Source organism: Neolamprologus brichardi, chromosome 8 (assembly GCF_056152115.1).
Source record: "Neolamprologus brichardi isolate AB-2024 chromosome 8, ASM5615211v1, whole genome shotgun sequence".
Lineage (NCBI taxonomy): Eukaryota > Metazoa > Chordata > Actinopteri > Cichliformes > Cichlidae > Neolamprologus > Neolamprologus brichardi.
The window spans coordinates 24,897,638-24,968,591 of NC_142111.1; the positions used below are offsets into that span (position 1 = coordinate 24,897,638).

At 39.8% G+C, this 70,954-nt stretch overlaps 5 protein-coding genes across 12 annotated transcripts; 3 read left to right on the forward strand and 2 right to left on the reverse strand.

Moving 5' to 3' along the window:
• The first annotated feature begins 8,240 nt into the window (after nt 1-8,240).
• gprc5c (G protein-coupled receptor, class C, group 5, member C) lies at nt 8,241-20,342 on the forward strand. Of its 5 annotated transcripts, none has more exons than XM_035908863.2 (5): nt 8,241-8,412; nt 11,126-12,133; nt 14,748-14,848; nt 16,865-16,986; nt 19,174-20,342. In XM_035908863.2, exons 2-4 carry the CDS (start codon nt 11,161-11,163, stop codon nt 16,955-16,957), a joined length of 1,167 nt encoding a protein of 388 aa, XP_035764756.1. In that variant the 5' UTR covers nt 8,241-8,412; nt 11,126-11,160; the 3' UTR covers nt 16,958-16,986; nt 19,174-20,342. The 5 variants fall into 5 exon arrangements, with proteins under 5 accessions (XP_035764756.1, XP_035764757.1, XP_035764754.1 ...); XM_035908864.2 differs by having other exon boundaries at nt 16,868-16,986; XM_035908861.2 differs by having other exon boundaries at nt 8,284-8,412; nt 11,099-12,133.
• Nucleotides 20,343-40,299: 19,957 nt separating this feature from the next.
• Nucleotides 40,300-43,231, forward strand: oxld1 (oxidoreductase-like domain containing 1). Of its 4 annotated transcripts, none has more exons than XM_006793245.3 (2): nt 40,300-40,508; nt 41,280-43,231. In XM_006793245.3, exons 1-2 carry the CDS (start codon nt 40,458-40,460, stop codon nt 41,625-41,627), a joined length of 399 nt encoding a protein of 132 aa, XP_006793308.1. In that variant the 5' UTR covers nt 40,300-40,457; the 3' UTR covers nt 41,628-43,231. The 4 variants fall into 4 exon arrangements, 2 of the variants coding, with proteins under 2 accessions (XP_006793308.1, XP_006793309.1); XM_006793246.3 differs by having other exon boundaries at nt 41,283-43,231; XR_004843696.2 differs by lacking the exon at nt 40,300-40,508 and adding an exon at nt 40,520-40,790 and having other exon boundaries at nt 41,283-41,387.
• A 6,057-nt stretch (nt 43,232-49,288) lies between these two features.
• pde6gb (phosphodiesterase 6G, cGMP-specific, rod, gamma, paralog b) lies at nt 49,289-53,051 on the forward strand. Its single transcript, XM_006793247.2, has 4 exons — nt 49,289-49,378; nt 51,180-51,401; nt 51,497-51,537; nt 51,623-53,051. Exons 2-4 carry the CDS (start codon nt 51,256-51,258, stop codon nt 51,697-51,699), a joined length of 264 nt encoding a protein of 87 aa, XP_006793310.1. The 5' UTR covers nt 49,289-49,378; nt 51,180-51,255; the 3' UTR covers nt 51,700-53,051.
• Nucleotides 53,052-55,619: 2,568 nt separating this feature from the next.
• Nucleotides 55,620-61,188, reverse strand: LOC102781755 (uncharacterized). The gene is made up of 2 exons (XM_006793248.3): nt 60,824-61,188; nt 55,620-58,676 (listed from the first exon to the last, which is right to left on the reverse strand). Exons 1-2 carry the CDS (start codon nt 60,981-60,983, stop codon nt 57,214-57,216), a joined length of 1,623 nt encoding a protein of 540 aa, XP_006793311.2. The 5' UTR covers nt 60,984-61,188; the 3' UTR covers nt 55,620-57,213.
• Nucleotides 61,189-63,333: 2,145 nt separating this feature from the next.
• LOC102786064 (uncharacterized) lies at nt 63,334-67,072 on the reverse strand. The gene is made up of 2 exons (XM_087844968.1): nt 66,916-67,072; nt 63,334-65,181 (listed from the first exon to the last, which is right to left on the reverse strand). The coding sequence occupies exons 1-2, from the start codon at nt 67,034-67,036 to the stop codon at nt 64,031-64,033; spliced, it is 1,272 nt and encodes a 423-aa protein (XP_087701094.1). The 5' UTR covers nt 67,037-67,072; the 3' UTR covers nt 63,334-64,030.
• Nucleotides 67,073-70,954: the final 3,882 nt, after the last annotated feature.

Sequence of the window (70,954 nt, forward strand, 5' to 3'; positions counted from 1 at the left end):
AAAGTAGACGTGACTGCACGCCGCTGTTTGTAATTTACCATAATTTACAAATGAGCTTAATGTTGTCTTCATTAAGACTTCAAATACGTGATTGAGTCAGTGCACTCATCACAAAACTATTTACTGAAGTCCTATCACGAGGGAGCCGAGGGAGGTTTTCCCCTGGACATTTATATAAACAGATGTCTTTTTTTAACCAGAGGCCTCATTTTCAGTCAGATGTTCCTGGAAAATAATTTATTAGTCATTTAAATGGTAGAAAAAAGAAATAAATCAGAGTAGTTACTGTTCTGAAATAATCAGCAAATGGTTTAAATTGTGTATAAAATTTTATGGACATGGTTAAATATTTTATGTACCAATATTTCAAGTGTATTTAGGACGTATTTGAATCTCGTCCCTCGATGGTGAGATTCTGTGGACTGCACACACACAACTCCAGTCATACCAGTTCACTCTGACACAGCTGTCGTATAACCGGTTAAAGTAAACCTACTGCAGGACGGCACTGATTAGAAACAGCTAACTTGGTACTGAATAATAATTGAATATGATTAATTAGCTTAACGGGCTCGTATTTCTCTTGCAGAATAGTGAAGGCAGCAACATTTTAGCATGTAAGTTGCAAAAAGGGCACATTTCTACTTGCAGTCTTAGAAGTTCCAACATTTATATACAAACTATGATATAAAAGAACAAATTATTTTCTTCCTCACTGCTTTCAACATCAAACAACACTGGAGCATCATTTCATCCTAGTGTCCAAGAATCGCACGTAAATGATCGGTTTCCATGGACGAGCTCAGAGATGAGAACAACTAGTGTAACTTAATGCATTTGTCAGGTTTTTGATTTGTATCGGTGAATTGTTTTTTCTTGTGGTTGGATTTTCTTTGATGGTCAAAAACTGTTTGCATTCAATAAAAATCGAAAATGTATTTAAACTGTTAAGAAGTCTTGACTCGTGTGACTTTTGAAAATGAGTGACAGAGGGGAACCCGGTCAGGGGGGAGGGGTCTGTGGGAAACCAGAATACTCTAATTGAAAATTCAAATAACTGTAATTGTGGGAACACTTCCCACGTCTATCAGGGAAACTTGGCATCATATTTGGTGTATGAGATTCAGCTGTGAGGTGACGGAGCGGTCTGCTTCTGTCTTATTCTACTGAGCAGTGGAGCAAAGAACAATGTCCCACACGTTCTTTATTTTTACCTCTTCAGTTGCATTTTAGCCACGTGATAAACAAACAGTTTCAAGAACTAGAAGACTTAACTTTTCAAATTCCTTACATTAACCTTAACCTCAGACTTCTTTTATAAATCCTCATTTGGGGATTCAGACGAGCTGAAAGCTCCATAAACAGGTCACTGGTGACCATGTGGATGTTAAGAGTTTTTGGGTTCCACGTGGTTGCTTGTACTTTGCCGGAGACACCTGAGTGCTTCACATCTGTCTCAGGATCAGGCAGAACACAAGGTTGGTGATTTTATGCATTTTGTGTCCGCTCACATATTTGTCAATTCATTTTTGTTTATTTAGACTGAGAGCTTTTTATTGTCATTGTGCAGTTTCTTGCACAGCGAAATTGGGTAGCTGAACCATAAAGATGCTAAAGTAAGAAGAAGAGAAACCAATATACAACGAAGGCGGAAAATAAATAAATAATTAAATAAATAGAATAAAATAAAAAACAGTGTATATGTATACATATGTGAGTGGAACTATATACATGGTGTGTGTGTAGGAAACATTGAATCAGACTGGAACCAAAATAATTGCACATGAGCCAAAAATATTGCACAGAACATGGAAAGACTGAGATATTGCAGAGGTAGCTGTCATGGATGAGCCTATAGATATAATAATAATAATATAATAATACATTTTATTTGAGGGTGCCTTTCTAAAACCTAAAAGATATCACTACAACAGTAGATTAAAATAAATTTAAATGCAAAAAACAACAAATAAAAATGAGGAAAACACAAAAAAACCAAAAAAACAAGTTTCGAAAAGTAAGTAGGATCTGTATTAAAGCCAGTGAGCCGGTTTAAACAGGTAGGTTTTGAGCTGTGACTTAAATAAGAGAAGAGAATCTATATTTCTTAAGACTGAAGGAAGTGAGCTCCAGAGCCCACTGAAAGCTTTGTGCCCCACAGTGATGAGACGAGCAGAGGGAACAACAAGCTGAGTGGCAGATCTGAGAGAGTCAAAGACACACTGACATCAGTATCTGCAGTAGTGACTGTGACAACGTTAGTAGTGAACGTGTGTAACCTAGTGTAACCTCTCTAAATATCAATAGCTATCAAATCATACCAACATATAGATGACAATTTATTCATTCGTTACATTCTTCTTCTTCATGGTTCAGTGTTTTTCTATAAAGAAAAGCACTGAAGTAACAGCCAAGTTTACACTGACCATAAGGAAAACAGAAACATCAAATGTTTTTCCTAAAAAAGTTCATTTTTTAGGAAAAATATTCCTAAATATTTTGAATTGATGGCAGTGACACAACCTGTATATACACTTCAGCCACGATGGTGCCTTTCCAGATGTGCGTAGGAATTAACGCACCCCTGAACCTTTGAACCGAGTGCTGAAAACAAGCTGGATGGTCACCCCGTTCTTCAGGCTGGACAGCATGGATCATGTTGCCTCAGTTCGTTTTAAATTAGCTCTGGTCCCGAGAAGATGACGGTGTTTCTGGAACGTTCATGTTCACTTATTAGTGGCATGATGGAGCTTTAACCTGCATTTGTGGACGACACGGTCAGCTGTGTTTCTGAGCCCGTGTGTGTCTGTTTTTGATGCAGTGCTGCTCGAGGATGAAGATCACGGACATCTACGGTTTATTGTTCACAGACAGATGAATTTTTTGAAATTATGTACTGTGGCTGATACTGTCTGCCACAGACATTTAAAGTCTTTGCAATTTTACATCAAAAAACATTATTTCTTAAATTGTTCTACAAGTCGTAGATGCAGTTTTCCTCTCTAACACGTTCCCAGTCATGCTAATGACCTGCTGCTAATTAACACCATTGGCTGCAAAATGTTCCTCCAGCTCTTTCTTTTAGTATCACTGACTTTTCCAGCTTTTTATTTCCCCATCCCACCTTTTTTGAAACATCCAGCTGCCATCCAATTAAAAATAAGTAAATACTTTTCTGGGAATGGAACATTTTCTTCTCTCAAACATTTGATGTGTGTTCTTTGCTCTATTGGGAATAAAAGATGGGTTTACGAGATTTGTGACTCACAGTATTCTGTTTTTATTTACACTTAATACAAAATCCCAGATGTGCATACTGGGTTTGTACATCTGGCCATCCTTTAAAGGTTAAAAGTTTCTAATCCAAGCCCCCTGCTGACCCTCGTCCATCCTGAGTCTTCGCCGTGTTTACTGTAACAGTACATGACGCAGCGTTAGAGCCCCACCAGCAGGCTCATGCGGCCCCGCTGTCGGCTCACGCTGAGTTCTGAGAGTTCGTACGGAGATGCGGATACAAACGGTTTCTTTGAAGATGACTCCTGCTGCCTCGCAACAACAGAGGCGGGGTGAGAGAGAGCGTGTGGTGGCAGCAACCTTACGGTGGTGATGAGAGTGGGAGTCAGAGATGAATGATCAAACATAACACAGCGCAGAGATGTCCAAGCAGGCTTTGATTTACTCGAACAGAGCTGCTGCTGATCGTGTTAGGCAGCAGAGCGGTGACGCTGGGGGAAGGGCATTGTAGAGGAGGTAAACCCCAGCAGCCACACGTCCCCCGTCTGCCTGACACCTGTCCTTTGTGCCTGTTCAAACACCTGCTGATGGCCCCCCACTCTGCTCCTATTGAGCCCTTCCTGTTGCTTAGCAGGTGTCACAAGGAATCAAATGAAAGGACAGAGCGCAGCAGAGAGTGATGGCGTCCTATCAGATGCACTTGTGCAATAAACACAGGAAGTTTACACTACACAACAAAGGGAGGAAGTTTGCCCAATTTACTTACTTAAAGAAAAGTTCAGATTTTATGTCGTTTCAGTAGCAATGCAGGAAGTAACACTGGCCAGAAGACATTTCCTTCACTTTTCCCCGAGGATGCTGGTGCTAACAAATGCTAAGCTGTTGCAAAGACTTGCATTCAGCTTGATTTCAGCCTTTCATCATTAATAATTTTATGCTTTGATGATAGAAGTTTCTGCCACACACGATCCACTCGAGAAAAAAAATGACTTTTTAAATGTCCGTGACTTTGAATCTAAAGACAATGAGTGCATGTTGGTTTGAAATGTGACCCTGCATGTAAACACTGGCGTAGTTTCATATGGAGGGAATAAAGGTTTAACAAAGGATCAGTGCAGTTTAATTTCCATTGTGTAATTTCAGGTGAGGACGTTGTGTTCATTTCAATCTGGACATTCAGACGAAAAGAACTTGTTTGAAATCTGGCCTTGTCATAATAATAACAACAATAACAACAACAACAATAATAACAATAATAATAATAATAATAACAATAATAACAACAACAACAATAATAATAATAATAATAATAATAATAATAATAGCTTTTGATCATATTAGTAATAAAGGAAGATGCCAGGTGATAAAATAGGTTTTATGGGCACTTTTTAGTCCAGCACAGTGAATCCGAATAATTATTTGAATCTGTCTTTACTTTATCTGTCTGCACTCTGACTTTTTCTTCAGTTTCAGATTTCATATCCTGTTGAAATAAGAGAAAAAATCAGAGTGATGAACTGGGGCTTGCCAGAACAAAGAATAATGCATCACTACCTCTGCAGGAATTCGCTTTAACAAAATATTTCTGATCTTTATCTGGAAACAGACAACTGATGGACACCAGGGCTCTGCTGGAAGGAAGCAAAGAGATGTTTAGTTCTCAAAGTAAAACTGTTTGGCTCCAAGGCCAGGTAACGGACCTAATTTTAGAGAATGGAAAACTGAAAGCAGAATTCCTATCAGTGATAGCCAGATGGAGGAGCTGAAAAGTGAGAATGAGAATCGTGAATAAAGAAGCCAGCAGCCTCACTAAGGGTAAATGAGGCAGGAAGCATCAGAAGTTGATTTACAAGCATGAGGGTCTGTGTGGACTATTCTTTTAATCATTCCCCCAAAACCTCACATGCACCTATTCTTCACCTGTCAGCGCTTACACATCGATTTCAAAAGAGGTTGTTTTTTGTTTTACTCCATGAGAGTCACAGAGGGTTGATTATAGCACATATATGCACATTTTTCACCTGCAGCGAGCATCAAAACATTCTGTCACCGGTGAAGAGCTTTTAAGAATTTCTAGCTTCTGTCTTTAAATGTTGAGGCTTTAAATAATAAAAGTGTTGACATTTTGGCTGCAGTTGCAACAATGTAACAGTCAGAGTGTATTATATTATCAGAGTCCATCCTTTTTCTGAACTATAGAGCGAGCTCGTTGCTCCAGGTGGGCTGTAGCCTGACCCAGGACAGGTCACCGGCTCCACTGGTCACAGGGCATCGATTTAGAACCGGTAATGGACCTAATATACATGTCTTTGGACTGCATGAGGAAGCTGGAGCTTCTTACTGTGAGGCCGCAGTGCTAACCACAGCAGCTCTTTTTATCCGTGAAGCTGCATTAAAATGATTGAGAATGAGCAGAAAAGGAGCTTGCTGCCCTCTCTGGGCTAACAGAGGTATTGCCAGACAGCAAAATAAAAGAAAAGCTTTTCTTGAATTGTCAAAATTTGGGCAAACTGGCAGCTTATCACATCCACCATTTAATATGAAATCGTGCTTCGTCTTTATTGAATTCTGATTTACTTTTATTTATTAACTTTACCTGGATTTACTGTTTTTTATTTTCATTTGATGGTCAAGAAACTAAAAGTGAAATGACGAATGAATAATGAAGAAAAGAAATAAATGTGCTGTCGTGAACTTTATAGCCTGCAGAGATGGAGCTCCTGGGGTTTTAACACCATTCTTCCCACAGTCCTGAAGGACAAGCTGGAGAACTCTGGAGTGGACCATCACCTCACTACATGGATTCTGGACTACCTCACTGACCAACCACAGTATGTGAGAACTCAGGGCTGCGTGTCGGACAGGGTCGCCCCACAGGGAACGGTTCTGGCTCCGTTCCTCTTCACCATCTACACTGCAGACTTCTCCCACAACTACCCAGTGCTTCCAGCAGAAGCTCTCTGACGACTCTGCAATAGTCGGCCTCATCACTGATGGGGATGACAAGGAGTACAGAGAACTGACACAAGGCTTTGTGGACTGGTGCTAGCAGAACTACCTCCAGATCAACACTAATAAAATCAAGGAGCTGGAGATGCACAAACATCCTCCTCTGCAACCACTGAACATCCAAGGTATGGACGTCGAGGCTGTGGACAGCTACAGGTACCTTGGTGTTCATCTGAACAATAAACTGGACTGGATTCATAATTCAGACGCCCTCTACAGGAAAGGGCAGAGCAGGCTGTACCTGCTGCGGAGACTCAGGTCTTTTGGAGTAAAGGGCCCACTCCTGAAGACCTTCTATGACTCTGAGGTGGCCTCAGCCATCTTTTATGGTGTGGTCTGCTGGGACGGCAACCACTCTGCTGGGGACAGGAAGAGACTGAACAGGCTGATCCGCAGGGCCAGCTCTGTTCTAGGATGCCCTCTGGCCCCAGTGGAGGTGGTGAGTGACAGGAGAATGGCGGCTAAGCTGTCATCCCTGTTGGACAACATCTCCCACCCCGTGCAGGAGACTCTGACAGCACTGAGCAGCTCCTTCAGTGGCTGCGGCACCCACGGTGTGGGACGGAGAGATTTCGCAGGTCTTTCCTCCCCACTGCTGTCAGACTCCACAACAAAGACTTTTGCAGCTGATCAAACACAAACATCCACACATGTGCAATAGCAATAACACTAAGTGCAATACTCTTTCTGGCATCATTGTATTATACTCATATTGTATACAGCATCGTATCTTTTTGAAGCATTGCAGAGTATAACCTTCGGGTGAATTTGCTGGGATGTCCACTCCAGGGAAGATTGTGCTTGTTAACACACACCTGAATGCTTCAGACCAACAAACTGCCAAAACCTCTACAGAGGTGCTAACATTTGATAATGAACTGTTAATCAATTGATTAGAAGTAAATTTTTCCCATGAATAAACGCAAAAAACTTATTTTGTTCCCAGGACTGCTTTCAGATTTTCTGCACTTGCAGGTGTTGGCGTCCTTCACCTGCTGCTGAATTCTTCGAATCCTCCACTAGATGTCTCTACACACACGTTCAGGTAGCCCAGCTGTTCACTCAAAATGTCTGTTTATCATTATCAGTGGAAGAGTGACTTAAGTGCTGGTTGTGAGCAGAGCCACATAAAATGGCCAATACTGAGCCTCTGTGTGACCCTTACAGGGACGCTTTCAGTGGGGAAAGTGTGGCAGTGTCCCGGAAGCTACCACCATAAAGCAATAAAACAGAAACTGTTCCCATGAGTGAAGGCTGACGCTGAAATTGGCTGAGCTCACAGCTTCTGTGTGGAAGCCTTTCAGAGGAAACAAATAGAAACGGTGTCATTTAAGGTGTGAGGTACTCATACAGAACTGAGTGGCCTTTCACTGGAGAAAAACATCATTACTGTGAAGGGGCCACAAGTGAGAAAATACTTTTATTTTAGGTGAATTTTGTTGTTAAAAACTTGTTAAATGACTTCTATCAAAAGTCTAGATTTCTTTTCATATGAGTTATTTATACAAAACTGTATTTACTCTCTGCTGCTGCACATGCGCAGTGTGCCCTGCACTAATCTGCACGCATTTCTATCACCGAGGCCCAACTTCTGCCGTTTTTTAAAGTTTTTAAAATGTTTATTTTATTTTATTTACAGCGCAGCTGCAGCCTTGACGCTACAACAGATATGAGTTAATAACATTCAGTGTGTTAGGATGTGATTCATTAATATTAAACAATATTTTAAAGACTGTTTGTGACCTGGTTTTACGGATATTTGTGCTCCGGGCTGTGTAACATGATAATATCCTAGAAGATTTGATACAGATCAGATACTGCCGGGCCATAAAAGCTTTAAGAAAATCATCTGTGGGTTATAAGTCTCCCGGAAGTGAGGGTAGGTCGCTGTGGTGTCCTTTGAAGTGATGAACAGCAGTGCGCGCGTGTGCGTCTCCGTGCGCGCTCGGAGAGACGAAGAGGGGAGAGGTGGGGAGGTGGAGAGGGGATGACTGTAGTCACACCGAGAGGAAAAGCTCGTGAAAGGATTCCTAAACTTGGGAGCGGTCGGATCAGCTGTGCCGCAGTTTGCTTCTTCTCCGAGTAATTTGTGCCGAACTACAGCGGCGCGTTCGCAGCAGGTGAAAACCGACGAGCCGCGCCCAGCAGAAATCTGCCGAGAACAGCCAGGTAGTGAAACTCCTCACAGCCATCACAGCCTTTATTCACGCTCACTGAAGCTTTACTGCCTGTTTCTGAGCTTTGCTTCAGATTGATTTCTATATTTTCTGTGTATTTAGACAGAGAGAGCAGGGGATCATTTATGGAAGATCGTTTGTGCCACTAAATTAACAACTAAAGAAAAGTTATTCACTGAAAACAATTCTATTAAAATAGAGTTTAAATAGCTGTGTTTCAACAGTTAGACACGTTAGCTCGTGCTTTCAAATACTTAAGTTATACATTGTTGTGTTTGATTATTGTACAGCTGAAAGGAGGGTAGAGAATATAAGAAAGATTCAGTTGCATAATGTAGAAAATCAGATTTAAGTAAAGTTCATCCCGAATTGCAGCATACTCTTCAGTTCATTTTCCTGATGGAAAACCCACTCCTGTGATCCCATGTTCTCACAATAAGATTAGATATCAGTGCGAGAAATACACGACAGAGTTACACCTAGACCTGAGGACAGGACCACAGCAAATAGATTAAACTGTACTATACCTGTGCAGGATGCAATATGTATTACCTTCAGTCGCAGTATTGTGTGTCTGCCACTTGGCTTGTAGTCACAGTAATGCTAAACTTGTCGTCCCATTTTAGTGTCACCTCTTAATTTTGACTCACTGAGTTATTCTTACTGTTATAAGTGGCTTCTTTCTTCATATACACGTTTTTTAAAGCTGAGTGAACAGGATTAGTAGACTTCATTAAAAAGGCCATATAAGAGTTTAAAGGAGTAGAGGAGGATGAGTTTGGATGCTAGATTTTGTACCTGGAGTGTATGTTTTGTCTGTGCTGGTCAAAGTGTAGAAGCCTGATTGAGTCTTGGCTGGCAAAAAAAAAAAAAAAAAAAAAAAAAAACATCTGGCGGGGCACAAAGTAGGTTTTACCTGTGCGAGTTTGTGGTAAAGTAGCTAAACATATCATAAATTAGAGAAAACTGAAGAACCTTTTGACTACTGAAAATCCACCTTACAGGTTACATTTCTGTGGTTACATTTCCAGTTATTGCAATAATCAGATTCAATGTCTTGTATTAATTCAGGGATGTAGGCCGCTTACACCCCACTTTGATCCTAAGTGGTTCGAACGGGTAAAAATCCCCTTTCTGTGAGTGTGAAGGAACTTAACTTCACATTTAAACCCCGGGATATCTCACATATGTATACATATACACTGTTTTTTATTTTATTCTATTTGTTTAATTATTTATTTATTTTCCGCCTTCGTTGTATATTGGTTTCTCTTCTTCTTACTTTAGCACCTTTGTGGTTCAGCTACCCAATTTCGCTGTGCAAGAAACTGCACAATGACAATAAAAAGCTCTCAGTCTCTCTAAGTCTCTATAAGAAAAATAATGTCAACAGTACGTCTCAGTTTGTCCACATGATGAAGAAATGCTGCTGAAAGAAATGAAAGAAACCTGTCAGCATGACTTAAATTCTTAAAATTAAAGCAGTTAATGTCCAGAATTACAAAAAGTCTGGTAGCTCATTGTCCAGAATGGCCTGTTAGTATAAAGTTGGACGATTTTTCTAATTCACAGAAAAATAGAAAAAAATAGATATTTCTTTAGTATATAGTCAAAAAACAGGAACTTCTTTGTTATTTGATTGTTTTTACTTTATTGCTGTAGTATAAAAAAGATGTCACATTTATGAAATGTATGCCCTTCTTCACATTTTCCAAAAATAGCCATCAGACTGTGTTGGAGTCTTTGCCAGGCCGACTCTGGCAAGACATCATTTGACATTCTCTAAAGTCTAAAGTTCGGCACAAAAATCCTCAAAAAAGGCCTAAAAAGTTTAGAAAACCAAAGTATTGAAATTGCAGATGTGCCTTAAATATGCTTATAATATTTCCCCCTGGCAACAATTACAAAAAACAACTCAACAAATATTAAAATGAACGGTCTAAGAACTTTGTTTGATCAGTGGTCACACCCTGAAACTGGGAGTAAATGTATAGTTAATTCTGTCTGTTTGAGGAGTGACAGAGTGGAGGACATGTAGAAAAAGAATATATTGGCCTATTTGTTCCAGAAAGATCCGTCTTCCTGACTGAGTAACAGAAGGTCAGAAAGACTGAATGTCTGCACGCCGCGTCTATCGATTTGACTCCGAGACCGTCCTCAGTTTGGTGTAATTGGATCTGATAGGGACAAAAAGAAACAGCCGGACGAGGCAGAAAGACAAAACCAGGATTGCAGAGATGTTTATTCACAAAACAGATGCTCAGATTTTATGTAATTCAGCAGAAAACACTAAAAAGCAAAACCTTTGGATTTGATTTGACCAAAGTTTTAGCAGGTGAGCCTCAGGTTCAACGCACTTTTTCCTCACTGTTGTGTAAATGTGCAAAAACAATGTCTGTTGACAGATGTGTTAATCATCAACTTTAGAGTTGGGAAAAAGCCCAGCAGTGACATTCCTCCCACATTTTTGGAGTGTGACTGCAGATCCCTGAAGCTCTAAATAAAAGCAAAGCGCCTTTTTATAGAACGTTTTCCAGGATAACATGACGACGTTCTGTCTGTTGACTCATGCAAGTGTGATATTTGCTCAGCTGGGTGTAGTCAACTGTATCTTAATGTAGCTTTGGTGACGTGGTTTAGCTCTTTGTTCAAATCTGTCCCTATCGTGTCTCTCCCAGACATTCCCTGTTTGTCCATCTGAACAGGTGCTGCTAGAGTCCCAGAGCAACTCCCAGGCTCCATGGCCAGCAACATGACTCCTCGGGGCTGCGGCCCAAACGTGGAATCCATTTATTACAATCTGTGTAGCACTGAAGCTGTGTGGGGCATCGTGCTGGAGGCCTTAGCGGCAGCTGGCATCGTCTTCTCCTTCGTGCTCTTCATCTCGCTGCTGGCCAGCCTGCCCTTCCATAAAGACTACAACCGCAAGAGCTCGGTGGCTCTTCACGCCTTCTTCCTGATCAGCACTGCTGGTCTCTTCTGCCTAACCTTTGCCTTCATCGTGGGAAAGAACTTCTCCACATGTGCTTCACGGAGGTTCCTCTTTGGGGTGCTGTTCAGCGGCTGCTTCGCCTCCCAGCTGATGCAGTGTGTGAGGCTGAACATCCTGGCCAGACGAAACAGCGGGCCTCGAGTTTGGGTCTTGTGTCTCGGGGCGTTGGGGCTGTGGCTGGTGGAGGTGATCATCAACACAGAATGGCTGATAATTACAATTGTGCCTTCCAACACCACAGCTCAAACTAGCAAAGATATAGCCGTGCCGTGTGACATTGCTAACGAGGACTTTGTCATGGCGCTCATCTACGTGATGGTGCTGATCCTGGCTGTGGTGGTGGCGAGTCTGACCATCATGATGGGCAAACACGCACAGTGGAAGAAGGAAGGCGCTTGCATCTTTGTGACAAGCCTCTTTTCAGTGGGTATTTGGGTGGTGTGGATCGTCATGTACGTGTATGGGAATGGGAAAACCGGGGGTCCAACGTGGGATGACCCAACCTTAGCCATCGCTTTGGTAGCAAACGCCTGGGTCTTCATTATCATGTACACCATTCCTGACGTCTGCTGTCTGAACAGTGACGATGAGAGTCAACAAGACTTCACAGACAATCTTTACCAAAACCAAGGAGTCGGATACGAGACGATCCTGAAGGGACAATCCCCCCAGAATGTGTACGTGGAAAATAAGGCTTTCTCCATGGACGAGTCCAACCAAGGTATGTAGCTTAGCCTTGGAGTTGCTGTAGAAAACCTTCAAACAAGCAACTTCACAAGTACGCTTAACTTTGAAGGGTTTTTTCTAGGGATGCAACGATACCAGTTTTTTCAAACCAATACGATACCGATACTTGGATCTGAGTACTTGCCGATACAGAGTACAAAAACCGATACTTCTACCACACACACACACACACACACACACACACACACAAATGCAATGAATTGGAAGACAGGTTTTATTTTATTCTCTGCCGATAAAAAATAATATCTTAATAAAAATGACCACAAAAAAATTTCAAGTGAAAAATAAGCACTTCTGTTAAATTATTGCAGAGTCTCCACATTGTAATTTTACAAAATATCACTGAACTATTGGCACTGTCTCGAGCTTTCAGAATAATAAATAAACACTTCTGTTTATTTATTATATTTCATATCACAGCTCGAGTATGCTGAGAAGACTGTGCAATCCTATGTTTTCCACAGCCGGCATTGGCTGGTCATCCAGAGCGATAAAATGAGTCAGAGCCTCTGTTATTTTAACTGCCCGTGGATTTTCTCTTGACATTTTTCATCGCTTTTCCAAAACCTGAGTTAAAGTTGGCTGGTCCACACTGCTGACATTTTGTTTAGCCTAGCTACAGCAGCCTCCAGTTTCTCTTTTTTATCTGGAGCCGCCAGTCTCACTCGTCTAACCCTGTGCCTGTTTAGCGCGGGATGTCCCCCTAGTGGCCAATCTAAAAACTACAACAGAAATGACAAGTATCGGTTCATGGTATCGGTTAACTTTTACGAGTATGAGTACACACACATTTTACAGTATCGGGCCCGATACCCGATACCAGTATCGGTATCGGTGCATCCCTAGTTTTTTCAACTGTTATAAAGGGATTGTAACATCATCATGAGTCTTTATGGCTTCAAAATAGACCTTCAGATAGGACGCCTGAATCCGCAAAGGCATCATTTAAAAGGGTCCCAGGACAAATAGACCCAAAGCTGGTTACAGTGGTCAAAATGACAACCAGTCAAAAGACCTAAAATTAGATGAGGAACACAAGACTGAGCATAATTTTGACAAGGGGGATTATAAGAGTATAAAAAATGAGTACATAAATGTCAAAACCAACACGTGAGATCAGTTCTCCAAGTGCTTAAGACTGTTTAAAATACAGTTTACAGATTTGTTTATGGATGTTTTGGTGATTTTTTTACTGAATAGATGAATTCATGAATGACTCAATGTCAAATTTTTACAAACTTACAATTCTGAAACTTATAGTCTAAAGTTTAAAAGTGATGTTTGGAATTTATAAGCTACGATTGGGTAAACCTGTGGATCTGACATCAAGGCCAGTTTAAGGCAAACCAGAAAAACTCATTCATGAATTCATCGATTCATCTTCTCTCCTTTGTGAAAGAGATAAAACTACAAGCTGGGTGATTTTGTCCTTGTAATTTCCAAGAAGAAATGTTGTGTTGCCTCGAGGTATTCGGTGTTATTTGTTTCATCAAAGCAAAGTGGAGCTGATGTTTCTGGTGGTAGTTCAGCTCCGTCTTTTATTTCCTTGAATATGATGCAATAACATTTACATAGCAGCAATAAAACCAAATCAAATATTCCTGATTTTCCTGCAGCAGCCATATACAATATGACCGTGAAATAAAAGTTCTTCAGAGCAGCTACGCTCGGTTTGTTTCCTAAAGGCAAACATTTCCCCGGTCAGCTATTTGTCTGCAAACCGAACGGTGTCTGAGCTCTTCGGTGCATTCACCCTGACACATTTTCAGACAATAGCCATCCTTATGAGGTTCGCTTTAGTGTTATTACAAACTCTGCCTCTCACGATGACCTTGCGCTGATGAATGAATGTTTTCTAGCCATCGAAAACACGAGAACAAACAAAATATGCAGCAAAATGTCCTGAGAAGGTTGTTTTCTGTCCACATGATGACACCACAGAATCTGATCTGCTGATCTGAGCTCAGTCCGAAGGATCAGAGCAGGAAGTCTGATAGTTATCACAGATGGAAGATGGTTCTTTGTAGCAAGGAAGGTGATGTGATTTTTTGTATTATTAGGTAGCTGTGATGTAGAAAGAGTAGCTTTGGCTTTGTGCCATTCTATTGTAAGGAAAATATGTGTAAGAATGCAGAGGAGGTTCTGCCTCTTACGTTTTTCCTGATTAGCACAGTGTGTCATAAAAAGTCTCAGAATTTGCTTTAAGCACATTTGACTTTAATCATTAACTTACATTAAGTCCTACAGTATGATTAAACTGCCATTAACTCATCATTCCCCACCTAAACATTTACCATCTGAATCATTCTTGTTAATAAGTGTCTGACTGCATCTATGACTGCTGTATCACTCCCACTAGAATCATTACGCTATCTGTTTGCGCTGTTTCCACGGCGACAAAGGTGTGGCAACTGTTTAACACAGGGTTAGTTATATAGTGCCATCTCTGCAGGGCACTTTGTAAAAGACGGAGGGCTGGCAGGTTGTAATATGAAGATGAAGGGGATTATTGCCAGGTCACAGATATCACACACTGACTGTTGGGTGATTAAAAGATTTATTTTCTTATCTCTGTCTGTTCATCACAGATTCCAAGCCCGTGTCTCCATACAGCGGCTACACCGGTCAGATGCGTAACTCGGTGTACCAGCCCACTGAGCTGGCTCTCATCAGCAAAGGAGTTGGAAATGTGAGTGTAAAAGTGATACATTCACAGAAAAACACATTTGAATATGGCCACTCCACTCGCACACATACCTGTTTCCTGCACTAGGCAAATTTTTATGGAAATAAGTGGTGACAGTAACCTGTTACAGAGCGTGAAAACCTCATCAACACCAGATACACATAACACCAGCAACCATCACTTCCAAGGTACTTTAGTCCATATTTGCATTTTAATTAACAACAGACAAAGGAAAATGGGAGAACGAATAAAACAGGTGGACATTTAAAAGTTGTCAGGAGCACGTGTGGCCTCAATCACAGCTTTAATTCTAATGTCACAGATGCCGGGGGTTAAACATCCAGCTGGAGGCGTTTCCTCGGGTTATAGAAAAAAGTGCATTATATAATCACTAGACTCAAAATGTCATTTATTTTGTAAATTATGCGCACCGGTAGTGTCTGTAAAAACCACAACACCAGGTACGCTTTAGGGTTGAGCCAACCTTGTGACTAAAGAGCACTTGTTCTTCTTAGAAAAGCAAAAGCGCAGAGGTCACATGGGAAGATTTTCAACTTCTGACCACAGTCTGTATATAAATGAGAGACTTACCCAACTGATCAGTAATAATTTAGACCCAGCTTAAACTAAACTGTAGTAATAAGGACACAAAATAAACATCCAGTCAGCTTGTGAGGCCTGAAACTACTAATATCACAAACTCTTTAAAAATGGTGCAATGAGGTCACAGATTAAAGCAACTGAACGAGCTAACGTTGTCCACCATATTGGATGTGATATAACCCCCGGTTGCTAGTGAAATGCTTATTCGCCGGCTGGTTGGCAGTAGTTGATGGAGGTTTCTGGCTGTCAGTGGATGAAATCTGTTGCACCAGAAACCTACTTGAGACTGATTTTGTTGCCTGTAGTTTTTCTAGGCAATCATTTTCTGCTCTCAGTCCCCAGCAACCAATCACAACAATCTCAGGGAATGCTCATTTTTCCCGAACTACCTTTGGTTACTAGATGGTCGTGGATCGGTCTGTAGGCCTGTTTGCCTGTTTGCATGGGCACAATCAGATTTCCCCACGCTGGTGCTGTTTCCATGTCATCATAACAGTTTTGGTCCAGGATCAACGTTGCAGCTGACCAATCACATTGGCTGAGCAGTTAGCATTAGCAAAGAAGTTAACTGTTAACATGACTAATATCAATTTGGCTAAATCTAACTTGATGAAATATTTATTATACTCCATAAATTAATAAAGAAAACACTTGACATGCTGACCATTTGTTCCAGAGGAGCCTTTTATATAAACAGAAGCATCTTTTTTTCCCCCATGTTCCACAACTAACACCAACACCGGGATATCAGGGCGTTATTCACTTGATCCGATATTGTCACCATGATTGTCACACATCCACAATGACCGAAGTTATGCAATGTAACTTTTTTTTTCCATAAAAGAGAATCGCCCTGCTGCAAATTAAACAGAATGTCCAATTTTTATATAAATTATGAAGTAAAATCTGTGACAGAAGCTTTTTTTTTATACAGTGTTTATGTCAGTGGTATCTGAGTAAGTGCTGGAAAGTGAGACTGAGTCCCTTAACGACTTTGTATACAAGGTCACCATTCAAATGCATTTTGAGTGTAGCATCAGTGCAGTCAGGGTTTATTTAGTGGAAAACGGTTAACTCAAAATCCTGGCAGCTATCTGATTAGTTAATGCTACAGTTGTACATGCAGAAATCATATACTGAAAGGTTTTAGTATATTTTTCCTTCCTTCCTTTGCAAGCAAAATAAAGTCAGCTGTCATACTTTTTCAAATGTCCAGTACCTGCTGCGATTTCTGTGAAAAGTTTTTTTTTAAAAATGACCCATTTATTTGTAAATGCAGTGAACCACCAAAGGCATGACGGTTATGTTTCATGTGAAAGCTTTATGAAGTCATTTGAACTCAAGCAGGCAGTTGTGAACACACTTGGTCCCTATTCTTGGATGTTTTTGTCACGGCCTTGTTGTGACTTCACACAGCAGCAGCTACCGGACCCGTCCTTTGACATCTTCATTCCCAGAGCTTCCATCGGCTCTGCGGCCAACAGCGGGAGCAGCACACCGTCAACATAAAAGGAGACCGGGAACACGCACACACAAGTGTAGGTGGAAAGCAGCTGACTCGCCTCCTTCGTCACTCTGCAGTTCTCCTCTTTATCACCTGCTTGACTCCAGATGCTTTTCTCTTCGTGGCCTCTGCTCATTTCCGACCTCTCAGGTCCTGCTGTATCCATAGCAACTTCTTCTACAGGTTGACCATGAATCACTTCTTTGTCTGGATTTTTTTTTTCTTATCTTGCGCCGTTCACTCTCTATAGGCCTTGTGTCTGCCTCTTCTGTGCATATGCTCCTGGACTGAGCGCACTCTGTACTTCTTGTGTCATTCCTCTGGGAAATAATCAAAGAAAAAGATGTTGATGAGAAAGGTAGTGCTTGATTTGGGGGGACTGCTTTTCACTGTTTGTCGTTTATCTCAAAAAAAGTGCAATTCTTGCCTAAAGGCTTTAAAGGTGTCTCTGAAATGTGTGCAGCTCTCTCATTCATGGAGGAAGGCAGCTAATGTTTCTGTTTATGGGCTACAAAAACGCAAAATTAGACTTTTGGTTGTCACCTTTATTTAATATAATTGTATAGTTAATGTAGACATTGACTTAAAGATGCTAAAATATGCATTTAGACTTTTTCAGGAGTGCTCAGGATTTCTTTGCAGGAAGTCATGATATCTACATGCAGGTGGGGCTGTGAGCGTGTCATTAGAAGAGTTGCTGGTTTGTTTTGGTTTTTAGATTTGCAAAGAAAAACAGCCACGCACGTGCTGCCACGTTTTAAGTAAAACATGAGCATGTGAAACTGGTTCCCAGTCAGTTTGTTATTTTTAAGTTTCTATAAATACTTCTTTTAGTTTTTCAACATCCAGTCAGGTTCAGGTTAGTTTGTATCCGTAGGTTTTTTTTAGCCGACAGCAGGTGATCGTCCATCCTCACATGCCCAAAACTAAAATAATCAATAATGGTTAATGATCCACATCATACAATATCCACATTTTGTAGGATATCAAAGATGCTGTTTGTTATTTGCAAGTTCTACAAGTAACCCTAAAAATGGAACTTGAATAAGTTTCTGTTCTTTACAAAGTGTGACGACAAACGAAAGAACAAAACAGATAAGATGCAGTTTTGTCAGCGTGGCTATAAAAAGTGATCGTTTTTATAGAAGTAATAACTCTTAATGTAGTGAAACATAAAAAAGCTCTTGTTATGAGAGTAATGTCTTAGTCCCTTTTTATCTTGCTCAGCTTTTATACTTTTATGCTTGTGGGGTTTTTTCTTTGTTTATTTGTTTGTTGTTGTGGGGGGGGGGTTGTGGGGGGGGGGGGGGTTACCTTATGTCTAAATTTTATTTTGCCATGTGTATTATATTTTATTGCTACTATTTTTCTTGTGTTATTGTAAGGTGACCTTGAGGGTCTTAAAGGTGCCTATAAATAAAATGTATTATCATTATTGTTATTATTATTATTATTATCATTATTAAAACAGTTATTTTACACCAAATGGGATAGATAAAGAAACCCTACAAGACAGTGTGTGTGAAACTTGGGGGCGACCGTGGCTCAGGGGGTTGGGAAGCGTATCTGTAACCGGAAGGTCGCCGGTTCGATCCCCGGGCTCTCTGTCCTGGTCGTTGTGTCCTTGGGCAAGACACTTCACCTACCGCCTACTGGTGTTGGCCAGAGGGGCCGATGGCGCGATATGGCAGCCTCGCTTCTGTCAGTCTGCCCCAGGCAGCTGTGGCTACACCTGTAGCTGCCTCCACCAGTGTGTGAATGTGAGAGTGAATGAATAGTGGCATTGTAAAGCGCTTTGGGTGCCTTGAAAAGCGCTGTATAAATCCAATCCATTATTATATTATTAAAAGCAAAGGTAAACACAAAACAGTCCTGTGAAACTTTGAGACACAAATGTAGCTGTTGTTCAATTTTTATTAGCTTTAGGACGAGCTCGGTTTCAGCGATGGTGGGGGAGCAATATAGGAGGTGTGCAAATGTCAATGCAAAAGGACATGTTTGTCGGTTCACTGACTAATACTCTTACATTATGTAAAAGAATAAGCAAACAAAACAGTAATAAACCCACAAAGGGTGCAAAAGGGAAACTAGGGAGTGGCTGCCAGTGATCATGTAACTCATGCTGACGATATCCTCCATTAGTGAGCAAGCTGAACGCTTTTTAATCCTTCAGAGGGTATATAACACCAAACAACAAATCATTTCTTTCTTATGTTTGCAGGGGCATGGTCTGCAGAGGACATCCCAGTGGTGAACGTGCCACAGCTCGCCAGACCCCATCAGAGTAACTTCGGTTCACATTTTCTCGTTTATACTTGCTGACCTTTTGTTTTCTATTGTGTGTGGTTCCCTAAGCTGGTCCTAAGAGGAACCTTCATCCCCAGTACATGGAGATGAATGGGAGGTCATCCCACTGAGGAGCAGATAAACCTCCCATTGACTGATTTATTATGTTCCCCTGGGTATCAGACAGTCAAGAGCTTCATTTGAAAGTCAAAGCACGGAACGAAGCTGCGGCTTTGCTGCAGAACAAAAACTTGTGCAGCGGTCGGCTTTTTCTGACAGGGAAGCGCGAGCTCTCTGCTGGACCCAAACACAGATGAAAGTCACGTTACTGATGCCACAAAAACTGGGAAATGTTTCAAGTGTCTTTGACTCAACATTATTTTCAATTTACACATTAAAGTTAGATTGCATTCACTTAGATTAGAAGGATATTTTGCACAGTTAAATGTAATTATTGAATTCTTGTTTTTGAGCCCGGGTTGTGATTATTGTTGATAACCACAAAGTTAACACATGAAATGAAGTTTTTGAATTAATTTAAATGTACAATGCTCTCAGTGAGTCATGATGCACAAATGTACTGGATAAATGTATATATGTAATACTGTCTAAAGCACTACTGTGCCATTTAATTATGTTCAATACATGTTACACTGAAGAGACCTGCCTGTGGTTAGCCAGCTTTGCTAGCTTATTATTAATCAGTATATTTCCTCATAGAAGACTTTTTTCATTTCTGAAAAATCAACTTTTCTGTCAGTATTTTTTGGATAAAATTTAAAAAAAAAAAATTCAATTTCATTTAAGCAAAAACTGAAAAAAATAAAAATAAAAAAGAAATATATTTTTTATTTTATTCTTGAAGAAAGTTTATCATAGAGTTTAAAGTTGTAAATGTAACTATAAGAACTGCTATTGTATGAGCAAAATTGGTACTGCCACCAGAGAGGGGATGTTATTTAACTATGTGTGTGTTAATGACCAGAATCTGCCATTATGTCTTTCACATTTTAGCTTTTAGTTACCTTTACTAATAGTCGTATGCATTCTTTGTTGTACAGTAGTCGTCCTATAAATGTCATATACCATAAAGTGAACTCTACTCCACTGAAATCTGTAGTGCCTGTTGTTTTGATGGGTGTTCTCATATCCTTTTCACAAAAGCTCGAGCTTGAGCTGAGAGTCCAGCTGCTTCTTTTGGTTGCTTTTGCAGCTCGCATTAACAAGTGAATAATCTTCAATGATTTATCATCTTAACGCATACGTTTTCTCTCACTAACTGTCATGTGACGGCTGTGTGCAGGCAGGAATGGTGGACCCAAAATGCAGACTCACGGAAATGAAACGTGAACTCAAAACAGCTTTAATGCTGAAGTCAAAAGGGTAACAAAACTAGGAATACAAAATAAGCTCACACAGCAAGATGAGGGTATATCACAACACCGACAAACTGAAACACAGGGCTTAAATACACAGAGGAGCAATCAGGGAATGGGCAACAGGAGGGAAACACAGCTGGGCAAATCAGGCCTAACGAGACAAAGGAAGCAAAACCAGACGCATTTACATGAGACGCGGACTTTCAAAGTAAAACAGGAAACATAACACAGACTGAACTTACAGACAGAGAGCAGACAGGGGAGACAGCAACTAAGGATTACACAGAGACATAAACCTTAAGACAGAACTCTAACAAAGAAACCAAAGACTAGAAATGATAAATAATATAATAAACTCAAAACCATCCTAACACTAACCACCTTGACCAGCATGTGATGTGGAGGAATTATTGTGCAGGATCAGGAACTCCTTTGGAACATTAACCAAGAAAATGTGTGGTTGGATAAACGAGCCAAATCGAAGCCGCATTATAACATTAGCATATATGAGAAATAATTTGGTTGACTCATTGCAGTAAGTTTAGCTGTTTTACTAATACACCACCTTTATTTTTCACTAATATTTTTAATCCCTGGATGTGGATGCGGCACTGATCTATGGTGAGAAGAGAAGGCTGAGCGTAAAAACAACCCATGTTTAATTCAGTACGATTTTATTTACTTCGTGTCAAATTACAGCAACAGTTACCTCGAGGAACTTTATATTGTAAGTTAAAGACCACCTACATGAGCTGTAGGTAGTGAGAAAAGAATGAGATCATGGATACGAATGGCACAAATGAGCTTCCTCTGAAGGGTGGCTCTCCCTTAGCTATAGGGCAGGGGTGGGCAATCTCAGTCCACGGGGGCCGGTGTCCCTGCAGGTTTTAGATGTGTCCTCGAACCAACACAGCTGATTTAAATGGCTAAATTAGCTCCTCAACATGTCCTGAAGTTCTCCAGAGGCCTGGTAACGAACTAATCATGTGATTCAGGTGTGTTGACCCAAGGTGAGATCTAAAACCTGCAGGGACACCGGCCCTCGTGGACTGAGATTGCCCACCCCTGCTATAGGGTCAGTTTAGTCATTTGGGAGGGATCAGAGTAGATCCACTACTCCTTAACATCAAAAGAAGCCAGCTGAGATAATTTTTCCATTTGACCAGGATGCTTCCTGGACTTCTCCTAGGTGAGGTGTTCCAGGCATGTCCTGGTAGGAAAAGTCGCCAGGATAGGATCTACTGGAGAGAGATCCAGATGGCCTGAGATCACCTTGGTGTTCACCTGGATGAAATGCAGATACATGCCAGAAAATTGATGGATAGATTTTTGATTTAAAGTTTCTACATTTGATTGTCATTTCGTCATCATCTTTGCTTGGTTTCTATGAAAGTCACCACATTCCACGAGTGTGAAGAACTGCTACATTGATGCAACGGTCAAAGTTCAGTAACAATAACGGTGAGATTTAATGACGTGAACAATGTGCCAGAACTATCTGCAATATATTCACAGAATAGGGGCTCATATGAGTATGGAGCATTAGCACCGACTTGTTAGAGTGATGGCATCTTAATGAGTATGTTTTCTTCCTTTTGCTGCAAGCTCTGCACATTTTAGCATCAAGCCTGAAGTTTGATTTGACAGTCCTAATTACAATGGATGTCAACAAACTGGTGAAATCTGTAACTACAGTTACTTCAGTGTGAAGGAAGTCTTCAGTTTACAACAGCTTATGCAAATTCAGTTTAAATATTGACACAGAAACACAATTAAACATGAAAGCGTGTCTAACCGAGTTTAAGCAAGAGAAAGTGGACTTTACTGCCTTTACTATGTGGGATTACAGTCTGCTAGCACAGATAGTTTCTAATGTACAGCAAATAAAATGATCTTGTAATGTTAATTACATGAATTGCTCATATGTACACACAGTTTCTAAGAAAAAAAGATGAATAAAATGGCCAGTTGGACATGTACTCTACTTGAAGTTTGACTTTTTTCTATCGCAACAATACAAATAACACATCTGTGTGAATAAAAGTGCAGCCACTGGCTGTCCGGTAACATGAGAGTGTAGTTGTTATCATGCTGTGTAGACATAACCGCAGGAGCCAAATTCAGTCATGTTCATCAACTGTTGCAAACCGATTGATTGATCCAGCATCAGACGGCTGGCTTCATCAGAGGAGTCTGAACTCATCAAGGTCATCAAAGGAGAGACATGATTGGTTCTGGTTTCAGTTATATTCCATCAGATGACTCTCTGTTTAGGAAAAAACAAAGCAGAGTGACATATTTCAATCAGCCAGTAGCCTCTAAATATTACATCTGGAAGGATTCACAGGGGTGCAGAGAGAGTTCACAGAAATCTAAAACAGTATGATGTTGACAATGTCAAACAGCCTCACATGGTGTCTGTTTACTCAGTACAGTCCAGCATATGTGAGTCATCTCAGCTATTTAGGTGCCACATGCCAGCTCTCCTGATACACCTCGGAGCCTTTCACAGGCAGACCTGCTGACTGTGTTGCACACGTCGTCTCTGAAAGCACAGATTAGATATGGTTATTACTAAAACTACATGTGCTTTTGTTTTTGGCTGTTAAACTGACAAAACAAACGCTTTGCTTCAAGTGTTAATGTTTATTGTGCAAATTTACTTTCCCACGAGACACAGCTTTGCATTTTTAACTGGCCTTACCTTTGTTTATTTTCTTAGAAGAATTTCCTTCCATACTTAAATATTTGTATATTTAACTTACTGCATTAAAAGGAAAGTGTAACCAGTGCTGCTATGGTTCCATAACCCTCAGCCATTTAAAGGCTGTGCTCCTCTGCAGAGTGCACTTCCTGATTAGATACGATTCATATCAGACCCAGGGATGATCACGCTGCTCCCAATTTCCTGCTGATCTGTCCTCACATTAATTTTTCCCTCTGACATTTTCATCAATACGACACTTGACTTAAACCCACAAGAGATAAACATATTTACACACACACACACACACACACACATATACATACATACATATATATATATATATATATATTAGGGGTGCAACAATACTCGTATCGATATTGAACCGTTCGATACAGTGCTTTCGGTTCGGTACGCATGAGTGCTCAGTGGATCTGCGCTTGACAATGCAGCCTAGGCGGAGTAGTCGAACGCAGATCCACTGAGCGCAGCGTAAGCTAGCAAGACAGAAGCTAAGCTCGTTGCAACATGGCTACTGCCTCAACACTGCCCGAAACTGAACCTCCCCCACCCTCATTCAGATCTGGTGTCTGGAACTATCTTGGTTTTCATGTGAAGTATGACCCTGAAGGTAAGCACGTCATGGACTAAAGTAAAACAGTATGTCAGATGTGCCACGCAATGCTCAATTGGTGGGAACTAGTGCATTAGCGCAGTTAGCTTGTTAATGTGTTGACGCCGTCCAGCCCCACGCACGGGGCGATCCGCGGTAGCTCGTTAACGGAGATTTGCCGTGTTGTGGCGTTAACATCATTTCAGATTAACGCTGACAGCACTAGTGGGAACACAACGAATATGACTGCACATTTACTCCGACATCATCCTAGTGCAAAGACAAGTGGAAGCAGACAAAAACAGCAAGCACGCATGCTACAATCTTTAGCCGAGTCATTTAGACAGCCGTTAGCACATGATTCTCCTTATGGGGACCTGATATGTTTAATATGCTGCTGAGAATATAGCCCAGAAGAAGCGTATAGTATAGCTTTTATTTTGGAAAGAGACATTTCTCTGTAATAAACTCTCTTTTCCAAAGATGAGTGATTTCTCGATCAGATAGATTTATTATTTTATTACTTTGTTGTTTCAGCAACATTAAATTTAAAAACTGTACTTTTGAGTTAAAATATATATTTATAATTTTAATAAATTACAAATTAAAAAAGCATGAACATTTTTTTGTATCGAAAAAATATCGAACCGTGACTACAAAGTATCGAACCGAACCAAACTGTGAATTTTGTGTATCGTTGCACCCCTTATATATATATATATATATATATATATATATATATATAATTTGGAGAACATGAACATGATTTGTTCAGACAGAGAGTTTAAATAAAATCTATGCAGTGATGAGAATTAGATGAAGCATCACAGCGGTGGAGCAGTATCTCCCAGAGTTCAGGTGTTGGTGGTGGTGAAGATGAAGATGGAGGTTAGGATGAGGCTTGGGAGGCTGGTGAGTCTGAAAGCCACAAATGAAAAAAGAGCATAGCAGAGACTGACTGGCTTGCAGAAGGCTGGCAAGTCATTGATTTAGACCTTAACACACTGGAAAGCAGGCAAATGAGTGAATACAGATTTTCGTTACTGAACTTACACATAGAAAAAAGAGAAAACCATACTGCTGTAAACACTAAACGAAATAAACACGATTGTGTGGTGTGTGAGGGGGAGCTGCTGGGTGCACAGGTACAGGTTAACATTTGCAAACGAGAGGCAGAGAAAGGAGGAAAGTGAAGAGAAATACATACACAAACCCTACAACCTACAAATGCAAGGGTCGCAAGGTGGAAGAAATATAAAGAAATTAAATATAAATGAATAATTTTGTTTGCTTTCAGTCCCCACAATGTAGGAGGAATCTGTCTGTGGTGCTCGAGGTTATGATGTCTGTAAAGAAAAAACTAACTGTGTAAATTTCTGTTTTCTTTTCCATATTTTTTGTTATTCGTCCCTCAGATTTCCTGGAAGGAACTTCTATCGTCCTGTATGCCCCCTGTGGGGATTCATAGGTTAGTATCAGGTGGATCGTGTTAGTCATGAAAACAAAGAAATAAAATTAACTTTCAAAAACTGCTAAAGTAAAGGTATTATCATAATTATCATAATTTAGATGATAGATGTTTAAACGGTAGTACATAAGAGTAAATCATCCAGAGTTTCACCCAGGCTGGAAATAATACAGTGTTGATATCGAGGTGTTAGTAACAGCAGCACCTGGACTGTAAAACCTCTTCCCTACATCACTGATCTGAAAAAAGTCAGACTGGATACACTCAAGACCCAAGAAACATAATTTATTAAACCCTATAGTTTTTCATATTTAGTACAATAAAAACAACAGTTCAAAGGCACATTTTACCACATTTTCAATGCTTTTACATAATTAGAGGCTAAACGCTTTATTTGATCCTCTTCCTGCTTCCCACTGACTGTATCCCCACAGATCTCGACTACCTTCCCCCATGCTCATATTTCACTTGTCTTTATTAAACCAGCTCAGGCCACTTGATGCTGTCGGCTGTGATTTATAACCGAGCCAACTGCTGTGGCCCGATAACCTCTAACTGTCCTGAGGCGGTGATGCAAGGCTGCGCTGTGGATCTATTTTAGGCTGAAAGGTCCCGCCTAACACACGTGTGTTTTCACCAGAGGTTATCACATCCATACGATGGAAGGTGTAATAGGAATTCTGTTCAAAATGTCGAAGCTGCTGAACAGATAAGACAGGACAGGAGAACATGTTCTGGAAAAAGTCAAATGATAAAGCACTGACCTCAACTTGTTATTACTAAAAACAGAACTTACATTTTATGCAAGGCTCACAGGAGGACGTGGAGTTCTTCCTTTGAATTAAATGAACTTCTTTTTGATAACAGAAGCACTTTCTGTGTCTCACAGAAAAACTGAAAATGAAGGTTGGCGTGATGAGTCACCTTGTCTCCCGCCAAAGTGGACATTTTAAATTTGAATCCAAAAAATAGAATGAGACGAGAGCCCATCAGCTGATTGGGGGCAGTTTGTATTTATAATTGATTTCATCAGTCTGTAATACTAACACAGTTTTTATTTAAATACGCCAGCAGGTTAGAGAGCTTAATTTGGTAGAGAAGCCAAACATTCACATAGATACCTTAGTATTAATAAACACTCACAGTCATACCTAGAACCAGTTTAGAAGCACAGATTAACCTAAATGGGAGAGAACCCATCCCAGAACCTAAGGTGGAACCCTTGGAGACAAAATTAAATATACAGCTGAAGGCGTCATGATCCGCAGCTCAGGGGTTTTGCATTTTGTCATCAGGATGGTTCCCTGGCTCTCCTGGGCGGCGCCTCCTACATCACAGCTGAGCCCCATCTGCTGTCAATTACTGGAGGACTATTTAAGCCAGCGCTGCCTGCTACTCATCGCCAGTTCGTTCAGTCACTTACTGTGGTAACTCGGCCCTCGCCCTGTCTTTGTCTGTATCTCTGCTTCCTGGTGTACAGGTCTCTGCACCATCCCACCTTTGCTTCCTCCAGCGCTGGCTTTCTCGTTCCACCTCCGTCATCAGCTCTCATTAAGGAAACCATCATCCAGTTACTTTCCAGTTACTCTTCAGTCTGGCCCTGCATGTAAGCCAACGTATTCTCCCTGCTCACCTAGTCCCTTACCTGCCAGTAACCACCTCTCCCTCTGCTGCAGAGCTCCAGTGGACCCGATCGCAGCCTCTCGGGACGCCTTCCCCATAAGCTGTGCCCGTTCCCACCGGCTCCTGCTTCGCTCTTGTTTATCCTTGTTTTGTTCCCATTCTTTCTGTAAATAAAGCCTTGTACCTAATTCTCAGTGAGTGTATTGAGTCTGCTTTTGGGTCCGGCCCGTGCACAAACCTCGGTTCATGACAGAAGAACAGTTTAACGTTTAAAGTACAAAGACAAATGTTGTGTTACGTGTTCAGTGTTCAGTGGTTTGGCACAATGGGAGATCATCCATGCAGTCATCCTGTAGCACATTTCATGCAGCCGTGTGCTGATAGAGGATCAGAAAATAATGCTCTTGGTTATTATTGTTTACTTTGGCTTTTGAATCTAATTAGTTTGACTTTTATCCGGTCTGCTCTGCGCTACGCAAATGTGTTGTTTGATCCCCGTTCGCTTGTTCTGTCACGAATTTTATCAGCCTTGTGGTCGACTGTGAAGCACTTTGAACATTTTATTTTTTAAATGTGTTATAGAAATAAACTTTGATATTATAACTGCACAGATTATTAAATCATTGTATTTTATTGCACGTGATCTTTCTTTTTGTGTTTATGCTTGTATTGTATAACTGTTCACTGCTGCCCACATCAAAGATTTTACCCACTTCTACTCTTATTTTTACATATATATTATATCTTTTGTTTGCTACTTCCTGGTTTATTTTGGTAATTGGTTAGCTTTGTTGTTTTACTTCCTGTCCTTGTCTGTTTCCCTCCTTAATCATTGCCCGCCTGCTCTCATGTTGAATGGATACACTTATATACTATATTTATATCATCCTTCCTTTCTCTGTGTATTTCTTCAATGTGTTTTAAACTGTTTGTTATTTTTTGTGGATTTTTTGAAAATTGAATCAGTTTTAAAATCCTTCTATTTATAGCTCGAGTTTGCATTTTCGTCTCCTTCTTGTTTGGTGGGAAAAAAAGGACTAGATGCAGAAATGCAGCTCTTGAATATCAAATCACTGTTGTGGTGCATGCAACATGCAATTCAGACAGAGCATAAATACCACTTAAGGGCTGGTTAAGAGCTAGTTCTTAACACCTGTGGAGCATCCAGGGGTGAGACCTGTTTTCAAGGATTACTTAAAGAGTAATGGAATGATTTACCCTCAACTCGACATGTTTGGTCTTTCCTTCCTTTATTTAAAAGTGGTGCATAAAACATAACAATATTCGAAAATGTGAGAACATCTACGGCAGGAGTGAAACAGACTGTGAGCTACTGGCAGACCAGGTATGTGAGACACGGAGCAGTCAGTCCAGTCAGTCAAACACAAACACAGCTTGTTATTGAGCCTGGAAATAAACTGAGCAGCTGAGCCTTTAATATCCATAAATGCCACTTAGGTTCTGTAAACACAGAGGATGTGGCGTACAGTAATGGACTGTTTACACAGTGTGAAAGGCAGCGTCATGAGGTGAGGCACACTTTCCAAGGGGTGCATTAGCAGATAACCAACTCAAACACCCTAACAGCTGATACTCACCCACAGGCAAAAGTTGCAGCACTAAGCATCTTTGGGATTTGTTTGAGTGAGCGTATTATTAATCAAAATAAGAGCTCTTGTAAGTCATTACATTTATTCTGTCTCAATAAAGTCCCTTGAGATCTTATATCTCATTTTCACAACACAAATAACAACAAACTTCATACAAAGCACGCCTGGTAATTTGTTCACTTAACATAAAATAGCAAGTTAGTGTTTAATTTCTTATTCAAACAAAACATGTTTGAGAAAAGAAATGACAAAGAGCAGATATTTGAAGTTGAAGCGCAAATCTTCACCAGCGCACCTCGCTCCCTTTTATTTACGTTTAATTCAATTCAATTCAATTTTATTTATATAGCACCAAATCACAACAAAAGTCGCCTCAAGGCGCTTCATAGATACAGAGAAAAACCCAACAATCATATGACCCCCTATGAGCAGCACTTTGGCGACAGTGGGAAGGAAAAACTCCCTTTTAACAGGAAGAAACCTCTGACAGAACCAGGCTCAGGGAGGGGCGGGGCCATCTGCTGCGACCGGTTGGGGTGAGAGAAGGAAGACAGGCAACAGTGTTGCATGAAATTTTGTATTTATTTTTCTTTTCTTTGGTTTTCTAAATGTAATTTAGGAAGTTGCAGCAAAAATGTAAATAGCTGCACATGAATAATTTGAGCTTATTATAAACTACAGTACATTTCTGACTAACCAGGAAACTCATTCTTTCTCCTCACAAGACTTTATTCAAAGATATTTGGCAGGTGTGAAATTTAAAAGTGAGGTCAAAGGTCATATGTTACATTATATTTGGATGTATAATATAATGTATTATTTCCTTAATGTTCCAAATAGAAACAAAGATGGAAGAATTTTGAGCAGAATTTTTAAAGAGTAAAGACATTTTATGACAATTTGACCTTAAAGAAGAGGTCAGAGGTCAAATGTGGCATGATATTCTTATTCTTTATACGGCACTTTCTGTACATACCACACTCGTAAGATGATATAAGGCCTTTTTCTCAACTTTTGACCAATTAATCGTTAATTTAACCTTGAATACCTCAGTGGATGTGAGCCAAATTTGAATGGATTGTTAACATGACCCCACTCATCACCTCTACATAGATTTGTTTTTTTGCTGCCAAAAAACATACAAAGCAAGCAAAAAATGACAAGAAACACATATTTTAAAGGGAACGTATTCCAACTGGAGCAGGCCTGAAACATAAAGGCTTTTTTTTACCAACCTTTGTAGACACAAAAGTTAATTAACAACTTCAAATACATAAAACTAAATTTTTAAAAAAATTAGACTTCAATAAAAGTTAAAGTTAATACATTTAAAAGGACAGCTTGATCAGAGTCTCCAGAGTCCATTATATTTAATATTAAGAGGATGAAAATCAGTTTTAAATGCAGTCTGATAAACTGCGTCACGTAACTGTCACTGGTAATAAAAAGCAATGAAGCAAGTCTCTGTCAACATTAAATAATGTCTGTAATGATGCAAAACACCAACACTAAGGTCAGTTTCCTTCCAGACGTAGTCAATATGTAACATAAAAGTAATTTGACTTTGTCCTTCGTTTGTTCCAGGAATGACTGATAGACTCGGCTCGGTGTACTTGGCAGCCAGACCCACACTCTGCCACTTCACAGCTCCAGTCAAAGCACCTCAAAATATCTCCCACTGCTCTGCTGCCTCCCAGACCCTCTCACTAAACCAAACCGAGCAGGACATCACCTGGTAGCCTCACGTCAGCGTTCAAATACACTGTTATGTTAACACTATAATAAAAAAAGATTAAACCAAGCCAGTCTTTCATGAACATTTTCACTGCTGTTCCTATCGAGATAGTTGCATCAAGAAAGGCATCTCTACCAGCTGAAACGTGCAGAGCTAAAAGTAGCCGTCTCCTTTAGCGATAGTGAACTGTGCTGGTGGCCCAAGTGTTAATATTTAAGGCACCTGGTTGGTCGGTGTACCTGTGCTTCCCTGACAAACACTAAAAGAATTCAGTTTGCTTTTGCTCAACCATCACTGACTTTCATGTGACCTCAGTGGCAGCGAATGATTTACCAGCTGGCGCACATGAGGTGAAAACACAGAGTTATACCACAGTCTGGTTGGAAGTTCAGTCCAATCTGTCAGATTCAAAGAATGAGCATCGACACTAGTTAAGTTCACCTGGGAAAGAAAACTACAGACTTTTCAAAGAAGCTGGATTTACAGTTAAGCTATTCCCTGATTTTTAGCATTTATATTGTACTACAGTGGTGGACGTTCATAGTAAACATGTATAACCCTGGTTACAAATGTTACAATAACACGATAGAAAAACAGAACAATAAAAAACATAAAATTGGAGGTCATAATGAGTAAAATTCTTCTTCTAACTAATTCATAAAAGGCAGATCAGACTGGCACTGAACTGACTGTGCTCTGGACCAGGACATCGAGTGATGTCATGTCCTGATGTTAATGTTTTAATAATGGATTTTGACTGTGATTTATAGGAAATCTAACTTAAAGGGTCAATGCACTAAAACAGTGATTTCTGATAACATTTGATTGCTCATACAAGGAAAAACTAACTCACACCGCTAATGTGGCTTTATTGGCTTTAACAGAACACACCAGTCTTATATTCTCTTAGATTCTCTTAAAAGAAATAGATTGTAAAATACCGAAAGCTTTAAAAAGATTACGTATCCATTTGTTTTACAGTGGCATCACCCTCCCTACCCAGATCCAACGCCACCTCCAATGCTTACCTCCCCTCTGATGTGGACATTGGGTCAGCTGGAGGCGCAGTCGAAAGATTGCAGCAGTCCCAGATCAGATGTACACACTGGAACTCTTTCCCATGTTGCTGTCTGTGTTTATTGTGCTATGGTGTGTTGATATCTGTGCATTCCTGTATTATCCTTTTGTGTTACACATTTCGATGTTTTTTGTCCTCGCTACCTAGCCTGACCTGTCTCCCCAGTGTGATGTTTGTGTATTGTATGTTTCATCTCGGTTGTGGGCAAAAGACCTGCAACTGACAAATAAAGGCTATCTCATCTCTCATCATCTCATCATAACTGCTAGAAATGGTCAAAGTTTAAAATATTGAGGTCAGAGTATGAGCCAAAAGCCAAAATCTAAAGTTGGATACAGGGGATGAATGAAAAGGCTACATGAAGGCCCAGAATAAGATTAATAAGGTTTGTTTTGTTTTACTTTTAGCTGCTGCAATTGTCCAAAAAGCATACAGTAAACACACTTTAAAGCACAGCAGTGTAATAAAATAAATGTGACTACAGCAGCTGACTCTTTTTGGAGAAAGCACTTGTTATACTGTAACACAGTGTGCACGACCCTCTACCACCAGTGTTGGGGAGTAACGGAATACATGTACCGCCGTTACGTATTTAAAATACAAAATATGAGTAACTGTATTCCGTTACAGTTACCGTTTAAAAAGGTGGTATTTAGAATACAGTTACTTTGTTGAAATAAATGGATTACACGGCGGTACTTCCCTGTTTCATATTGTGGCGGGTCAGGACTGTTTGGGTTTTGTTTGACAGCTACGTTCTGTTGTTCCAGGCGGCAGCGTTACGGTTGCCAAGGTTACAGGGTGACGCTCTCTCTCTGCGTGTTTCCTGGGTGAGAGAGGCCTTTTTGTTGTTGTTGTGCTAAGCTAATAGGCAGAATGCTACAGGTATAGCGCTAAAGAATGTAGCATCATGGGCAGTGTAGTCCGTGCTGCAGGGAGAATGGACTGCCATACCCGTTATGTGTCTGTGAGCGAGGGAGGGAGAAAAAGGAAAAGTAGGAGCTGTCATCGAGCAGAAACAGGAGCTGGAAGCATGTAAATATAATAATAACCACTGCAGCCAAGAAGAGAGCCTGACGAGCCCAGTTGTAAGTAAGCTATTAAGACTCGACTGTACACCGTGTTCGTGTTTTCCTCCAAAAACAATAAGTTCTGTTGGAGCAGCCTTTCAACGCCTCTCTCTGTCTCTGCTAGCAAAGTTGACCCAGACAACAAAGTAAAGCTAGTTTTCAGCTACGAGCCGACACAGAACCCACCGTATTAGCCAGAGGTCCCTTTACTACGGTTCGGAGCCGCGGACCTTCAGTAACAGTAATAAATCACAGCAATAGTACATTCATGTAGTTGTAAACAGCATGATAATATATTAAGTAATCCAAAGTATTCAGAATACATTACTCTCATTGAGTAATGTAACGGAATACGTTACAGAATACATTTTGGGGCATGTATTCTGTAATCTGTAATGGAATACATTTTAAAAGTAACCTTCCCAACACTGTCTACCACACATATAATCTCCTCCTCCTCATGTATGCACTGCACATGTTCAAAGTTTTCAATAATGAAATTACACGATCACCCGGGTTGATGCACCTGCTGAAACTGTAGCAGCAAAAACAGCTTGTTATGCTTGAGGTTTATCTTCTGACTGCATTTCTGAAAAGCTCTTTTCACCTGAAGGAGCTCCTTCCTCATTTGGGCTTAATTAGACACTTCCTCCGCCGCCTCGCTCTTGTTTACTTTGTTACTGCCTCGTCCTCTGAGGGAAAAACCCCTCATTGTGCTACAAAGTTCAGACAACATAAGTGCAGTGTGGTGTGTTTTTGTGTGGTGTGAGGGGATCAATAATATAAGCAAATGTGATTTTTCAGCTGATTTACAGATTTCAAAGACAGTTTTTACAATCATATTTTCCATAGATCACCTGATAGATGAGGCATGTTCTACTGCAAGGAGTGCCCAGGGTAGATCCACAGGCACTGGAGAAATGATGTCTCTGCCCTGTTGCCCTCATGGGATGATGAGCAGCAGGAGGATGGATGGATGGACTTGTCAACGCTACTTTAAGCCTTTAAAACTCTAATATTTGGGGAAATGTTAAGCTTACATGTGTTTTCTGATCTGCACAGAAGTAACCTCTAAAATAAACTTATAAACAATAATGTTGCCATGGATACAAGCTACCCAAGCAAAGACACTGGACTGGACTGTGTGCTGCAAACCAAGCCTTGCTTACATTTCAGATAATAGATGACCCTAAACTGCCCGTTACATGTTAGTAGTCATGACTGCAATATGTACATTTCTATTCTGGATCCTGATTATCAGACATTATCAGATAGTTTTGTCATAAATGAAAGATAATGTGCAATAAAGATGATGTAATCGGATTAGGTCAACAACCAGTCTGTGCTGTGATGTCGTTTTTTCCATCACCAACAGCAATAATTTACACTGATTTCTTATTCAAAAATACTCTTAAATGCAATTCAGCACTTTATTTGTTTTCCTGCTAAACTGACTCACATACACAAATATTTTTCTGCCACTTTTGACCGTTCACTGTTCACTTCCTTGTGATTTTATGGAAGCAGCAGCTCCACGAGTGAGTGAACAGTGTGGTCTTTGTGCGCTCAGGACAAAGCTGGTGCTGTGAGTCAGCCATCAGGACCTTGAGGAAGGACACCTGAGCACCGAAACACCTCCATGCTACCTGACTGAGCTCATCGTCGCCGACTCACAAAACAGCGGGAGTTATCAGTGCCACTCTTCCCTGTTTGCAACACACCAGCAGCAACAAACTGTTTCTTCAGTCATGCAGTGCTGCCCTATCAGAGGTGCATCACCAAATAAACCTATTCTGCACCACCAACCCGTAGGAGAGGAAAATATGCATGCCTCATATCTGAGGTCAGACAGCATGACAGAAATGATAATCAACACTTTGCTGCCAGTCTGAGTTTCTCTGTGGTCATTATGAGTCTTTTCTGTGCCTTTGTGACTGCTTTTAGTCTCTTTCCTGTCATTTTGAGCCTTGTTGAAAGGATAACAGAATCCAGCAGATGACAAAATCCAGGAGGAACCATAGAAGCAGGAACACAGAACAACCAGAAACATTACAGGCAGTGTTAACTAATGCACTGACACAGAAATGGGAAAAGTTAAGCTTGTTATTCACACGGAGCTACAAAAGAAAGTGATCGCAGCTGTGGGGAACAACGGAGAAGAAAACCGAACACAAGGCACAAAAGACAACTGACAAAATAATACAGGAAGTGAAACGTGATAACTCAACGGGAAAACACAGACACAAAAGAACCCAAAACAAAGGAGCTGGCATGGGAGAATGGAAGTGAACCGTTAACAACCAGGAACTGAGAACAGCACCAACCAGGAAAAATACATTAAGATAAATATATCAAAAACTATGACCAGGAATGGAGGAAAAGGAAAACATGGAGCTAAAGACAGCGTAATCTAAGAAGATACCAGAAGATAATTACATAAAACCAAACTAGAAAGTTCATAAACTCAAGACATGTGCTTGTTTTGGTCCCTTTACCTTCATTTTGAGTCTCTTAGTTCTTGTTTTGAGACTCAACTTGTGCTGATTTTATTCTTCTTTGTGGGTTTTTGTGCTTTTTTTATGGCTATTTTACGTCTCCTTGCTGTCACTTAGAAGTTAGTCTGTGGTTGTTTTATGTCTTATCACATTTCTCGCACTTTTATCGTTGTTGTTGTGTGCCTGGGAAATATTTCCCATACTTAGGGTGACAGCACAGCGCGTGTGAATGTGCAACAAGTTGTTAGAAATACTCCCAGACCTTTTGTGCACCCAGGCTTTCGCTGGGATTATCTGTGATAAAGCTAATCCTGCAGAAAGCCTGCAGCCGCTGCAAAGCTGCGTGTTGTTTGTGTCAAAGCAGTTTCTAAAAAGTCAAAATGATCTAAAGTTTGAGGCTTTTATCCTTTAACCCTATCTAATTTCTCTGAACACTTGTCAGCTGTTAAATTAAGAAACTCCCAATAAAATAAACCCAAACAAAAAATGTGCACACCAGTTTTACCGTTGGTTTGTTTCTTGGTCCTTTGGGCCTCTAATCCAAAAACTGAACGCACATTTTGCTTCTGTTTGGATATTAAACATCGAATCCCTGCTAATGAAAACGTCCTACGCACAGAGAAACTTTGTTGTAGTAAAATAACTCAAGACTCATCTTTGCAGCACCTCAGGGAATTCCCAGAAAGCCCAGAGGAGTGCTGAGACTGCACTTTGGGGCCATGTGAAACTTTTCCTAAATCAAAAATAGGGGTGAGGCTGTTCCTGAGGAAAGAAGCTGGTGGCGCTCTTGGAGAAAACCGCCCCCTTGGCCTGCACTGCACTCAAATGCCTGGCATACTTAAAAGGTTCTCAAAGCTCCCTGATCATCTTAACCATGACTTTGCATTCCACAAATGAATCAAACCTTTATTTGAGTTCATGTAAAAACAAAATTTTGTGTTTTATTTATTAGTATTTGTTGTCATGTGTGTATACGCCTGTGCACAGACTGCATTCAGTCAACACAGTTTAAAAGGCTTTTGTGTTTAGTTTCGTGGCAGCACGTGTAGTGATTAGCTGTGTGTGTGTCCCTGTTTCACCCCACAGTGCAAAGACATGCACGTTTAATGGTGATGCTAATACAGCTGTGGGTGTGGATGTGTGTGGGTGTCTGACTCTGTGCGGTCCTGTAATTGACTGGTGACTGGATCTATTTTCAGTTGTTTTCCATGTCTTGGTGATTGTGTCTCTTTGTTTGTCTTGTATCATTAATTTGTAACCTCTATTTTTATATATGTTGTCATTAAGGGATTGTTTTGTTTCTTTGTGGTTACTTTGTGTCACTATGGTGAGTCTGATAGTTTCAGATAGTTTCAATTTCAACAGTTTGAGTGTTTTACTTGTGTTTTTATATCACTGTGGGAACTGTGTCTGTCATTATTTTGAGATTGTGTTTGTTTTACACTTTTTGTCACCTTTTATGCCACTGTGGCCATAGTAACCGTCGCTGTTACTTTTTTGTGTCTCGGTGTTTCATTTGTCTCTTTTTGGTTGTTGTGTATCACTGTGGTGATCACGTGTGTCACTGTCTTTGTGATCATTTTTGCCTCTTTGTTTATCTTTCTGCATTTCTATATTACAGTAGCAGCTGATCAGATGACCCTGTGTTATGTAAAAGGCATCTTTCTATGCGCATTATGATGTGACTGCATTAATTAGTATGTTCTTTTATTTTGGGAAGATCACAAACTGTCGGGCACACTTCCTGATAACAAAACCTTTGTGGGGTGGACTCTTTTTATGAAAACCATGAAACCGTTATGATCAAACTGAACCATTGAGCCATTTAAACATTGGGTGTGTAAACAGCTCCCATTCAAAGACTAATTGTTACTCTTGTCTGTTTGCTCTTCTTTTAAATGAACATTGGCAGCCCTTAATAAATGTTTGAGTTTTCATGCAGCGTGACGGCGGCTGAGGGAGCGCCTCTCCTCGGGATAAGTCACAGAGGGGACTTCTGCTGAGATAACATGCCCCACCACACACCTGGTATCTCATGGCAGGCTGAGCAGCGGCTGTGTTTCCACACACGTTACCATGGATGTGGACTGCAAACACTGAAGTCTGTGGGGACCTCAGACTCACACTACACACACACACAGACACACACACAGACATATCCTCCATGCATCAGGGAACTGGTCAAACAGTTAAACCACGGCCATGCAGAGAACAACGACATCAGAAGGTTTGTCTTCACGTGTGGAGACGTCTCACCGACCAAATCTGCTTTACTGTGGCTGTAAAGCTCTTTCAGGCCACTGAGCCGTAATTCACCTAAATCTGGGTCACTGAAAATACTTTGTGGAGAAAGCATTTGAGCCTTTTAGTACAGTAACAAAAAAAGTCAGTCGGTAAGGCCAATAATCCAAACAAGAGGCAGGCGAAGGGCGGTCACTTCCACGCATGAGAAAATCTAACAGGAACTAAAAATGAGCAACAAACAGGAAGATTTTACAGAAGAATTGTGCTGGAAAACACAAAAACAGTTTAAAAGCTTGATATTTGCAGAGTGCTGCTCAGGTGGAATAAATACTGGAATGACAAATGATCTAATGCTACAAAGGTGTGACACAAAAGGGCAGAGCACAGCACAAAGACTGTAGGAGAGCTGAATGAAGTGTTTGACAAACAGAGATTTCAAAATATGGAAAGCAACCGAGGTGCTTAGTCTGTGTAGATTCTCAGTCATCCAGGTGATGGAAGTCTTAAGAGCTTGAGAAAAGAAAGCATCTGGACTTCGTCGAGCTTGTAAAGATGTTTTCATCCACAGTTCAATTCAAAACAAAAGGTGGAGAGTCCCAGGTGAGGGTTGTCCCCTTTGAAGGTTGTCCTGAGGGTCACCTTGCCCCAGATGAGCCAATAGGTCACATGATAGGGTGGGGTAAAGTCCCACGGTGGTTTCACCCTTAACCCCCTGTGATGAAAATAACCCATCCCTTTTTTTACACCTTGGCTCATGTGCTGAGTCATATGATCAGCAGTAGGTCAGCGACCCCTCAGGACCACCGAGTCCAGGTGTTCTCTTTTTTCAAGCTCTTAAGACAACCGAGACACTCTGCTCCTGTCTTCAAGCAAAAGGATGATTTGACTTTATTCTTAAAGCATTTTGTTAAAAACAAAATCAGTGTGTATCATCTCCACTTCATTCAGAATGAAAAATATACAATCAGTCTGAATCAAATACCAGACAAATCACCAACAGCTGTGACATAATGCAAAGTGTAAGGATACATTTCAGAGGTCCCACTACAGGGTCCCAAAAAGTGTTTTACATCAAGAAAAATCTCATGTTTTTCCATTTAAACATCAATTAAAATCTTTGTATCTACACATGAATCCCCTGCAGAAATTTTGGATACTGCATTGTTTTAAGTCTTCCAGTATAGCCTAGCAGTTAACAGACGGCCAGCCACTGAGATCATTTTGTCTGTCTCAGGAGCAACTGAGGCAAAGATTTTCAGACTCCAGTTTCCAATGACACACTTCTTATTTTTAGGAGTTTCTTCTTAATCAAATTTCTGTTTTTAGCCTGAGGATCATAACCTCCTGATCCTTGATCTTAAACTCCACTAAAACACAAGGCCAAACGGAGATGTGAAGTTAAATGGAAAATATCCCCCTCCTTTGTTTGTTTAAATGGGCCCGCTCTTAATCCATAGAAGGAAAGAGATAACTGTGTGTGGGTAAAGTGCACAGTGCATTGAAAAGAACACGTAACCCTCATCAAAATGTCGCAGCTGAATAGAAACTGTCTGGCCTGATTGGCCACATGCTTTCTGGTCAGTTGGTTCAGTGTGTTTACCTTTAAAAGTGGTGCACGGCAGTAAAAGCCAGTAAAGATGAACCAATCTTACAGTGACTACTTCTAAACCATCTAATCTCTTCTTACTGTCAGAAACAGCTGATTTGTTTTTTAAATAAAGGTAAGTATACCTGAAGTACTCATTGCAGAAACAAGCTCCTCTGTGACTGATTATTTTAATATATGTGATATTAATGTGTGTGCATGATTTCACCACTGTAGCTGTTGAAAACAGTAACTTTTACTAGTTTTATTTCAGTGCAAGTCCATAATAATGTTCCACCACTAAGGATAAATATATATTAAAAATAATTATGTTCTGCAGCATTCAGAAATTCACCAAGATAAGAACTTTATTCATCCAAAAAGGAAACGCTATGTGTATCCACTATCCCTCCACTGCTGATGTCCAGACCATCTCAGCCTCGCCTCTCTAGCTTTGTCTCCGAACTGCTGCTCCCTTTGATGTATCCACGTCTAATCTTATCCATTCTGGTCACTCCCAATGAGCATCTTCAGCTCTGCTGCCCCCAGCTGTTGTTTGGTCAGTGCCACAAACCGTACACCATAGCAAGCCTCACTACTATCTTGTAAACCTTCACTTTCACTTTTGATGCTATTGTTCTGTCATAACTCAATCACTCCATCCTGCCTGTACTGTCTTCTTCACCTCTCTCGCACACTGTTTGCTCATCCACTTCCACCTGTCTCCTTCTCATTCACACATATGTATTCTGGCTTCTCTTTTCAAAGTATACCTCCACCTCTCCAGGCTCTCTTCCACCTGGTCCCTTCTCTCACTATAGATCACAGTGTCATCTACAAGTATCACAGTCCATGGAAATTCCTGCCTGATGTCATTTCTCAACCTGTCACCAATGCAAACAAGAAGAGACTCATAGCCAATCCCTGATGTAATCTCACCCCCACCTTGAACCCATCTGTCATTCCTACCACACATCTTACCACTGTCCCTCTATATGTCCTGCACCACCCTCACATACTTTTCTGCCACTCTTGACTTCCTGTACCACGGCTTTCTCTGATTTACCAAAATGCAGTGAAGCTCCTGACCTTCTCTATACTTCTCCATCAACGCTCTCAAAGCAAATATGGCATTTCTAGTACAGTAAGTGATCAAACACTATAACTATAAAATGAATACTGTAGTATTAATAGTAATCATCCCGTCTTGTGAAGACAAATATTATTTTTGACTTTTAATGTGTCTTTAATATTTGTCTGGCTTTACTGTCGTTTCTGCTTTGTTTGTATTGTAGAATACTGACACCTGCTGGCCAGATGAGGGAAATATTTTTTATGTCCCGCCCAAAAACCTAATCAATGCTCTCAATTGGTTTAATTTTTACAAAGCCCCGATTTGATTGGGCGATATGCTTTATATTGGCCAATCACCGCTTTTGTTTACAACCAGCCTCAAAAGGTCAGAGTTGAAATATAGGAAGCAATGCCGCTTTAGCTGTCACAGCAGCTAACATGGTGGAAGTTTTAAACTCCGGGAAGGAACAGCTTAATTAAACATTCACTCTAGAAAATGAACCACACCGACGCATAACCGCCCGTCCTGCCCGACTCTGCGATGCTGTGTGCGGGTGTTAAAGCCGTGAGGTCGTCGACGTCATTACGAAAGGTTGGTGGCTAAGCTAACGGTTCGTTTAACAGCTGATGATGTCCGTTGTGTTTTTAACACTGGAGTAACTTGATACGGTCACTCGTTTGGGTTGGGAAAGCCCCGGTGTCCCTCCCAGGAGAGCTGAAGGACGTTACTTGAGAAAGGGAGCTCTCCTTAGACTGCCGAACCGAGATAAGCGACACAAACTGGAGGATTTCAGAGAGGCTGGAGGGATTTACAGACCAGGATCAAACCTTTAACCCCTGTAAAGAGCAGATAGAAAATGGAGAGCCTTGAGAAGTCAGTCTACTATTATTATTATCATCCTTATTATTATTACTATTATTATATTATTATTATTATTATTACCACCATTATTATTGAGACCATACTAGGATCAAGAAGTTACAGAGCCCCGGGAACAAATGTTCGGTCCTGCTTTCATCATCAGGCTTTTTTTCCTTTCTTCAGTAATTATGCTCATATATGAAAGTGTACTTACTGTACATGTACACAGAATAGCTTGATTTTAACTTACTGAATCCACCACCATGCACAGTTTCACTAAAATCTTTACAGTGTCTTATAGACACTGTATAACCCTATTTCTAATTTAAGTATCTTTACATACACACACCTGAAATATGAAGAGATTATTAATATTTAATATTTATAGTATTATTATTATTATTATTATCATTAGTATTTAAGAGACTAAAATGTAAAGACAGATTGATGTGTCCTCACCATGTTTCACATGATTTTCACTGGTCCTCTCACTGTCCTCAGCAGTTATGGACGAGTCATCTTCACAGTGGGATTGTTCACCACCTCCCTGCAGGACCAGATTCGCCTGCTGCTCCTCCTGTTCTGACGGACTGTTCTGAGCCCGCCGACACAGAGCAAAAGCGTGACTCCGTCTCCACTTGGACCCCCGCCCAGGGTTCCCCGCCGCCTCCCACGCACTGCTGCATGAGTGGCTGTCACAACTGCGTATGGATCGAACACGCAGAGCAGCTGCTGGAGTACTACAACGATGGAAGCGAGCGGGCGCTCGCTGCTATTGAGGAGAACGTCCTCGACGAGAACCTTAAAACTTACCTGAAGATGGAGATCAGACTCTTAAAAAAGACGTGACCGTCGCAGCCAGTGGCATTGACCGCAGCGCTGCCAGAAACCTTCACAGGCTGAGATTTTACAGCACACAGTGTACCTCCACATTTTCACTCCTCCTTCATCCTGTGGGGCCCACAGTATATGTCTCATTTTAGAAAGCTGGCAGACGTTAACAGATAAGACTTTGGGTCTTTGGTGGTCATTGTTATGTTGCACTTATCTAATATTTGCTTCTAAAAAGCAGGGGGGAAAAAAGGAGTCGCCATCTGGCAGGTTGCTGGAAATCATAAATATTCAGGATAAAAATACTCTTTGATTTTTACTGGAATCTGTTCAGACCTGCTTTGGCCTTTATTTCATTTAGACAGTGCAGATCTGTCAGGATGTCAAGAAATCTCAACCATGAAAGAAAAAACACAAACACTTAAATTTGCAAAGGCTGGAGAAGCTTATTAGGTTTATCAAACTACTTCATCTGAAAATGAAAGCAACTCATTGTAAAAGAGTTGAGTCAGGAAATCTTTCTCCAAACTTTGAGTGTTTTTAAGTTCTCTAAGGTTACAACTTCCTCTGAGTGTGCAGAGAACAGATGCCAGTCTGACCCTTTTAGATCTTGACATGTTTGGTTTTTTCTTAAGGAAGCAGAGTTCATGAAAGTCACAGTGTGAAATGTTCTTTTTCTGTTAGAACCTTGTTTGTTGGTCCAGTTCAGTTGTGGTCTAATATTTTCTGTGTTCTGTGTCTCCGCCTGACGGTGCTGCTTAGCAACACAGGGCAGATGTTACTGATGCAAAACTACAGAATCATGAACCTGGACTACAAACAGGTCCTCTTAGATTTCTTTGCTGGTCATGCAGGCTGACCAAAGACAATCCAGTAAAAATAGCACTTTGTTACCAAATATTTGTAATAGGAAATGTTATTCTCCCTGCTGTCTACTCACACATTTCTCTTGGTGCTGAAGAGATGCTTCAGCTCAGTGCAAGATTTTCTTATGTGGGTCATATGAGTTGTTGGAAGGTATTATTTCTTTTAATAAAGTGTGTCTTCTGTTAAAGGAGGTGATGAAGTATTAAAGCACATTTCCTTAGTATTTGGAGAATTCAGTGAAGTCTGATTATTGAGGCCTCACTCGGATAAAAAGCTGCCACAACTTTAGTTTCCAACAGTCTAAAGTTGTCCCAGCCAGTGGTCTGCTTATAAAGCATAACATTGCATCATAACACAGTCCAACGATTCTCTACATGAAAGACTATCGTTACTGTGAATAAACATAAAACAAACTAGTCCAGTGAAGAAATAAAAAGCTCGAGCTTTCAGGGCCTGAAACTGCAGCTTTTTGAAGGTGTGATGAGTTTTTGTCCCGTTCTAGTGGATGTTTGCAGGTAATAGTTAGAATGTGCACAGCATCACGAGCTAACAAGAGGAGCAATGTTTTAAACTTCAGGATGTCTGAATTGTTGTCACGTGCTGTTTGGCGTTTGATTGGTTTGCATCGTGTCTTTACAGCATTTGCACATTTGAAGCATCCGAACAACACTTTGCCTCTCTGTATTTGAGTTTATTTAAATGATATTAGAAATTAGTTTTAATCCAATGCTTGTTAAATAAATATTTTTTATTTATTGTCAGATTCAGAGTGCTTTATTTTTATGCCGAGAATTGGTGCACACAACCACACGTGCAAGTTCAAGCCTGAAAAACTTTAATAGCCCCTGTGGCCACTAGGAGGAGCTACGTATGCATAAAACTGTTTGCTGTACTGGGGAAATGATATGTATGACGACCTAACTTGTTTATTTCATCATCATATATTTTTATCCAACCAGCTCCAAGTGTTGCTTATATTCTAATGTGATTATAGTCCGAATATTTAATAAACACAAAATCTTTGTGGCTTCAGGAAATTAAACTTTGTTCTTAATGGATATTTACAGCAAGTATGTAAAACACTGCATTGTTCTCATGATGTTAATGAGATTTAGATCTTTTCTTAGGTAATAATGATGGTTGTGTCAGAGAAGAAGCCGATCACGTTCGCTCCTGCCACCTTGATGACGTCTTTAGTTCTTTAGTCATTCTCCCAGTCCCTCTGGACCAGTATCTGAGGTGACCCTGATCTCACTGAGTCAGCATTAGTCCAGTAATAGTGATGCACTATAAGTCCTGATTACTCAAGGTTCAGTGCTGCAGCCATACAGCGTGCAGAGTTATGCTTTGATCTAGGTTATGCAGCGGATTAAGAATGAGACGTTTCACTGATCATATGTAGAGCGATGACTCTGACGTGATTACAGACAGATTATTGGCTGATGCCAAGGCTGCAACATGCCACTTTGCATCATCGCAGTGGGGAACGTTCTGTGAACAGTAAGCTGCAAGGAGTCACGAGTTAGCGCTAAACAGTTTTCCTGTTTCAGTTTCTTTCAAACTGGCATAAAATTGGACCTTTCTGTAGTTTAATAAAGGCAGACTGCCTGTAGCTCAAGAACTCATCGAGAATGATTTAGGCACCAAACGTAGTCAGATTCACGGTGTGGGTGGAAAACATTCTACTTAAACTTGTCAGTCATAAAACTGATAACTTGAAAGAATTAAATGTTAACTGCAGATGAGTTCAAATCAATGTTCCCTCTAAGCTGCGCTTGTGCGCAATTGCGCATTACTGGCAAAATCTGCGTTGCGCACAAAGTAAATCTAACCTGAATTGAAATTAAAATTAAAACTTTAACAATTCTGTTTTGCAGTGTTAGTCAGTGAGTGACTGGATGCTCCCATATGGGATTGGAACGATGCCACCTTATCCCATAGTTCAGCCGCCAATAATGCAATTCACATTCATACGCAGCTGCTAATCAACGTGGTTGACAGGCTATGACAGCATCCTTATGTGCCGACACCGGTGTTTTAGCGAGCAAAGCGGCTGATGTGGAGTGAAGCCACGTAATGACAACATTTACAACCACTGGAGATGTGAGCAGGACAGACGGAACAACTGACGGAAAAAGTGTGGACTTTATACCAGTTTTTAAATTGTGTTGATCGTAAAACCAGAGTTATGATAAAAAAATATCTGCAATGTTTGTTTTTCCTGAATACTGTCGTTGTTTATATTTACTGCGGGAAGAAACGGGAAAAACTGCATTTTATAAGGAAAACGTTCGAAAGCCTGTGAGCAAAAACGTAACCAAAAAAACCCCACCCTTTCCTATTGGTGGAAAAATGTACCATGTCGACCAATCAAAAATTAATATGGCAACATGGCCTTTAGTTGTTTAGGAAGGGGGAAGTTTTAGGAGTGACTGCGGTGTTTTGAGATGTGAGAGATTTGCGACATTTAGCGCAAATCTTGTGTAGTTAGTGTGTAGTGTAGTCAATAGCTTCTGAGTTGTATAAATTGTCTTGTTTAAATAATTGTCTGTCAGAAATCAAACAATGGTTAAATGACAATTTCCTTCAGTTAAATGCAGATAAAACAGAAACTTTGATTATTGCACCTGATCACATGCTCTCAGAAATTAGGCAGCATATAAGTTTTTTAGACTCTTCATTTCAGTCGAGTCTCAGAAACTCAGGTGTTATATTTGACAGTTCAATGTCTCTTGAGAAACATTCTAAACAACTTGTCCGGAACTGTTTTTATCATCTAAGAAACATTTCTAAACTCAGACTACTGGTGTCAAAGGCAGAACTTGAGATGATTATTCATGCTTTTATTTCTTCTCGTTTGGATTATTGTAACGGTCTTTTTACGTGTCTTAACAAATCAGCTCTGGATCGCCTTCAGTCTGTACAGAATGCAGCGGCAAGACTTTTAACTGGTACAAATAAGAGGTCACACATTACTCCAGTTTTGGCTTCTCTTCATTGGTTGCCTGTAAATTTTAGGGTTCATTTTAAAATTTTAGTTGTAACTTTTAGAGCTCTACATGGTGAAGCTCCCCAGTATATCTCTGACCTGTTGAAACCTCATGCTTCATCCCGAGCACTTAGGTCTTCAGGTCAGAGGCTACTGGTGGTCCCACGTACTAGGTTTAAAACACGTGGGGATCGGGCTTTTCAGGCACTGGCACCTAGGCTGTGGAACTCTCTGCCGTTGTCTTTACGCTGTCTAGACTCTACTGACTCCTTTAAAAAGCAGCTGAAGACATTTTTATACAAACAGGCTTTTAATTAATTTTAACTTGTATGTCTGATCTTATTGTAAAGCACTTTGTGATTTTTATCTGTGAAATGTGCTATATAAATAAATTTTACTACTTTTTTTTTTTTACTTAGTTTTGTTGTGTGTGTCAGAACAATGAGGCGACTGCTGAATGTTACAGGTGTTACAGCAGTGATACATCTGCTGTTGTCAGGCCTGCAGGTATCAGGCTGTTGTTCTCCTTCATCTCATAGTGGACAGAAATTATTGTATGGAGTGGCACAAATAATTTGTGTGGCATCAGATTTGATGCAGAACAGCTGATTGTTCTGAAAATAGTTTGAAATGTTTATTTAAAAAACCGCCTTGGCTGCATTTTTAGGTAAACAGCTGCAAAAAACCTTGTTTGCATAACTCAGTTACTTTTTTGAAGAAGTAACTATATCATTAATTGCCCAACATTGGTCATTATTTACTGTATTTTACAGACAGACAGTTACAGACTCTCTCCCAGACCACAGTCTCATAATACAGTCAGAGCTTTATATATATATATATATATATATATATATATATAAAGAAAGTTGTGTTTTCAAAATTGGAGTTCAAGTTCTTTTTACTTCCAATAGTGTTAACATGCTACACAGGTCATGAACAAGGGTTTTTTTTATATTTTCATTGTAAGTGGGCTAAAGCAGTTAATTAAAAGTCGTCTAACATAAATGCTGTAATCTGATTATTTTTATAAACCATGTAACTTGGATGGATTCGATGCTGGCGTGACCACAGTGCACACGTCTGCTGTTGCTCACAGTGGTCCAAGGGACGCTCAGGGAGTTTGTGTGTTCGCTCAGACGCGTGAAACATTAGAGGGAACATTGGTTCAAATGTATAAAACTGTGTCGTCTACAAAGAAAAGAAAGAAATGTGCCAAGAATAGAGCCCCGCCGACTCCATCAACAATCACTTTTCTTAAAGGATCCTAAAATCAAGCTAATATTGAAACAAAGAAGGATTATCTGATTCATTGTGATTCTTTTTTCATTAATTTTTACATTTAGATTAGTTTTTTCTTTAAAGCCACAAAAAGATATGAATCAAGGAGTATGAGACAGATCAGAGAACGTGGCCAGTACTTCTCCCACATTAGTGTCTTTAAATCTAGAGTTGAAGTAAAATCCTTCTCTTCACATGCAACATCTGATCACATCACATCTTAAACATCTTATAGCCCTTTTATCCCAACACAGCACTTCCCTCTCAGAGTGCAGGATTACTTGTGGCTCCAGGTGTTTTTAAAAGTAGAACAGGAGGCAGAGCTTTCAGCTTTCAGGCCCCACTTCTTTGGAACCAGCTCCCAGTTTGGGTTCAGTCAGACACCCTCTTTACTTTTAAGATTAGGGTTCAAACTTTCCTTTTTGATAAAACTTCTAGGGCTGGACCATTTGACCCTGAACCATCCTTTAGCTTAGGGATGTCTCCACATGTTCAGTGTGTCTCTAGCATGTAGATAGGAGCTGCTGATGTTGGCTTAGTCCCCTGTTTAATGGAGAGTACTCCCACTGCAGGGTGTTACACTGACAATGTAAAATATTTCTGTGGGTTGGAGGATTGGAGGGTTTCACCTTAAGCAGATGGAGAGATGATTGCATAACAAAGATGGAGTGGGACTGTGGGGCTTTCAGGAAGCTTCCAGCTTCATCTATAATCTGTTTGAACATATTGTAAGCTGTGTGATCTCATCCTGCATCCTACTGACTCAAATCACTCATTTAATTAGCATTACCTAGAGGATTTCTAAAGACCTTTCTGGAAAACTTCATTACAAATACTATAAAATACATAAAGATAATGTTTATATGGCAAACTTCATTTATCACAGAGCATCTTTCCTCCATAATCTATCATTTCCAAAGTGATTCTGGAAGAAATCCTCAGATCCTACTGATGCTTAGAGCTCAGCATCGATTTATTTACAGATGAAATGTGTTTAATTAGCTCATTAAACAAAACTGCGAGGCTGTTAGACAAACGCTGCTCTAAAAATAACTTCAACTAATAAACTATGCAAATAATACATTTAAGTTGAAACTAGTTTTTAAAAATCCTAATATTAATTTACAAGATAAGCAAATTAAGTAATTTACTCTAATGATACAAATGCCTTTATCATTTTAAGCCATTTAGTGAGGTGCAAGCAAAAATCCTGCATCAAGACTGCAACAATTTTCCTAATTTGATCAATTTGCTGATATTCTGTCCAATTAACTGCTATTTTTCTCCAGCTATATAAGGGACACTTTTCTTATTTAACCGAATCCAAAATCCCAAACAGCATTCGTCGTTGCACGCTGTTTGGCTCTGGTGGAAAAGGGAAAGCAGCTGGTTTTCACTCATTACTTGATCAGGTTTAAGCAACGAAAGCATTCAGTTTAGGAGGTGCAGGAGGAGACTGTGGCCTGGGTTTAAATTATGGACGTAGCCACAGTAACGTGACCCATCGGCAGCTTTAATAGCATCACAGGGTTTTGGGAACCAGGTGTTACTATAGAGGGACATGCTGGTGCAGGTGCAGTGCACAGACATATTTACCTGGTAACTGTTCCTAAGTAACAGGCTAATAAAATACTAGAAAATCACTGACCAAAACTGAAGGACGAACTTCGAAACATATTATTTATTAGATAATTACCACAGAAATGCTCAGAAAGAGAAAGGCCATAGCTGACTGCTACCACTGAATGTGTTCATCAACGTGGCCTCATGTATGAGTTTAAGGCTTAACAACATCAATCAGGTGAGTTACAAAAAGAGAGAAACTATTCATAGAGGCCAAAGCTTTGTAGCAGGCTGTAATCATGTTTACTTCTGCTTTAAATTTGCAAATGGAAACTGAAGGAACTACATTTCTGTATTATCTTCATTTCTCTAACATGATCCTTAAAGGAAAGCATTAAACAGCGATGTTTGTAACAACAGGCAATCTTATGCATGTCCTTCTGAAAGCATCAGTATTTATGTCCTGATGATGGCACAGGGCTGATTTACACATATTGTGAAAAAGAACTTGGCGAGTGTAGATCAGAGGTCATCAATCATTTTAGTTTGTTTATGTTGCGTACAAGAATATCAGCTTTAGAAACCGCAGCTGCCAGATAAATATAGTGCATTGAAAAAGTGCAAAAATATCAATAAAATCAATAAAAAACAGATCATTTTTCCCAGTTTGTTATCTTTTTAAAAATATTTCTGTAGTGTAGTTTCTGGAAAATACTTAAATTCAATGTATGGTTACAAAATATGAGAAAACATCTGTAAGACAATAATATCAACAATTGTATAATTTCACAGTGAAATTTCTCACTGAAATGTTGGAAGTTGACTGTAAATGTAAACAGTTATGCTCCACCACTGTTCACAATGTGCAAACCTCACAAACCTCAAACATGTGAACTGTTGACAGTCAAGAAGGGAGGCGGCGCCTCTGTAATCTGTGTCGGCTATAAGAGGGACCACAAGCCCCGACTGGCCCTCACAGCAAGCCTAGCATAGAAGTCCACTCATCTGCTAGACGGATCAGCGCTGCGCTCACACCCACTCGTCTGGCTGTTCTTCACCCAAGCAGCCGGTGAGTAGACCGTCATCACCGATCAGTGCTGATATTCAGACACCGTCGGTGGGAAACTTTGTTGCTCTTCTGCAGCTCTGCGTGTCTCAGTGAAGAACATGGGTGTTAACGTTTTTTCCTTTATTAGGAGAAAATAATCCAGATAAAAGAGTTTAGAGCTCCAGAAATCGTCCCGCTTGGGTATAAAAAAGTAAACAGCAATTTATGGTGTCGTTTGTGATGTGATTAAACATGACAGAGTAAATTAGCGCAGATGTTTCTGACATCTGTTAATCAACAATTCTGCAGTCTATAGACCGATGCTGTTTAACACTCAGTTATCAGTTATTTTTATAGTGTATCTAAAAACTGGCTACAGTGCAAATTTACTCCAAACCTGGATATAACAAACTTGTTGTTTCATGTACAAGTTCTTACTTTATTTATTTATCTGACAGATACATTTATCAGCAACCTGGACAGAAAAAATATTTTAAAATGATCTCACAACAAGCACGTTCACTTCGGTTTGGCCTGTTTAAAGCTGTCAAAGAAGTTTCATTTTAAAATTCTTGATATTAAAACTGTGGCTCAAACGAAAGCAGATCTCTGAGTGTGTATATGTGAGTATATTTAACCCACACATACTTTACTTTCTTTTCTTTACTTTCTATATCTTAATTTAGTTTTTTTTAATTGTCTAAAAATATTTACTTTTTTTTTGGTTTAGTTTTTCTTAGTTTGTTTTGCCAGTTTTATTGTTTAAATACACAGCGTGTTTCTCCAGGCAAAATTCAGAATAGAAATTACAGTTGAAACACAAACATTTCCATTAAAGCCTCCTCAGACAGGCTGTGATGGCAACTTTGACCAAACTGGCAAAAACTAAAACTCAGGACGTTTGTTTGTTTGTTTGTTTGTTTCTTTGTTTGTTTGTTTGTTTGTTTGTTTGTTTGTTTATTTGTTTCTTTGTTTGTTTCTTTGTTTCTTTGTTTGTTTCTTTGTTTCTTTGTTTCTTTGTTTGTTTCTTTGCTTCTTTTCGTTTGTTTGTTTGTTTGTTTGTTTCTTTGTTTCTTTGTTTGTTTCTTTGTTTCTTTGTTTGTTTTTTGTTTCTTTTCATTTGTTTCTTTGTTTCTTTGTTTGTTTCTTTGCTTCTTTTCGTTTGTTTCTTTGTTTCTTTGTTTGTTTCTTTGTTTCTTTGTTTGTTTCTTTGTTTGTTTCTTTGTTTCTTTTCGTTTGTTTCTTTGTTTCTTTTCGTTTGTTTCTTTGTTTCTTTGTTTGTTTTTAGTTAGCATCGTGCGTTAGCTGTAATAACCTTGGTATTTATCCAGTATAACCACATTAATGGTTAAGACCTGTTCAGGGTTGTCTGTGTCATCGGGACATGGTGAGCGGATTTAATCGTTTAGACCTTCAGTGCACAGCTCAGCGTTTCTGCAGCGGTGTCCTTGCTTTAACAAGATTACAAGTTCACAATCAGCTCGAAACAGAGAAGGAGAGCGCACTTATTAACTTGAGCCAGGGATTATGGGTAATTGGGTCATCCCAGCAGGACAACCTGCAATGTGGTCCACCACATTCAGGTGCTGGGAAATATGAGAGTGTAAGTCCTGGCAGGTGCTCATCAGATCAGTAATAGGATTATAGATGGTAATGTCAAACAGAGGTGACAGGAGCCGCCTGCTATCTGAGACACGGTTAGAGAGTTTTAGATCATTCGCTGCTTGACACTAAAAGGATTTGCAGATAATAACCTAGTGAGAGTTTCTCTTTATTTCTGTGTTTTTAATTGCTTTTTTTACCTTTGTTTCCAAAAATAAAGACTTCACCACCAAGACTTCAGAGAGGCGTCTAACGCTAACAGCCTGCACGCACATCCTCATACATAACTGCTCAAAATGAATCTTGAGCCACCCAAAGCTGAGATCAAGTCGGCCACCCGTGTCACCGGAGGCCCCGCCACCCCACGCAAGGGACCCCCCAAGTTCAAGCAGAGGCAGACTCGTCAGTTCAAGAGCAAGCCTCCAAAGAAGGGAATCCAGGGGTATGCTGTGAATACTTTTCTTCTTCGGGGTCTTGTTAAAAACCAAATAAATCAAATCAAGTGATTTGTAATTATCGCAATGCTCCTTTTTGCAGATTTGGAGATGATATCCCCGGGATGGAGGGCTTAGGCACAGGTAAGTGTATGCTACGGTTGAAACCATTGGCTTCAGTGCTCTGCAGGGACCTAAACAAGTTCACATCTGTGCTGTCTTTTTGCAGACATCACTGTCATTTGCCCATGGGAGGCCTTCAATCACCTGGAGCTGCATGAGCTGGCCCAGTATGGTATCATCTGAGCCTTCCCACATCTCCCTGCAATCCCCTGAGGATTACAGACCACCTTCATGCACTTCAAACCATCTGCCTCAGGATCCATCTCCGATCTTTATGTGGAACTACTGAACCATGAACTGTAACCAACACAAAAAAAATGGAAAAAGAGAAAAAAAGCCACACAAAAAAACCTCTTTCTCTTTTCTAACTCTGGATTCTTTCTGTGATTCTGCAGCTCACACACATCTGCTTATGTTTAGCATCTGTTCTTTTTAAAATCTCACCACTTCTCGCAGTAGACCCGCGCCGTCGCCCGGCCGCTCTCCTCCTATCTTTCACTATCTCTGTCTCTCTCCTTCCTTTTTCTTCTGTCCTGTCGTCCTCGCGGACAAAAAACAAAACGAAACTTATGCAAGCAAGGCGGCCTCAATTTGAGTTTAAGTGACAGACCCGTGAAGTGGGTGGGTTCCCATTTCATGTGTTTCGGCGCCTCTCTCGCCATCTCAGAGGCTTTTTCCATCGATGCCGAACCTATAAAATTCTAAACCTGACTTCTGTAGAGAGCAGACACCAGTTGCTATTGCTGAGCGTAACATTTCGATGGGATAAGCGTTAATCAGATATCCCTCTTTTCCCTCTGTTTTGACCTTTAACTGCACCCATCTTCACCAGGTTTGCACAAATCTTCACCCTCATGGTATCTGGAAGTCTTCTGTTAGTTGACGCATGTGAAGAACAACCTCTCACCTTATTTTCACAACACAAACTAAGAAATAAACCGCTTTAATCTCACTTTAGCAGATTGTAAATGTTGAGGAAACCAGTTTCTTCCCTTCGACTAGCAGGAGTGTGGTGTCTCCATCATTTTCCACACTTTTGTTCTCTGTTAACATTATCCCTATTTGTATATCTCCCATATACATCAGTGTATATGACTCTATGTATTGTATATTTAATACTTGTTTATTTCTAATACTTGCACACAACACTACTGTGCCCTGTGTGTGTGTTTGTGTATTTGTGTTTTTAAGCTCATTATTTTTAGTCTCATGTAGAGTAGGTTGTACATTTTTCTTCACTGTCCATCATTCGGTCTTATGTTTATTTTATTTCAACTCCACAGTCCTCTCTATCACTGTCATCTTTTTGGCCCATACCCCAAACTTGTGTCTTTCAAAACATTAATCTAATCAAGACGATGCTGACAAGCTTTGATGATGTAAAGCTGGTGGATGCACTGTAGTAGTGAAACAGATGGTGGAGGGATGAGTGGGATGGATGTTTCAGTACAGATCTGAAGAAATGTGTAGTGGAGCGTTGTCCTCTCTACAGGACGAGGGATAAAAATAAAGCATAAAAAGAGGAAAATAAAAAACTGTGTTATTTTTTCTATTCAGATTCTTTTGTGGAGGATTTAGCTTGGAATTAGCCCCGTTATGCATGTGTTTACAGCAGGTACACGCAGGGGGGAAAGTTACACTAAAACACATTTAAGTATTACTGTATTACCTGTATTCACATGTAGCAATTTATATTTATGATAGTGCAGATACAAGTAATAATTCTGCACATGCAGGACTGAGATGTGGACTTGAAAATATTTGAATCGACTGCTATAAATTTACTGGTAACAGGACTAAATGCACATTAAATCACAAAAAGCCATCCTGAGAATCCGAAATCCACATGAATATGAAGTCCAGAGGAGCAGAAAGACAAAAACAGACCCTTTTTATATAAAGCCCGGCATACAGATAAAATGCTGTGAAGCGACACTATTTACAGAGTGGATACGGGTGAAAACACGAGGATTGTGCTGGCAGTTGCCAGTTACAAACAAAGAAGTGGAGAGAGGGGAAGAGAAAACTAACAGATCTGAGGTTACTGACAGGAAACTCTGGGAAAACATTAACATGATGCTAACATAACAGGAAGAATGTCAATAAAAACAGTGACAAGAAGCCAGAACCCCAACATCCACTTTATATTTCACTTTACTGGTCAGCCTATTATTGTTATTATGTAGTGAATATACTTTAGGTTTTAGAGGTTATTAGTGTATTTATTGGAAGAAAATGACGGCTAATGTAATTTCAATTTATATTTTTGCAATGTAGGCTATTTTTGGTTGACTTGGATATAGTAAAACATTAAAAGTACTTGGGGGTATTCAAGTACACTTTAGGTGTCTTGTAGTATACTCAGTTATCCTTCTTGTGCTTTAAACAGCACTGGATAACTAATTCTTTGGTGACATTGTGAGTAAAAAGAATAATTCGTTTGTACAGTGGTCCCTCGTTTATCATGGGAGTTGCGTTCAAAAATAACCCGCGATAGGTGAAATCCATAAAGTAGTCAGCTTTATTTTTGAGACCATTCAGCATTAATGAATCAAAGGTACAGTAGTGGAGGAAGCAAGAAGAATGAGTTGGGTAAAGTTTGACTTATGTGACTGTTTTGTTTCGCTTAATGTGCCTTATAATCCGGAAAATACGGTAACTTCTACCTTCCTTTAGCATGTCCAGAAGTCCGACTTTTTATGCGATGTTTGGCATCGTCATCTGCCTTTGACGGTGCAAAACGTTTTGTCGACATTGTTGTGTTTGTTGGGGAGAAAACTTACAAACATGCAGCACAGAGCCACACTGCTAGCAATCGAAGATTTATGTAAATTTGACAAGCTGAACGCATTCTGTACTGGACTGGAGACATAGCACGAGATTGATTGACAATGGTCCACAGCCAATCAGGGCCCAGAAAACAATACGCTGTTTTTTTTTTTAAAAAGAGCATGCAAAATTGCACCAAAAAAAATCCGCAAAACAGCGATTCCTCAAAAGGTGAACCGCATTATAGAGAGGGACCACTGCAATGCGCTTCTATCTCTTCCACGTATTGGTTGGGTGGTGCTGCTTCGATTTAGGATGCTCAACATTGCATACACACTGATGTCCTGACAACCATTCACACTAAACTTTCTTTACTTTATTTAATTTGACAATTTAACAGCAACCTGAGACTGTGTGGCCTAAACTCAATGTAGAACCCAATTAAGAGGCTAACGTAGTGGGCTCTCTTCTTGAGGCGTTACTATGTGGGTATTTCAGAAGGAAAGATAATGTAATGCTTTGTAATGGCAGATGCTTTGTCCTGGACACAGCTCATTTGGTGACAGTGGGGAGGAAGAACTTAGTTTGAACAGGAAGAGCCCTCTGATACAGCCTGGCTTAGGGAAAGGGAGTTATATCTGCTCCTGAAGGTTATTCTTGTTTCATGTTTGGAGTAGAATAAAGGCCCATGCTCCAACTGATGTTTAACCAGTATTTTACTTCTCTTCACCAGCAAACACTGTGAAAAACCATGCATGCGCACCACAAAGCGCCATACTCAGATCCACCAGTAGGTGGCGACAACACAACATAGGAACCAGCTTAAACATCCAAATTTGAAAATTACAATCACCTTATAAACACATTTCAATGCGACAGCTACAGGAGTCATCTGCTGTAAATGGCATGGGTGTGATAAGTAGGAGAAAATAAGTTTATACGACAAGTAATCTGATTAAATTAAATTCATTTTTCTAATCACTGCCAGACTGACACTTGGATAGTGATAACATTTCTTTCTCCATGTTGATTTAACTGTTCTTACATTGTTTGACATAATATATTCGCCTTAGCTTATGCAAATAATACACATAAAACATGAGTCTGTTCAAAGAATGGTGTTTTATTTTATTCACAGTTTTAGTGTGATTTATGTTTCTTTTTATTTTAACATGAATGAGGACAGTATTGCAATATTTGCTTAAGAACCTGGGATTACATGAAAACAGTACAAAGACAAGTTATCAAATGTTAAGAAATTTTATTTGTGGACCTCAAGTCTACATCAGCTTCAGTCCATCAAGTCAAAGGAAATTAGAAACACAGTTGTCTTATACAAAATATTTATCAGGCAACTTTACCTTTAGAGCCATCATGAGTGGTTACATTGCATAGTAAAAAATAAATCTGGGAGCAATAATAAGAATCATAATACTGGTAAATAACAAAATGTGTATAAGGCTAAAGGAAGAAGTATTATACATTTTGATCAACACTGAAAGTACACTTTTTTTCAATATAACACTTTATTTTTAGCAATCGAGCTACACTTTCCTGCTGTTATTTGTTCTCCATCCAGCCTATTCTTATGTGCTTTCCTGTTATTAAAGAAGTCGAGACGCTTTTCTTTCCAAGGTCTTTAGAATATGATGACCTAGATGACTGAGAACCTTCACAGACAGTACATCCATCCTTTTTCTTAACCACTTATCAAATCGAAGGTGACAAGGGGCTGAACCCAGTATTAATCTTATTTGTGTTACTAAATGGACTGCTCAAAAACACGAATTGACTACTATGAAAACGCGTCAGATCCCAATGGGGAAAAATCATAATGGCTATCTAATACTGATATGGACTGGAGTAATGAGATAGGAATGAAAGGCTGCCTCATTGTTTGAGGAAATGAAAATTATCTTAAGGGGCTTAATTCAAAGACACTTCAAAAATTAAAGTGAAAAAAAGATGCTACAGACTGGTCCATTTTGCCAAGGCCACCAGGGCACCAGTGTGGACCTGCCAATTCTGGTATTCGATGGCAACTGCCAATCAGGCACCACGGTGAGCATAGGGCCCAAGAGGACTTCAGGCTACCCTGATGAAGTCTGTTGTGGTTTGTTTAGAGACATTTACACCAGTGTCCTGCTGAAGATCATTTTGTAGCTCTGGCAGTGCTCATCCTGTCCCTCCTTGTGCAAAGGAGCAGATACCAGTCCTGCTGATGGTTTAAGGACTTCCTACAGCCCTGTCCAGCTCTCCCAGAGTAACTGCCTGTCTCCTGGAATCTCAAACCTTATGACAATGGCAAGTATTGATGTGCCATCCTGGAGGAGTCGGACTACCTATGTAACCTCTGTAGGGTCCAGGAATCATCAAGTGTAGTGACACTGACCCTTTCCAAATCCCAAAACAGTGAAAAAAAAATGAGATAAAAGGAGGGAAAAAGGCCATTCCTGTTTTGGGGGTTGTCTCATCATCGCCCTCCTGGTGCACCTGTTGTTAATTTCATTAACACTGACTAATAACCCCCTCTGCTACTTGACTGACCGGGTTAATATCCCAGTGGTTTAACGGACTTGATTCTATACTCTGATTAAAAAGTATTTCTTTAGCTTTTTGAGCAATGCATTCTTAACTTGTAAAAGTTGTTTCACTCTACCATCACACGTGACTGGGGAGAATTTACTTCTTTCCATGGATGTCAACATTTTGTCAGCATCATCATTTACCTCATCATTCTCTAGGATATTTCTCCCTTATGCATTTTTGTTTAAGCTTCAGAAGAGAGACAGTGCAATACAGTAGACCTGTCTGAGAGGTATCAACCTACACTCTCAGTTATCACGGTGCCATAAAGGAAATCCACTGCTCTCATCTGCATCAACACACTTTACAAATATTTTGGACAAAACCCTGTTACTTTAGTTTCTATCGCGTGTGGACCCTCATGTGTCTCTTCAGGGTTCCCTGTCGTGAAAATGTTACACCGCAGACATTACAGCCAAATGGTTTCTCTCCTGTGTGAACTGTCATGTGTGCTTTAAGGTGTGTCTTTCGCTTAAATTGTTTTCCGCAGTCATCACAACTAAACGGCTTTTCTCCTGTGTGGAGTCTAAGGTGTCTCTGCAGACATCCCTTTTGGCTAAATCTTTTACCACACTTATCACAACTAAATGGTTTCTCTCCTGTGTGGACTCTCATATGCGCTGTGAGATCACTATGTAGTCTAAACTTTTTATCACATCTACTGCAACCAAATGGTTTCTCTCCTGTGTGCACTGTCATATGTGCCTTCAGAATTCCCTGTTGGCTAAAACTTTTACCGCATTCATCACAGTGAAATGGTTTCTCTCCTGTGTGAATTGTCATGTGCGCCTTTAGAATTTTCTGATGGCTGAATCTTTTACCACAGTCGTCACAGGTAAATGGTTTCTCCCCAGTGTGAGCTGCCATGTGTATTTTGAGAGTGCATTGGTGTCTAAATCTTTTGCCACAATTATCACAACCAAAAGGTTTCTCTCCCGTGTGAATTCTCATGTGGATCTTAAGATGTGTTTTCTGGTTAAAGCGCTGTCCACAAAAATCACAACAGAAGGGTTTCTCTCCCGTGTGAATTCTCATGTGAGTGTTTAGATGTGTTTTTTGGTTGAACCTTTGTCCACAAACGTCACAGCCAAATGGTTTCTCTCCGGTGCGTGCTGCCACTGATGAATCCTCATTTTGTGATACTGTAAAGCATTTCTTTTTAGCCAAACCAGAGGAAGACATTCTTCCCCTCTCTCCCTGAAGTGACTGTTTGCAAAGAAAAGTTTTATTACATTCAGATACTTTAGAACTGTCTTGTCCTTTGTCACTATTTACACCTAATTCAGGTGTCCTGGTTTCCTTCCAGTCACTGTCACTGTCTTCAGTGTAAGGTCCAGAGTCTGATAAAGGCTCCTGCCAATAATAGTCATCATCATCATCCTTAATACTGACTTCAGTCTCAGATAAGCTGGAAGCCTTTTCATCACCATTTGGATGTACATAAATATCTTGATCTGGACTTCTAGCTGATTCCGGTCCTCCACAGTCATCACCATCAGTTTCCATTTTTATTCCTTTAGCTGGGGGGGCATTTAAAGCCTCTGCTTCTCTGTTGCATTTAGGTTTTCTTTGAGAAGTTTGTGAATACTCGGATTTCTCGTCACTGTCTTCATGTTTCACACTGACAGTATGGCCTGGGAACCTGGAGATATCCGCCACCTGCACCCCATTTAGCTGCTCTCCCACCTGACTGGTCCAGAGCTCCTCCTGCTCCTCTTTTATTTGGATTACCTCTGGGTCTTGCGGAGCTGAGGTGGGGCTCCATTCAGGGGGAACCTCTTTAATTGCCAACAGTTGTGAGATATCTGCATGGAAAAATAACACAGACATGAGCATTATGAACAAAAAACTACAGCTGCAAAGGGAGAGATGCCAAACTGTGTTTCATTGTTCTGGTAACAGTGACAATAAAGATCTATCTATCTATACTAGTGGTAAGTAAAGTAAAATTGGTAAAAAATGGTAGTGATAACGAAGTAAATGGAATGAAATTAATAACTAAAAAAGTAGTTATAGTTATAAAGTAAATAACCAAGTCACACAGGAAGCTCATGTGTGACTGTGACGGTACATGACTGATATCTGATTTGACACTACTACCAGAACCACAAAAGAATGTGGCTGTTTTCTAATTTTACAATCTATCTGGAAAAGAATAAGAAAAAATTGTTATTATAGCTATACAGAAGAAGAATTGCTTACTTAGTGCTAGGCAATTCCACGCATGCTATGACACTTCTGATTTCACTACACAAAAAAGAGAGTTTAACTGGTTTATCAGTGATAAAAAGAATAACTGCCCACTTGAAGCAATAAGAAGCACACTGAGAGGTGATCTGTATCAACCTCATACATTGGTCAAATCATATGATGCAGAAAAAAAATGCAATGAAATGATAATCATAATTCATTAATAACTTTTTCAGCATGGCAAAAATCCCACAAAGGCTGGTGAGGTGCAGACATTTTTAGCACTAATAATTGCAGATTCAAATGAGCTACATCCAAGAATAGTAAAGGGGGGTGGAGAATGAAAAAAAGAGAGCAGAGACTCTCATCAGTTAACAATCTATTAAAGATCATTAGGATCCCACATGAGGAATTGGAAAGTGTGGCTAGGAAGAAGAATGTCTGCAATGCCCTGCAGTGTGTGAGCTGCTGATGTTTTACAGACTTTGCCTTGTTTTCAGGTGATTACCAATGTCTGTTTTGGTGTGGATTAATTTCTAAATAAAGGCCCATGCAAGAAGAAATAATTTGAATTATAATACTAGTACTACAATATACTGTGAAACCGCCAGGGTCCTAAAAGTGCAGTGGCACAACTTTTGGGTCACACCACCTAAAATTGAAAAAACAAAACAAAACAAAAAAACAGTCAGCAGAAAACAGGAAATAAAAACTGGATTTTGTTCTCAGTGTTCACTCTTGAATAATCCATCCACTCCAGCCTTCTCTCTCTCTGCCAGTTTTTGTCTCTACAGCACTTCCAATATATTTCTGCTTTAACCTTTTGTTATGTTTTTTTTTTTTTCTTAGAAGAACATGGTTTTGGTTAAAGATGTCTTTTGCAAATAAAAAAATAACAGTCTCTTATTTGTTCAGAAGTATATTTATGCTGCACACAAATATTTAAGATATGAAGCCACCTTTAGTAGAGCCTTTATGGATGCTTAGAAGCAGACTGAATTTAGTCCGAGATTAAAGAGCTGCAGTTAGTCTAAAAACATTCTTGCCTACAATATAAACACCAGGCCTGAATTATTTCTACAAATATTGATCAATCATGAAATTTGAAGACAAACAAAACATATTTACAGATTCAAAGTCCTCGCAGTCATACACCTGACACATCAGTGATACTAAGTTCTGATGTCTGCACCTTTGCTCCACAGAAAATGTCCTGTTGTATGGAGGTTAAACTATAAATGGAACATAAATAAGAGACTGCAGGTTTTTGATGTAAACATTCATAATCTATCGTGTCATACAGGGGCACACTTAAACAATTAAAGGCAGTATAATCTCAGTAGAACAAGTACATGAGTTCATACTTATGAAATTCTTATATTTGTATTACACGCCTTATAGCATATGAAAGGCACACTGACAGTTTGCAGTCAGGCATCCATTATGTTAGAGTCTCTTTGAGCTTTTAATTAAGTAAAAACATATCCCAAACTTTGGCTTGCACTGAGGCTGAACTACAAAATAACCCTGTTGTGTACCCACTGTAAACCGTCCGGGTGCTGCTCTGTACTGTTGCCGTTCAGTTCCGTCTTTTACAGCGTTTAAAAAAAAAGGAAAAATAAAGTGAAAAACTGTTTTTGGTATTTGTGAACATATTCCGCTTTACAGAAGCTCTTTATGTGAATCTTCTTCTTTACTAAGCCCTAACGTCCGCCTTTTCACCAGTAGAAACACTCCACATTAAATCTGTGATGATCCTTACCATCTGTCTGCTTCACATCCAGCTGCTGATGGACTCCCAGCGGTTTACTGTCCGGGTTGTCTTTAAAACGAACACTTTCAGTGTCGTGCTGCTGACAACGTTCCTCTTCATCCATAGTGCCCGCATTTGTTCTGTTCTTTAAAATAAACTGGAGGCTCATTTGAGATGAACCAGGCCTGCGCAGGACCGATCACCTCCGCTCACAGTTAAAGAAGCGCTGGCTTCATTTTCTGTCCTGCTTCTACATCCGTGGATGTATTATGTAAGAGCGGGATGCAGATTCCAACAGGGAATCCACTCTCCTGAATCCTTTTGTTAAAAGGTTTGTTGCCGTCTCCGCTGGTTTTTGAGCAGGCATCGGCACGGACACCTTTAGTCTCCGTCACCATAGTAACTACAGGCCTTGCAGCAGCAGCAGTAAACAGTTACACCACATAAACGTACATGTCAAAGGCAAACATTAAAAGATAAATATATGTTTTAAATATATCATATTACTAGAAAAATAAGTATTGTAAAAAATAATATTATATATTAAATAAATAATAAAGAAACAAAATACATTCTAATATTATAAATACTGTAAAATAATAGTTAAATTCATTTTTTTTATTGTGTTTTTATTAGTATTCATTTTTAAGTAAAAAAAAAAAAGACCACAAATGTTAAATGTTTAGCTATGAACAAATTACATATTTACAATCATGTTGTTTGCAGCATTTGTGAAATATTTCAGTTTTTATAGACACATTCAAAATTTTAGCGGTAGTCACTCAATACAAGAATGTTATTCCTGGTAGAAGTTTGAATTAACAGGATTAAAAGGAAGTCGCTTGATTGCATTTGTGAACGTCTTCAGGAACGGACAGATCGTTTTATTTTTAGCAATGATAAAGCTATTAAAGCTTCGGGGTTTTAATTAAGAGTTTAAAATAATATATTAAAATAGGCCCTATCCAGTCTATTTATTTCCCATTTATTCTTTCCAATCTTGCCATTCATTTTTATTAGTTCTAATTAGTAGCCCAACTAATGAGAATTTACTTACTTTTAACTCAACAGCTGAAACCACTTGGACATCTGTGATCCAAACAGTTCTTACTCTTTCCATTCATGTCTATAGAGCAAAACTAGTTTCCATCCGTTACAGTAAAGTCAGGCCGATGTGATATTTCTGTCACTAATTTTAATTTGTGTGCTCCATTATTTCCATAAACATTATCCACTGATTAACACTGATCAAAATGTGACTTCTTTTTTTATTAATCCGACTAATCAGTTCTTTTCTCCATATATGTTTTATTGGAAGCCACAACCTCCCCTGTTGTTCAGGCAGATGTCGCCCTCTGCTGGCCTGCTAAAAGAAAAGCATGTGTCTTGTACATTTTCTGAAAGTACTACTCATACCAATTCAAATGTATCCTACCATGAATAAGAGGGGTGTGGCTGTCCTCTGACGTTTTCCGTTTTTGAATTAATTTATCATCCAAAAACAGAGAAAGAAAAACAGTGTATATGCTGTTCTTTACATAAAATATCTCATTTGAAAATCTGAGAAACTCTTACTTCACTGTTTGCCTCTGTAAAGGTAACGGTCCTTATTTCTCCATTCACCATGTACACACACAGTGGCTGGAAACAACACCTTTTCTGTCACTTCCTTTTATTTCTGGTTTTATTTACCAAAAGATTTCACAACAGTCCAAAATAGACACATCTATATTTATGATATTTATCCTCGTTGTTTTCAGAAAGGCATCTTCTGATATACAGCACATTGGTAGCTACAGATTGGTGGACTAAGAGGACGTCTATTTAACTTAGGAATTGTTCAAAATCAGTATTTTACTGGGTAGGCCTTGCAAATTCCATGCATCTATTTTTTTCTCCCTTTACCCATGTCAGGGTCATGGGGGTAGCAGCCTTAGCAGTGATGCTCAGACCTCCTCCAGTTCATCTGGGGGACACCGAGGTGTTCCCAAGCCAGCTGAGAGAGTCCCTCAGCTGGCATCCTCCGGTGGGATGTGCCTGAAGCGCTCACCTAGGAGGCATCCCATGGTGAACCACCCCAACTGGCTCCTCGCAGAAATTAGTTCCCTTTCTGGATAAAAATTTTTATCATTGTACTTATTTTCATTGAAAATAAATACTGCCATTCATGAGAAAAGAAGATAAATTGCTTTCATTTACATATCTTAATGGCTTAACAGTGAAATTAAATTTCCAAATTAATTTCAGTCAGATGTTATTTTTAATCAGTTGCATTCCACTCAAGCTTCAAATACAATGAAGCTGATAAAAGCAAGGTATGTGCTTGACTTTGACAATTAAATATCAAATATTGTACCTGAGCACATTTGACCACCACAGCCCAGTTTGGTTGACTAGTGCTGACTAAACACAAACCCAACCAACCCAAGGAGGGGCATACTCACTGAGAGCACATCCTGAGCACTCTGAAGTACTTTTCAGTGTAAAAACAGACACACAAAGACTTGTTTTTTCTTTCTTAATTCCTTATTTATTGCACGCAGGCAAGTAAAAAACCTAAAATATATATATAAAATAAATCAATGTAAGACAATTAATTGCTGCATTCAGTGTTTCTTCATATTTCAACAAATTCAACTGAGAAGGATTTTCATCCAAGTATTAAAAACAATGCTTAGAATCACATTTATGTTACGTTGTCCAGTTTTGGGCCTCTGAAAATAGGGCACCAAGTATAAAATGGTGATGATTCCTAAACATTTTTTTGTAAAACCTCTTGAATTAAAGGTGAAAGTCAACCTCCAATCGCATATCGATTGATTTAAAATCCACTGTGCTGGTGTACAAAGACATCTTCTACTATCCAAATATTTATGGACACAGCTGTACATGACTCCGGGAGGTACAAAGGGCTTTCATTTACTTTTGTAAAGCAAATCTCTGATTTATACATGTACTTTCTCATGAAAGCAACAGAAACAGAAGCTTGATTCAAATTTACTGCCAAAACACTTTAAACAACACTCCATTAACTGCACTTTCTGCAAAGCAACTTCTTAAAAGCTGACTTGACAATTCAATACATTTGTAGGACTCATCAAAATCAGATTGAAGGCATTTAAAAAAATTTAAATATTTAAAAACTCTGTGTGGTCCTTACCAAGGCACTTGGGTAATGGATCTTTCACAATGAACCCTGAAATAATGCAGCTTCTGTCACTTGTGAAGCGTCATGTGAGCCTTAAATCGTGTCTTTCGATTGAAGGTTTTTCCACAAACATCACAGCCAAACGGTCTCTCTCCTGTGTGGATCGTAACGTGACTCTTCAGATACTCCTGCCGGTAGAACCGTTTTCCACAAAAATCGCACCCGAACGGTTTTTCTCCGGTGTGACGTCTGGTGTGCTCATCAAAATGCTTCTTCTGGCTGAAGCTGCTGGCACAGAAGTTACACTGATAAGGTTTCTCTCCAGTGTGGATTCTGATGTGTGCCTTGAGATGAGTCTGTTGGCTAAATTGCTTTCCACAAAACTTACACCCAAACGGTTTTTCCCCCGTGTGAGTTCTCATGTGTGTCCTCAGAACACCCTGCTGTCTATACTTTTTACCGCAGACGTCGCAGCTGAATGGTTTCTCCCCCGTGTGCACTCTGAGGTGACTCCGCAAGTTCCCCTGCTGTGCAAACTTCTCACCACAGACGTCACAACCAAAGGGTCTTTCTCCCGTGTGGGTCCTCATGTGTGTTTTAACGTGCATTTTGCGACTGAACTTTTTACCACAAATATCACAGCTGAACGGCTTCTTTTGTGGGTAGAGTCTTATGTAAGGCTGCTGCGTAAACCTTTCAGTGTTAACACTGTTAGGAAAGTGAGGCACAGGCGTCTCCTTCTGATCTCCATCGCTGGTTTTTGTTTCAGGTGCAGGAGAGGATAAAGGTTCCTGCCAATCATCATCATCACTGATGTCAGTTTCAGAAGAATCAGAAGCGTTTCCATTTGCTTTCAGCTCTGCACAACTCTTTAGATTTGGGTTTCCAGCTGGTTCTGCTCCTGGATAGTCCTCTCCATCAGTTTCTGCTTTTATCCGATTAGTCTCTCTGTTGTAGTCATGTTGGTTCTGGTGGAGATCTGAAGTCTGAGTTTTCTCATCATCATTTTCAGTCTTAACAGTGGCAACAGCGAATGAGAACCTGGTGTTATCAGCTTCCTCCGACCTGTTAAGCTGCTCTCCCCCCAAACTGGTCAGGAGTTCTTCCTGTTCCTCCTTTATTTGGAGGATCTCCTGGTGCTGATGGTCCACACCGAAGCTCCAGTCAAAGGGAATTTCTTCTTTAATCACCAAAACCTTCTGGACATCAGGGGGCAATACTGAAACACACACAGACATGGACAGTTGTGTAATTAACTTAACTATTTTAAAGGAAACTAACTTTTTGCTCCTCAATTTAAAAGGACGTTCTTTTTTTTTCTCTGCTACTCCTTTATTTCCCGAAGGGTCTCCACAGTGGAGTTTGCAGTTTACCTGGGTTTGGTAAAAGTACTAAGAGCACACTAGTTGGTGCTCTAAGGTTTATCTTCCTCCAGCCTCAAGATGGGAATCATGACAGCCAAATATGTTAACCACTACATCATGAAGCCATGGGTGCATGAGACACACATGGTGGAAATTAAGCTATTAAGAAACATGCAGTTTTACAAATATTTGAATAAATATTAGAGGCAGTGGATGCTGCTTATAAACAAAAGTATAAATGTTTCAAAAATGTATTTCGGGAAAGTAACAGAGAACATCATCATAAGCAAACTGATAACATAACATGACATAATCATGCTACACGATTCTCAACTAACCACAATTTAGTAACTCCTCGAGTTAAAAGTAACTTTTTGAAAAACTCTGTTACATTTAGAGCATCTTTTCAGTGGAATAAGTTGCCTTATGCAATTAGAGAATTGGCTTCTATTCATAATTTTAAAAATCACCTAAAAGCCTATTTAGGCAGTTTTTAATTTATTTGTAAAAATTGTAAGAGGGTAATGTCACTTGTAATGGAAATTGTGTATTTTGTTTGAGTGTTGTTTTTTTTGTAATTTTTAATATTTACATGTTTACATTTTCAGAATTGTAAAACCCTATTGTGGATGTAAGAGCCAAATTATGTGGACATTTTGCATCCAACTCATTGTGTAACATTTTATTTGGTGGTATTTGATGGTTTGGGCCCCAGGAAGACTAGCAACCACTGTTGTGGAAGCTAATGGGATTCCTTATAAATAAACAAATAAACAAACAAATAACAGTATTGCAGTTTTCCTATTAAGAAGTAATAATTAGGCTGGAAGCATGTGGTTAGCTGTCGTGGTATGACTTACATTTCTACAGCTCCACAAGTAAATATTTAGAGCTAATCCTTCCGTCAGCCAAGATGTTAAAATCAAATCAAAAACATTCTCAAACTTCAAACATAACACACAGCTACGTTTAGCTTTGGGCTAAAATATCACATCTGTAAAGGTAAATCATGGTTTGGGGTAAATTAATTATGTTTTGTTTTGTTCTCAGATTTAAAACGTCCACATAAATAGACAGAATTTGGAGCTGCATGTAGAGATGTTGAAAAAAAGTCAGCTTATGGGATACAGGGTTTGTCTCTGCAGTGGGATGTGGTTTGTGGCTCAGCTGCAGAGGAGGGATGGAGCGGTGGGTTCAGGGGACAGAGCCAGGGCAGGCTGGCTGGCACAGCTGTTATCCATCACACTAACCACGCCTGCCCAGTTCAGCATTATTTTTTTTAAGTAATTAAAGCACAAACGCTGCCTTGAACTACACTTGTGTGCACCCTTTAAACAGTCCGGGTGCAACACCGAACCCTCCCACTGACTTCCGCTCTTTTTCATCCGTAAATGTCATTAATAACTATTAACAACAACTATCATTACCAAAGTCGCTTGATTGCATTTGTGAACGTCTTCAGGTTAAGCCATAAAAGGAAGCTCCGTTCCCACGTAAACAGTTCATCGACCCCCTAAAACGAGCTACCGGCCGCTAAGCAGCCGTTTCCTGTCCGATAAACTCTCCACGTTAAATCGGATTATTCTCACCAGCAGTTTGGTTTACACCTTCTTTGTCCTGTTGAAGGACTGCGTGGAATTTCATTTCCGGGTTTTTCTCAGAAAGAAGACTTTCGTGGTTCTGTTGTTGAAGATATTCCACTGTGTTCATGGTGCCCGCTGCGCATTTGATCCTTTTTTTCCAAAAGAAACTTGGAACGAGCGACGCATGCGCAGATTATCTCGCAGTTCAGTCCGTGCAGTCACGCCTCTGTTCGTTAATTAATCCATGCATGTCTGATAACAGCTGGAAACGGACTCAAACCGGCCACTCGTTTATGATTTTCTAAAGTATTTATAGTGCGTGCTGTCATTTTGACAGACACTTGAAGTGATACCTTTCTTATCAACTTTTTTTTATGTAAGAAAGCTTCATTTAAAGGTTTTCTGTGCAATATAACGGAGTGTACAAGACCTTTTAACACAAAAAACCTACAATAGATCTTATTCAGAGGTCTTCTCGGGTATATATTCTTTTGACTGTGCTATACAAATAAATAAACTTGCCTTGACTGCTTCTTTGGGATACCTGCCTCCATCCCACTCCTCTGTTACACAAACCCTCTGCATGTCCTCCTACACTACATCCATGAACCCCCTCTGAGTTCTTCCTTTTTTCCCCTCCTGCCTGGCAGCTCTATCCTCATCCTCAAACATCTTACCTCTCTCACTCAACTCACTCATCTCCATATCTTATCCTTCCTCATCACTCAACAAAAATCCAAGCATCTTTCTCCTGTCTCCCAGCCATGCGTCACATGAGGTCTCACTACCATCTTGTAAATCATTCGTATGAACTATTTCTGAGAGACAAATAACACCAGGATCCTTTTCTAAGTAGCTGACAGCTGTAACTGTGCAGGGGCGGGTCTAGCAAAGTTTTGCCAGGGGGCCAGGTAAGGCATTAACAGGGAAAGGAAGGCACAAAGAAATACTTATCTTTCTTATTCTGTCTAGCTTTTTATTAAATAATTATCTGAATCTTACAACCAAAGTTTTCATCTGATGTAAAATGTATAGAAATCATACATATACCAACCGAAATGCTATTTCACCCCAAGCCCCCCATGGTGTATTTATAAGAATCTAAAAATATATATCTCCAAGAGATATAAAATTACGAATTACAAATAAATAATGACTCGCCAAATTTCAGTAAAATTGGGAGATAAAACGGCACTACTACTAACCATCGGCAGAGCGGGGGGGTGGCTTACTGAGCTTAAGCCTGGGTTGTTTTTTTCAGACTCAACACGGGAAACCTCACCCCTGTCAAAGGATTGACAGATTGGTTCTTTTGTAATTTGTTTCATAGTGAGATGCCTGAATGACAACTGTATAAAACAAAAAAAACTACACACAATATTCATAGCGCACAGTCGTAAATCCCCCTAATTTTGGTATGATCCAAGCTCAGGCACTAGGTGACTAAGCACAGCACTCATGCAAGAGTTGCTCATGCAGTATTAACATTATTATAAAATTATAGAAAAATCTCCAGAAACTCTTAATTACAGCTGTTTATGAGAAACGTTCTTAGAAGTTATCATGTGCTGTTTTAGAAAAAACCTTGATACCAGAATAATCTTGCATGAAAGGAAGGTGCTATCTTTATATACATTGTCAAGTTGAGCTTTTTTCAATTAGGAAGAACTTTGAAAAGCATTTTCTAGATTTCTCCTTCCTTCAGGTAGCTGTGTGTGCCACTTCAAAGCTTCAGTTTGCTTTTGTTGAAGTAGTTAATTTCACATTTTGATTTATCCTGTGGATCATTATCCTGTTGTAGAAGCTGGTGCCTTTTCAATTTTAGTGACTTGGGTGACTGCAGGACATTGGACCTAGAGTTTCTGTTAGAGAGAGAGAGAGACAGAGAGAGAGACTTCAGGGTATGTGTGTGTGTGTTAGTGGTAAACGGCTGTTGTTCACACTAGTTTTGGGAGCAGCTTAAATATTATTTAAAGTGGCAGTGGATATAAAGTCTTTGTCTATATTACAATAAAATATTAGCTGTTTGTCAAAAAGTAATAATTATGTAATATTTGTCTAATGTTATGAAGCAACTTGTCTGTAACTGAATCACTTTTCTGATTTTCTCTTTTTCAAAACCTTGAAGTAACAAGATTAAAAGCTTAAAGTCAAATAATAAAGTCTGTAGCCTGCTACATATATTTACACAGATTTTGTTTTTCATTGTTAGACTAAATTATCAATGCTTTCTGGTCAGGTCCCTGTTTTTGTAAAAGTGCTGTTATTCACCCACTGTTAAAAAAAAAAAACCCAAACTTGATGCTTCTCTGCTTATCAACTATAGACCAATCTCAAAATTACCATTTATTGCCAAGATTTTACACAGTAAATTTCCCAGTGTTAAATCAGCAGTGTTAAAGTGTATTTACTCTAATAGAGTCATTATAACAACAGCTGGAGCAAAACGCCCCCCAGTGTGGGTGAAGATTCGTGGAGTTAACTTCATCTGGACTCGACTATTTCAACAGACTTTCTTCAGGTGTGAGTCTGTCACTGTTCACTCAACTATAGATGGTTCAAAAAGCACAGTTATTACTGGCTGCCAATCAGCTTCAGAAATTATTTTGCTGATTCTTTTAAGGGCTGCACAGTTTAGCACCTTCTTACCTGTCTGACCTTTTCACGAGATCACCAAGGTCTGCAGATGCTGTGCATTAAAATACTGTGACTGCTGACTTTAACTAATTTAATGTATGTACATGTAAATCTTCTGTATTTTTGGTGTGTAAAGATTGTAAACAGTGGTGCGTAAAATGTACTTGATTGATACACATTAAAATGAAACCACATTTTCCTTAATGATTAAATAAACCCATTTCAGCTCCTCAGGATTATTGCTTCCTGTTGACTGAGGGTGAAGGATCATTTGTTGAGTGTGTGAAACAAACTGCCTTTCACATCAGGACAACATTGGACACTTTTAAAATCTTTCTAAATGTCTTTTACTCGTCTAACTGTGGACGGTTTGGTTAACGGGGGCTGTTTCTTTAAACTTGACTTGGCAACAAAGGAAAACCAGCAGCTGAGGTCAGGACCCAAAACTCCATCTGCACCTGAATGTAAAAGCACATCAGAGCACAACAACTGGACCATTATGGCCTGTTAAGCTTCACTCATGTGCCTTTAATGTCTCCCACTGCTGTTGGGTGTGTCAGAGTTTAACACAAAGGCAAAATGAGGGAATCAACGACTCTCAACGACCCGATCAGATGAATGACTGCCGCCCTGCACCAGCTGTAGAGCCTTTGAGATCTGAGTTGAAGGGCTTCAGAAACTCAAGTCCAGTTGCCTCGTTTCAGCACAGTGTAGACCCAAATTCTCAAAATTATTTAACAGATTAATTAAATTATGTTTTAGAAGCTCTAATCAGCACATGTGACATCAGGCACCAAAAGAGGTCGGCGGTTTTTAAGGTTGACCTGTCGATCAACAGATGAAGGTGAGCTTTCATTCATTCTGTTGTCTAAAACAACTTCCTGCTCACATTAACACGTAGCTGAGGAAATGAAATATTGCTTTTGTGTAAATGATTTAAGGATTACATTAGTACTTGGACTAGTTATAGTGGACAGGAAATATTTGCATTCAATGTAATGTCCAGTTATGTTCAACCCTCTGCAGATTTGGAAACTAGGACACTGATACAAACGGCTTCAACAGCCTCTTTAGCAGATAACGAGGAACCTTTGTTCCAGTGATCACATTAACATTTAAGTGTTCACTTTCAGGTCACGGCTGTGGTGTGAAGACGAGTGAAAGAAGTAACGACAGTTATGCTGGAGTAACTGCTATTGTTCCAGGAAGCTGGACCCTGCCCCTCTTATCAGATACCTGCAGGGCATCCCAGACGACTCAGAGCATTTCACACCTCGACCGAACAAACCCAAATGGGTGAATGGGCGGGTCGACAACTCTCTGAGGCATCAGGAGAGGTTAAAAACCTCAGAAGTCACCAGAAGTCAGTCAGAACCGCACGACGAGAGGAAAGATGTCTTCAACCATG

Bases quoted from the DNA above. Each gene is read 5' to 3' on its own strand.
- gprc5c (XM_035908863.2), top strand. From the start codon at position 11,161: ATGGCCAGCAACATGACTCCTCGGGGCTGCGGCCCAAACGTGGAATCC. The intron at 12,134-14,747 runs GTATGTAGCTTA...TGTTCATCACAG, and splicing joins CATGGACGAGTCCAACCAAG to ATTCCAAGCCCGTGTCTCCA. The intron at 14,849-16,864 runs GTGAGTGTAAAA...GACTTCACACAG, and splicing joins TCAGCAAAGGAGTTGGAAAT to CAGCAGCTACCGGACCCGTC.
- oxld1 (XM_006793245.3), top strand. From the start codon at position 40,458: ATGCTGTGTGCGGGTGTTAAAGCCGTGAGGTCGTCGACGTCATTACGA. The intron at 40,509-41,279 runs GTTGGTGGCTAA...CACTGTCCTCAG, and splicing joins CGTCGACGTCATTACGAAAG to CAGTTATGGACGAGTCATCT.
- pde6gb (XM_006793247.2), top strand. From the start codon at position 51,256: ATGAATCTTGAGCCACCCAAAGCTGAGATCAAGTCGGCCACCCGTGTC. The intron at 51,402-51,496 runs GTATGCTGTGAA...TCCTTTTTGCAG, and splicing joins CCAAAGAAGGGAATCCAGGG to ATTTGGAGATGATATCCCCG. The intron at 51,538-51,622 runs GTAAGTGTATGC...GTCTTTTTGCAG, and splicing joins GATGGAGGGCTTAGGCACAG to ACATCACTGTCATTTGCCCA.
- LOC102781755 (XM_006793248.3), bottom strand. From the start codon at position 60,983: ATGAGCCTCCAGTTTATTTTAAAGAACAGAACAAATGCGGGCACTATG. The intron at 58,677-60,823 runs GTAAGGATCATC...TTTTCCATGCAG, and splicing joins GGATGTGAAGCAGACAGATG to ATATCTCACAACTGTTGGCA.
- LOC102786064 (XM_087844968.1), bottom strand. From the start codon at position 67,036: ATGAACACAGTGGAATATCTTCAACAACAGAACCACGAAAGTCTTCTT. The intron at 65,182-66,915 runs GTGAGAATAATC...TGTGTGTTTCAG, and splicing joins AGGTGTAAACCAAACTGCTG to TATTGCCCCCTGATGTCCAG.